Genomic DNA, 65,524 nt, shown 5'->3' on the forward strand with positions numbered 1-65,524 from the left:
CAGCCATCCAGATGTTCAATCAATTTATGCCCCACATGCCATTTGCTGCCTTGAGCAGATCCCCACCAATTTCAGCCCCAGAGGTTCTGTCCAGCTGCCCTAAAGGTGCCCCAAGGGGCCTCTCTAAGCTCTGGCTGCTGATCCAGGGAGCAAAGAGCTTCAGTGGCTCCTCTACCAAATGTGGCCAAAGATGGCTTGTGGCATCTGTATATGCCTTAGCCCTGAGTGCCTTCAGCCCTAAGAGATTTGTCCCAGTTCTAATACCTGCGCTAAACATCTCCACCTTCCCATCCCCATCAGACCAAAATGGAAGAGGAGCAGCTTCCAAGAATTTCTGTTCCATTTTCCAAGAGAAAGGTGTATTTGCCATAGTATATTCACTTCCTACCATGTCACCAGCTCTTGGAACTAAGAAAAACATGTAGAGCATATATATTTTTTTGAAAGGAACAGCAGTGAATGTACAAGGGAAAAATAAGTGGAAAATTATTTTTTTACATTATATATATTTTTTACATGTATCTTAAGTATGGCAAAATTTTATGACATGTTTTAGGACACTGGGTGTTTGTAAGCAGCAAGTTCTCATGTCTGGCTTGAAGCAGTGCGCAAACAAATTCTGTGTGAATTTTTTCCTTTATTGTGGTGTGAGATGAATGAAAAGCTTCAGTCTGTTCCTAGTTCCTTTCCATAGGTTTCAGTCATTTGAAAACCAAAGAGAAGTAAAGGTAGATTTGGGGTCAAAGAACCAAAGTCTCTTTTTAAATTTTTTTTTTATTTTCACCCCTTATCACTGCTGATGATTCATTAGAACAAGGAGCAAATGGTCCTAGGCTTAGTACCAAATAATGACTCTAAATTAATACCTGGCACAGCTGCCAGCAGTTTAACTTTAAGCATCTTTTATGATAATTTTAGACTTAGCAGAATAGGTTATTGATGAGAAAGCATTGAGCAGACGTCTAATAACCTGACCTGTGTTTGCACATGTGAAAGAGATGTTGCAGATGACTAATACCTGTGCCCATGGCTCACTGTGGCTATTCTTCACAGATCCTTCTTTTTTCCTATGTTTCTCTCACAAGGATGGCAGAAAAATAAGTAAGGTGTGATGTTCAGTTTGGCTGTCTGCTCCTGACCAGCTGTTCACTGTTGGCATGGCTGCAATCTGCCCTGCCAAAGAAAACTCTGAAAATAAGTTTTCATTATTTTCTTCAGTCCATGTCACTTTTCTTAGGATTGAAAGGTAGTCAAATTTTTCCATAAGGATGGGTGGACTAGAAATAAACAAGAATCAATATTAGCTTTTGAAATTTAACACCTGTGAAATCAAAGGAAAGAAAAGGAGTTTCACTTGTGATTAACACTGAGAAAGATTCTCAAAATGAAATTACTAGGCAACTTAACTCAATAGACTTCCAGTCATTTTAACTGGTTCTGAACATTACTCATAAACCTAACATCTCTAATTTTAAGGTTCTTAAGTATAGTGAGTTTGGCAAAACAATATATATAATTGTCCTACCTAAAAAGTAAACAAAATATAAAGATAAGGTAATCTGATTTTCCACTCTCAGTGTTTGTGTTTTATGTACATATGTAAATAGAAAAATTTTAAAGAGTGCATAGGAAAAAAGGAAGTTTGAAAATATTTGTTGCTATTTTCCAGTCACTGTCAGGTTTTTAAATAGTAGTTTCCACTCATATATGACAATAAAATGTCAGGTTTTGGGATCTAAGTTTTTGGGCCGCAGAAAAAAACCTTGAAAGTGTTAGTTCTCAAAACTGACACACCAGCAAGAAAATACGGAACATTTCACCATTTTTTTTCATCTTCTGGTTTTTTCTTCTTCATTTTTTTCATCTACTTATAGGTTGTGTTTTGCATTCACAACAATTTGATGGTTTCCCCTACATATATCACCTGTCCTCTTTCTTTGACTACCTCTCTCGTAAATATGAATTTTATCCTTCTCACACTAAACATGATCACTATAAGCCTCTCCAACCTTAAACTCTGACCTACTTTCCCGAATCTCATATAGCTTCCCTTTGCTGCTCTGAACACATCTGAACTCTTGTCATTTAAGCCAGTGTACCTCCTTGGCACACACACAGCACTAAATCAGCCCGCCTAGAACTCCCGCCGGGACATTTGTTCTTTTCCATCCACTGCAGCTTCTTCTCTCTGGCTGCAATAGACACATGCCTGCTCCATTCACTGGGGTTTTGAGCCCTGCCCCACGGGGAGTTGCCTTCCCCAGCCCCTGGTTCTGCATCCTTTGCCAGTGTCCTCCCCTGGTGTGACTCAGAAACTCTTTTGGGTCTTTCACAGCATCCTTCCCTATCCTGCTTGCTGGCATTATCCTGTGAGTAGCAGTTTTCCCCATGGGTGCTGTACAGATGGCAGCAGCCCTGACTGCTCAGGTGTGGGTACCACTGTCCCTTGAAGAGAGACCACAGCAATGCCTTCTTCCAGTGCACCCTAACTTGGATGTAACATCCATCACAACTGGATGCCCCCTGCACAAGCTGCTGTCTTGTCCTGATTGCTGGCACTCCGCTTGCGGCTGCATCCTTCTTGCTAAGTTCTCTAAGGGAGAGATTCTTCTTTTACTACACATTCTTACTCACCAGGGATAGTAATTGAAAAGCAATACCTGCAGGAAGAGCAGCAAGGTCTAACACTTAATCACTGTGCAATAAATATGAAAGTACTGCCAGCTCCTCACAACATATCACTGACCTCAAAAAATCTCTCCCTTTTTCTGCAATATTCTGTTTGAACATTGTTGCTTTTACTCCTAAAATATGTTCTCATTATGATTGTCTTTCTTGTCTTATTTTTCTCATTTATTAACAAGTTCTGTTCAGGAGTGAGGTAGGTAGGCTGGGATACAGTTAATTTTCTTCATAGTAGCTCATATGGGCCTGTATTTTGCTTTTGTGCAGGAAACAGTGTTGATAACAGGAGGTTTTTGTTATTGCTGAGCTGTGCTTGCACAGAGTTCTGTGTACACAGAACACAGACCTGTTCTGCCCCTCACCCCACCCACCAATAAACAGGCTGGGGGTGCCAAGAAGCTCACCAGGTGACCAAAGGGATATCCCACACCATGTGGTGTCATGCTCAGCAATAAAGTTGGGGAAATAGGAAGGAAGGGGAGGACATTTTTGCCTTCACAAGTCACTGTTATGCTTATGGGAGCCTGGTTTTCCTGGAGATGTCTCTGTCCATTGCAAGTGGTGAATGAATTTCTTGTTTTGTTTTGCTTGTGTGTGTGACTTTTGCTTTACTTACTAAACTGCCTTTATCTCAACCCACAAGGTTTCCTCCACTTCTCTCGCCCATCCCACCAAAGGGGAGGGAATGAGTGACTGCATGGGGTTGAGTTGCAAGCTGGGCTTAAGCCACCACATGGTATATCTCCTGTTTTCTCTACTGTGAAAGGTAAAGGCTATTAATTATTATTCCTTCCTGAAACTCACCTGTCCTGCCAATGAAACAGTCTTCATTTTCTGAGCCCTTATTTCCTCTCTGGATTTTGAATAATATTCTTCACCTTCTGGGCATGCATTTCCTGTGCCAGTTTACCTTAAATCAGTGTGAAATTTCAATTCCTGACTAAATAGCACTCTACCAGCCTAAAAAAAAAAAAAAATAAAGAGGTCTTGAATTAACTTACCTTTGTAAATTATCAGCACAAGGTTCCTGGATGTGACCCAGGTTCAAGAGCTTAAGAATGCCCACACACTGAATTTAAATTCATGCCCTAAACCATTTCAGCTTTCTTTATGGTGAGGCCTGAAAGCCTATAGACATGGATTAAGTTACTTGTAATAAGATATTGCTGTAGTTATTGCTATTTAAAATATAAGTAATGTGCTTCTTTCAGGAGAACTGTTTTGTCCACAAAAAATAACTATGAAAAAAAATAAAAATGTGTAACATTATATTTTAGAACATATTTTATATAGGCATCTGCAGCATTGCTTCTTGGCTGATGGCCAGCAAAGCCATTACCAGCAACTAATGGCACAGAAGGAAATTTTCTTCCAGTACTATATACTAATTGCTAGGAATGAAAACTAAAAATAGACTTTACAAGTTTAGGAACTAGTCTGCAAAATCTGAAAGCACTCTATTAACTTCTAACTTCTCTACAGCTTTACACTCTCTGAAGTTCTGGGTCACTGATTTCATCAACAAGAAGATTAGGAATGAAGCAAAGGAGAGAGATTTGACTCTGTCTGTGCACTAATTCTCTTAGTATTTTATTATTTTTCTCTAGTCCCAATATAAACCCATAATTAGAAACTGAATGTTTTGCTCCCTACTTCTAATGGGTAATTATACAATGCTCTACAACTTCTACAATATTTAAGGAATTTAGGAGTCAATTTTGAGCATATCTGTCAAACATACCCTGGCCAAAATGCACACACTCCTCTTTTTCATGATGTATGTCTGGTCCCTTCCCACGCCATTCCTGACATCCCATTAATCCTTGTCTCACAGAGTCTGTCTCTGTCCAGTTCCCCCAGACAATTAGTTGATTAAATCTTCTTAAAGATGAAATGCTGAATTTGCAGCTCACAGTAATTCCTCCATAAAAGCTGCTTCTCATGAGCCTCCCTTGGAAAATGAGACACTATCCCTTCTTCATCTTTCTTTCAGATTTCCACATTCTCTCTGTCCCCAGGGATTGCCAGCAGTTCCTATCACCCACCAGCCAGTTCTGGAGATCTTAATCCCCCACAACTCTGTGATGCAGAAGCCTCTGTTCACACCTCTGTTACCTCACTCCATGCACCTCTGCAGCCTAAGACCACATCATATGGGTACTAATTTTGCCCTCCATTAGATATCATGTGGCAACCATGTGGCTCACAGTGCAATTTAAGACCTGAGTTTGTATAATAACTCTTTCCCTTAATATCATGTTTTAATTTAGATTTATGATATGTCAATATAACTTGCTGTAGGACTGAGATCTGGTGCAAGGCTTTTGTTTAAAAACTCTGTGGAGCACTTCCTCCTTTGGTGGAGCTGGGTTTATTTGTTGATTTTCAGGTACAGAACTGTATTTCATTGCTAATTTGGTATCGGTACAGAAGAAAAATCCTACCCTGTTTTAATAATGTACCACTGTTTTCATAAAAGGAAGTCATATAATTTCTCTGGCACAATAAGGAAATACAAACAGAACTCAAGTTTCATAAAGCTTTGTACAGTTTCAGTACAGATGATTCATTATAACCTGCTAAGCATAAAAGCTGCAAACATGAGAAAATGGGGGAAAGGGCTTGTAGGGCTTTCTTCCTCTGGCGGTGCTTTTCATGTTTGTTGGTTTAGATTCTGTCCTGAATCAGAAAGCCTTTGTAAGAAATGTGAAATCATAACGTACAGAAATAAGTTCTTTTATGGACCAGGACATACAAGCAATACCAGCAATATAAAAAAGAGAAACATGCAAGGAGCACTGCTATCTCTCACTCTTAGAGTAGCATTTACAGACCCTGAGCAAGGTCTGAATGGAAGAAACAGGAGGAAACTTGACAAAAATGTGACTCAACTTGGTACATTTCTTAACCATAGATTTGACTTCACTGCAGCTGTAAGACTGGGTTTATGGACTTTTGGATTCATCCCTTTGGATAAAATCAGCTCAATTACAGTGCCAATACACAGAAGACAGTGGCAATGCTGCTTCCACTCTACAGAAAGGAACTTCTTCAGAGAAATTAGGTGTCTGGGACTTAGCTAAACTTACTAAAGACCATACTTCTTGCTTCTCCTGCTGCTAGGGAGACCCACCATTGAGATGGGAGCATGGGCACACAGGGTCACTTGGAAGGGAGCTCCATAGAAAGGTTGGGAGTTCAAGCGATGTAGTGTGCATCCCTCTGGTTATTTCTGCTTTCTTTTAGAGAAAATCTTCTCTGTATAACACATAAGAAGACACTACAAAAAGCTGGGAGGCAAACACAGGGCCTCTCTTTCCTACTAGACAGCAGGTTACAGGATTACACTCCCTCTACCTTTAATCCCAGTTTCTTGCTTTCTATCTGCATTGCTGGTCCAGTTGTAGTGTGAAGAACGGTGTATGCATTTGGGCACACAAGGTGGGAGTGGGGAATGGAGAAATTAGATACTTTACAAGGAAGCCTCCCACTTGCTGAATCACAAAAATATTGTGTATGTTCTTACTTATGCTTACAAACAAAATCCTGATGGCACTCCTGCCTGACAACTCCTCTGGATTTGTACATACAAGGATACCTCCTTTATTCATCCAAAACAACTGTAGGTGAGCAATAGGAGTCTACATACGGAAATTTACTTTAGTAGCTGGAGTCATGGATCATCACAGTAGATGACTTTACACATTTTTGCAGAGCTAAAACCTGAGTTACTGAGAGGTTCCCAAGTGCTTAAAATGTTCACTGTTCCTTTTGACTTAAGGTCTTGCTTAGGCATCTTCAGTGACATTTATATGCCCTAAAAAGCCTTTCTGTTTTTAACTCTTCCCTGGAATGCAGCTGATTCTGATCTGAAATCAAAAGCTCTGTGCTAGCTGAGGTAATCAATCTGTGCATTCACATGTCAGGGACACCTTTATATATCTCTGGGTGCAGACCATAGTATAAAACAAAGGCATTTTCAACTTTCATCCGTAGCACTTCATGCACCCAACTACTGCTGTTTAAATCCACGTCCAAACTCCTACAAATATCATGTTCTCCTCTTTCCTGCAGTGTTTTGTTGGAAAGAAAGCTTGATATTAGCAAATAAGAATTTGAGTCTTCTCTGAGCCACTAAGTACCTTAATACAACTCTTGAAAGTGATACGAGAGCAAGTACACTGGTCCCCAGAGGAAAATCATAGTTTGGTTCATATAAAAGCTTTGTTAGTTTTGAAGCAGTGCAGCAGGGGCCCTAGAGATGCAAACACTGATGATGTCTGCTCCTCATATAACTAATGGCCTGGCTGGTGCCATTGTTTCTGTCTCTTCTTCTGACTCATACTCCTCCACTTCTCTGACAGTGAACCGAGCCTTTGGCATTGGAGCTGGATTGTCTGCTCTGGTGAAACGATGACGCCTGATTGAATTTCCTCTTCGACCTGACAGATTGCATGGACCAGCTCGTCTGTCCAAGTGTGCCATTGGAATCAGCTCCTCGTGCTGCTTTGCTTCCAGTGGCCGTAGGCGGGGCTGGGACCTCGAGGTTAACGGCAACACAGCATCAGAGCCACTTCTATGCTGATCTAAATAGACAAATAATTCATTTTTTAAAGAAGAGAAGAGAGAAATGCCATGGTATTAGAAAGGAGAGATAAAGGGTATTCAATACAATACCCTGGAACTGAAGCATTTTAAATAATTACTATAGAATAAGAAGGCAGTCAAGAACTAAAAAGAGCCCTGATTTTTAATTTTCATCTCTAAGCTGCTGTTTAAAAGATTTTATTTGCCTTATCTCAGCTCTGAAACCCCAGCATATTCACCTACCTTTTGGTGTCTCACAGACCTGCCCAATGCCTTCACTGCAAAAGTGAAATGCAAGAGCATTCCTTTATGCAATTTAAATTCTCCTAAAATTTCACAAGTGTACCTAGTAACATGGTTAAAAAGCATTTTTAAACCCACAACACAAAACAAAAATGAGATAAAGGAGAAAATTCTGGTCAATCAAAAATCAAGTTTGCCAGTGACCTGTGACTAATAAGTGGGAAGAGAACAGTTTCATCTAAAACCAAGGGTGCTTTGATTACTTTGGGTGTGTCAGCTCTGCTCCTACCAGCTTGCTTTGCACAGGTAGATTGTAAAAATGTGCCTGCAAGAGGCCAGTAACTGGCATCCTCATCCTGATGAGTTTACAGAATATACTTTTTCACTTTCCTAAAGCTGCTTGTAGTCTAACTACACAGTAGGAAAGTAGCTGCTTGTAGTCTAACTACACAGTAGGAAAGTAGCTAATGTAAGAAACAACTCCTAAGAATCTAAGCTAGGAGGATCTGGGATATAAATACAAAGGTCTATGAACAGTAAAATTATTCCAAATCCTGCTACAATTAAAGTACACATGTGTTGACTATGGTCACAGTTTCAAAATTGAAGAAATTATTACAGATCCATAACAATTAAATTATTTTAAGCTAACGTTTATTTCACAGTTGGCACAGTAAAGCACTGCTGTTCATAGACCACATGGACATACTACACCCCAAGCACGATAGGATTTCTCAGATTTCCAGGGCTTCTACTTAGCTCTTTGGGAACATCACTGCTACAAAGTATGAATTATATATACTGCCAAAGAAATAATTAATAAAATCATAGACTGGTTAGTGTTGGAATGGACCTTTAAGATCCCTTACTTCTGCCCCACTTCCATGAACAGGGAACCTTCCACTAAATCAGGTTTCTCAGCCACATCTACTTGCTCATGAACACCTTCAGGAATGGGGAATCCATCATTTGTCTGGGCAACAACAACCTCTCTGGACAATTCATTTATATGTGTGGCAGAAAGAGCTGATAGGTGACTTAAGGATCTATTTGTGGTCATTTCAGACCCTTTACTAAAATTTCCGCACGTGCTATATATAAAACCTAAAACAAGCTTGCTGGAAGATTTTTTCCAGAAGTTCTTCCAGGCATAGACAAAAGAGATGACATTTATCTCTGAAAATGCAGGTGTGCATGAATGAGGTTGTCACTAATTCCCTACACACTGAGTACTTCTCTTCTTAGTTTCCAAGTGCAATTTATCTCATCCCAACAGTTTATAAGAAGACTTTAGGGTGGCTTTTTCCTGCTGAAGACACTTAAAGTGGTGCTAATGCTACACAATGGCCCTAAGGGGGGGGCCAGAGCCTGGACCAAAAAGTTACTTATTTGGATAGATTACAAGACAGAGCTTAAATTCAGGCCTATCTAATAGAAAAAAAAAGTACTTGCATTCACTGCTTCAGGATTTAGCTCTTTTATCACTAAAATGATATGCCTACCTCCTATAGCAGCATTTGGTTCCTTGAAAGTGTCTGCAGTGCTTTTAGGTCTGAGACTGCTGTGTGGAATACTTTAACTCTTTTAAAAAGACACATCAGGACATCTCCTGTGAAGATGTCCTGATAAACAAGACCAAAAAAATCCGCTTGAGTAGCATTTATCTCTGAGTAGATCCTATGGGTTTCCGTTTTGCTGTCATTATATGTGGGTGCCCATACAAGACTTTGAATAGAGCATTTAAGGCAGGAACCAAAGACAGTGAAAGGAAGAGACCTGGGAAATCCAGGGAGAAAAAAGTGCAGGAAATACAGGAAAAAAAGAGGATAAAAAGGGCCAGTCAGTACATATGTCCAGTAAAGCCCTGCACTTGATCAACGCAATCTGTCTTTTCATTTGACTACACCTCTGACTGTGTTCCTCTGTCAGCAGCTCCCCATACTGTGTGCTTGTGTGTGTGGAGGCCTGAGTGCCAGCAGCTGGAGGGACTGGGATGCATCTGTCAGTGCAAAATTGCTGGAAATCATCAAGCATAAGCAGCCATTAAGTAGGATAAGAGGCTTGGGAACTGCCTATTGGAGCAACCACGAGTCTGGAACAAAGACTGAGGAGAACAGAAGGCCTGTAAGTTGACTACTGGAGGGAGCAGGAGGTCCAGAGCAGTGACTGAAGAGACCATGGGATCTGTGGCTGGCTACTAGTAAGGCCATAATGGATGGAAATGCACACATGCAAACCAGTCTGGATACCAAAGAGACAGGTTTGCACGTGTGTGTCCCTGTGTGTAAGGCAAGAGGAGACCAGCGGATCCAGGAAGTTGCTCCAGGGAAGACTGGCTGCCCAAGGCCAGCTACTGGAGGGTCCTGCAATACATGAGGTAGAGTGTAAGACCACGTCTCTGTGTGCATGTGTGTAGGTCTGTGTACCAGCAGCTGCTAGGGGGCTGTGTCCCCAGGGACTTGCTTGCCCAAGTGCCACCAAATGTGCAGATGGAAGGTACAGGGTCTCCAGCTACTGAGCAGAGCATGTATCTCAGGCCAGCTACCGAAGATTCAGATAGCATGTATGTATTTATAATTTTTCACTAACAGTCTATCAGTCTCATCAGCCAGAGAGGGGAAAAGGATGAGGTCATCAGTGCTGTTTGCATTTGTGTGAGCTCTGTGCCATATTTGTGCTGCTCTCTGTGTCTGGCTGTGTGTACTCATGCACTGAATTTTGGTGTGTATTCCTGTTGGGAATATGAAGTCTTGGTACCTGCAGGACCTGGGGGCATGGAGCTCCATCAGTGTCATCTGGACTGGGCTACATAATAATTTTGCATACAGCTCTGTCTGTGGGGCTGTGGGGAATGGCTAATTTGTGTTCTTGAGCTCGGCCAGACAGAACTGCAGGGATCCCAGGAATATTTGTTCAAGAGGAAAAAAGAGAAAAGGAGGAGGTGCTGGAGCAAAACAGAAATTGCTGCAGTAATGATCATATAAACAACATAGATTAACAAAAAATGAGAGAAGGGTGTAGCTCATTTAAAGAGGCCGTTTTCCACTTCCATAGGAATGTGCATGTGGTACTGTTAAATCCACCAAACAACTGGCCAAGTTTCTTTGCTGCTGGAGTAGACACAGAGTAAAGCACTTCCATTACCTGTAAAAGTAACGTGCCTGGCTTTTCTTCTAGTGGGCTGGCGTGGACCCTGAGGCAAGGAGAAGTAGCGTAGTTCTGTGGTGTTAATCTGTGTGGGAGACAGAAGTGTGTCCAGTGCCTGTGATTGCCTCCACTTGGCACTTAACTTGGTGCAACAGTAAAGACTCATGGCAATATTCTGCACCTTTACAGCCAAATTTTGATAGGTATGAATAAGACCAATGCTTGGTTTGGATGGTAGAACTCAATGTCAGCTCCAGTGAGAATGTCTGTCTGATATAACAGCCAAAGGGTTTTTCACCGTCACCAGAGAAAAACATGTTCTTCTAAGATTCATCATTCGTATTTCAGGAGAAAAATTTGAATACAACTAACCTATCCAAAAAGAACTTATTTCTCTTCCTTAACCATGATTATCTCAGCTATAAATGTCTGTGCTGTTCAATGCCCACCTCTGGTCAGACAAATTTCTTACTGATTGAGAACCCAAATCATCAATGTGCCAGAGGATTTGCATCAGGCCTTTTTTGATTACACTATACTTTGCACATACAAAATCAATGCAAGTTACATCATTTTACTACATACAGCCAGAGTAGCCGATTTCTGACCAATGCATAGAGATGGGACATGAAAATTTTGCTAAGTGAAGCTCTTTCTTCATAAGTGCTGCATGAGCACACCGGGAAAATATCCATTTTAATTACAGCGAAGAGCAAATTAAAACTAGTGTCTTTCCATATTTACAGAGAAGCAAAGACAATTTTACATAAACAGTAGATGGATAACAGGTACCGGTCTACCCCAAGGCAAGCTGTTTCCCTTCCTGCAACTCTGCCTCAGGCTGTGTTCCCGACGGATGAGGATTTCTTGCGCTTGTTTCTCACTTGTGTCAGCAGGAAGATTGTGCCGGTTGTATGCTGGTGCCTGAAACAGAAAATGCAGCCAGGTCATTTTCTGTGCATTTGCAATGTTAATCAGTCTGATCAATCACAGGGCCAAGGGAACATCTGCCTCAGCTCGGTCACCAACCCAACACAGATCTCTTTGGTATCACATTGCAAAATGCAGCCATGCACAAATCTCACTGCTGCAAAGCAAGACGGGAGGAAGCATGAACACAGCTGTAAGTCTCAGACCTCAAGGGCTGCATTTTGATGCCATTTTTAATAGACTCTTACCTGCTCAAAGTGCAGGTATATAAAATATACCTACCTATGAAGGCTGTTATCATCTCGGCGCTTGTCCTGTCTTTGTCATCTCTTACCTCATCAAGTGTAGTTGGGAGCTGCAGATATAAGGCAGGTCCCAAGAAAGAGAGAACTGGTCAACTCAGCTCTGAGCTTTGGTACTAATATTATTGAGCCTGGAGCAAGCTTCAGATGCACTCAGGAACAAACAATGAATCTCCAGAATAAGATGCACACTGAGTTTCCTTTTCATGCTTGGACAAACTACAAATTATTATTACCCTTAAACTGAGCATCATTTAAGACAAGCTTTTTAGTTTATCGTATACATCTAGTGAAATGACAGAAATAATTATCTGCCTTAAAGAGAAAAATTCACTGAAGTTTATAATCCCCCTTAAAAAGTAGAATCTGATCTCAGTTTCATTTGCTACGGTCCTTGTAAAGCTGGTCTGGGGAGCAAGAGCTTTTCAGAGCTGAAAAGGAGTATTAGAAGTGGCATTACTTTCCATCCAATCTTTCATTTCCAAAAGCACGCTATTCTCAATACTACATAGGAAATTACTAGCACAAATAGTCATTACTGTAATTGATTTTGAAGAGAGAGAGTTCATTTCAGTAAGCTAAGAGATAACTATATATGCAAATTGTTGCTGGTAAGACAAGAAATTCATATCATAAGGATAATTAGCCACGGCAAATCAAACGACGTTAGGAATGAATAACATATTAATAATGCCACATTTAAATGAGCAGGCCCTAGCATTTTCTAGTACACGTGTGTTACATGAGTTAGCCTTGTTTATCGGCGTAATTTCAAGGTTACTGTAATGTATTCTCTCCCACTCACTGCTGTGGGCGTGCTCTCAATTTTCTATTCAGTGCCCGAGACTGGATTAAGCAGATACCATACCCTGGGCTGCATCAGGGTCACTACAAATTTCTGCAAAACAAATCCCCGCTGAGGTATTATCACACCACTTTAAGGGGGGGCGGGGGGGGGGAAAAAACACCTAAACGTGTAAAATGAAGCTCGGAGGACGTGGAAAAATTTTTCCCTTCGTTTTTTTTCCTCCTGCGCTGCGGGTAAATGCCGCTCCCACGCAGGGCTGCGCGCTGCTTGCCCCGCCCGCCCCCGCAGCGGAGTTTCGCTGCTGCTGTGGGAGCCCTGCCAGGGCCGGGCTGCGCTCCCGGAGCCCGGCCAGCCTCGGCCAGGCGGCCTGCCGGCCGGACAGCCGTGCGGCGAGGGAAGCCTGACCTCTACAGCTCAGACACGGATTCTTCCCTTCTTCCCTCCTTGCCCACCCCGGCCGGCCGCGGGCTCGCAGGTCCCAGCCGGTGCCCGGGGCCGCGGTACGGGGAGGGCAAACAAGGGCTGCGGCCTGCAAAGAGCGCGGCTCACGCACCCTGTGTCGCACTTGGTACAGGTTGTGTGCCAGGACATCCCTCATGGCCTCCACCTCTGCCGGGGACAGCCTGTGTGCACGCTGCTTCCTGCCGCTCCTGTAAATAAAAGGGGAAATTAAATAGGATATTAATGAGCTGATTAAATACTAATCCCATTAAATAATGCATGGACTATTTTTAATGCTAGAAAAGAAGGCTACATAGAGCCTTTCAGTGAGCAGCAACACCTGCGAATCATCCAAATATGAACAAAAAAAAAAGGTCAAATTTTGCTCTTTCCTTGGTTTTATCCATATAGTGTGTAGTCAAATTAAGCCCTCATAGAGCTGGCAACAGAAACTCTTCTTTCTTAAACCTCCAGAAGGAAGTTCCTATTTCAGGATTAGATTAGGCCAGCTCAGGAAAGCGCTGCAAGTTTCCTCCTCTGTCTGAACAAAAACCTCAGCACGGTCCAGTAGTCTGGGCCTTGCCGTCTTACTGGTTTTTACTCTTTTGAGAAAGTGAAGAAAATCCTTAAGAGCAAAAGAGTATATTAATTATGAAGTCTGAGAGATGTGCCCTGTGGTGAGAAGAACATAGAGCAAGAGTTTCCTTGCTACTGAACCTGTTTCTGCATTTGAAATTAAAGAACCACCTAAAAGATAGTCATCTTTGTGTCTCTAAAAAAACTTGAACAAGCCCACAGTCACTTGTAGCTGCCTGGCTTTTTCACTAGCAAAACAGAGGAGGAGGGCTGCTGTGAAATGTTATCGGGTTTCACTACATCAGTCAATCACTGTGAGAGTTAGTGTTCAGATGAATTCCCAGGAAAAGAAAGGGAAATAGACAGTGATCATGCAGGATGAATCAGTCTGTCTTGTTTCTGAATTTTTCCTTTCTTCATTTTGTTTCTTGCCTCTTAAAAAAAAATTAAAAAAAAAAAAAAATATTGCAGGTGGTGTTTTTCAGCTAAGTGATGTCCTTAAAGTGTTGTCTGTAAAATGTGCAATTAAAAATCAATGATCTATGAATGATCTATGAACAGTATTACCAGAGTTTTGTGTGCATCTACCTCACACTTCGTCTAAAATAAATTTAACAATTTTAATGGCAAAGGACAGTGGATTCAAGCTAAACTGTGATTGTGATGTAAACATAGGAAGAAGGTTGGAATTTGCAATTACATCTGGTTTAGCAGTATTACTAATGTTTTGTTCTATAATCTACCATGAACATCTTGAAAACTTGTAGGACCAACATGAACTACCTGGATTCTATATTTTACTGCCTAGCATAAAGTAGACAGTGATCCTTGGTGCCCTGGCCCCTGTCCAAAGCCCCTGGAATATAAGAATTAATTCCTGATATATTTCAAGGTTTTGAAATGTGTTTTCATTTTGCCATCAGACTAAAACAGAGACCTGACTTTTTTTTCTGTTAAATAAAAACGAAGAGGGAAATTAACAACAGGTTAAGGTGTAGTATTAGATCTGGGACTGGGATAAGCAATAGGTTAAGGACCTCTGAAGCATGAGTGACCCATGAGTCTGTCACTGAGATGCAGGCAAACCAGTGTGACAGAAAAGGACAGCCTTTCTGGATTTGACCAGCAATCTTATCTTGTCCCTGATAAATCCTTCCCATCAAATGTTTAATTGACATTCATCAATTCTCAACAACTGTAATAACAACAAAATTATTTATTTACCATTAGGGAAAAAAAGACCTTCACCATCACCCAATTCCAGGCTGAGTGGGTGGGTGCATTGGTTGGTTGGTTTCTTTTTCACTTGCTTTCAGCTCTCAGAGATGCACTGAGAGGATCTGGGGATGCTACCAATTTTTCAGGCTTGAGTGCACTGCGCCTTTACTCCCTACTGGGTGTGGTGTGTCTCAGACTGGGACACAGCCCGTGTAGGCTGCCCTCCACACAGGGAAACCAGACTCCTTGCTGTCAGCAGCTCCTCTCTGACGTCCCTTTGGACAACAGGGAGACCCTAGGTAAAGCTGGGAAAATATACACAAGCACAAGCCCTGGGGACTATCATCGAGTATTGGTCTCTAAAACACAGGCTTGGCTCATTTGTGTAATGCAAATGGAACTGGAATAGTTGCTGCAGGTGGCTTTGACATCCCAGGGAGCAACTGCTTCCCTGCTTTGTGCTTCACTGAATGTGTCCACAGGGTCTTTTTACCTTACAGCTGGGAATAAACAGAGGAAAGCATCTAAAGGGAAAAACTTGACTCCACTGGGGAGATTATCAGATTATCTCTACTTTTCCAGTTGCATACCTGACTTTCTCCACATGCCAGCACAGAAGTATCCAGTTCTAAGTAATTTCATATCTTATTATTTTGCTCTTAAAGTGAATTAAATAGGATAAATAAAATTGCTTGAGTCTCAGTTGAGCTGGGGTAGCGAGATAAAAAATAGCACAAAGACAATCTGTATTGTTCTGGAGCACAAATGAAAAAACGTCATTCTTTTCATGGGATTGGAAATTAACCTACCCAACTGATAACAATGCACGTATACGGTAGTAAGGAACAGATTATTTTTACATTTTGCAATACATTAAGAAAAGTCTTTCAGAAAACCCCAAACATGTTCAGTATGTTACCAAACCCATAAAATAATCCTTATTGAAAAAATGTCTTTGTTCTTATTGAATCTTCAAACATGTTACAACAAAGAACAGCACAGGATATATATTTGTGAAGAAAAAATTATGCCATGAAAACTGGCTCTCTGTAATGACTGCCATGAGATTATTTCTTTCTTCCTTCAATATGGAGATACTTGATATTTGATACGTTGATATTCAATACACTGATACTTGCTCAATCTGTGTAATATTATTTTTTCATATTATATCTAAAATTTTGAACTTTGTAAACTCTCCATTAATCTTCACTCGTCCTGTGAATTAATAACATTATTGGGGCACCACTTTCTCATAATTGTACCACCAAATGACAACACAACAGTTGGTTCTGATCTGTACTGTATTGATATATTCTAAGATTTACCAAAGTCAATATTGCAGCAATATGAAGCCAGCATTACGTAAACTCTGTACCAAACCATCCTTTTCTCTAATGGTCATATTTCCTACAAAAACCAGCCATAAGCCCTCAGTTTTGATAATATCTCTTAGACTCCATGTTTGCCATTTCCATCCTTATTTATAAGGCTTATATTCTCCAAAATATCGTAACCTAATGCTCTGATTTCATTCCAGTGTGGATTCTTTGTTGCACAATCCATGGGCAAATTTGCTCACTGCACACTGGAAATACTTACTGTAAATTGGACACCCACTCCACCTGCAGGAATCACACCAGCATGAATGCAATTCTCTAATTCACAGCATTGGAGATCTGCTTTGATTCTTATAAAGTAAATCTCCTTGTGTGCATAAAGGCTGCAAAAAACTGATCAGAAGTGTGAGTGAGAGCTTTCTCAGTACTCTGGCACTGCTAATAATGATTTACATGCCATACATTGGAATTTTATTTCAAATCCTCTGTTGTTTATGGCCAAAGTTTTGTATCTTCACTGAAGACAGGGACTTCAGGTACGCGCTGAATCAATGACAAGAATCAGACAATTTATAAATACATTTAGAGATCTTTTACACAGGTTCATTTAATTGCTGTGGGGAAATACAACAAGAACTGCTGTATTGGCTCAGACCAAAGATCCACCAACTAGCTCAATATCCTGTCTCCTGCAGTGCTCAACAGCAGACACTCATCAATGAACAGAGGTGGGGAAAGGTGTATTTTCCTAGAACACTCTCACAGCCTGCAAGATCATAATGGTTTTGAGCCACAGGCTGTTTTTCTGAAGTTGACACTTCATTTTTGAAAAGGCTTTCTCATCAGAGGCTGATGCACAGCAAAATTCAATTATAGCCAGGGTAGAGATGGCAAAAATCAGTCCATCATATCAGCTGTTTATTAAAGAATATTTTTCAATCTAAACTCTCAGCTCAGGAGAAAATTTCTGAACTATGCTGGAGTAATTTGCCTTATTTTCTCATTCCCTCAAGAAAAGAAGAGGGATGTGGTTTGATTGCCATAGATTGTCTATCAGTCTTGCACATTTTCTCTTGGCTCAGAATGGTTAAGGGATTACAGCAGACAGAAAGGAGCCTGACATACATGCAGTGTTTTTTTTAATATCATGCATTCAGCAAAGAATAATTTAGAGAGAAAAGGGTCTCTAAATTTAGAGAGAATGCAGGTCTTACACTGCCCGTTGACATCAGTACAAGCAGATTGATCATGACATGATTAAGCCAGAGTTTTAAGCAAGATTTTAGTGTAATATCCAGTTGATGTTTGGATTTTCTATTATTGGGAGAGATCATCATTCAAAAAAGGTAATATGCTAGACCCTACCAGAAGCTGCTGCAAAATGGAGAGTGGTTTCAGGGTGCAACAGAAAAGAGCAGGCAACTGCAGCAACAGTGGTCAGCAAGAACCCAGGAAAGAAATTATGGAAGCAAATGCCTGCAGCAATAGCTGTGCTCTGGACAGTGTGTTGCAAGGCATGTAAATACATGCACATCAGTAATAGTATGCAGGATGGAAGATTTGTGCAACTTTTCTCCTAGAGGGTTTTTCCCTCAGTTCCCTCTGGAGATCCCACCAGTTTTGTCCCCTGGTCTGTCTGATGCCGAGTGGCATTACTGTTTGGTAGAATCATAGAATGCCTTGCATCTGGTTCCAAACCCCCCACAATGAGCAAGGGACATCCTCAACTCTGTCGGGTTGCTCAGAGCCCCATCACAGCCAGCTTTGAATGTTTCCTGGGACGAGGCATCTGCCACCTCCCAGAGCAGCTTGTTCCAGAGTTTCACCACCCTCATAATAGAAAAGTTCTTGTACCTAGTCTGAACCTACCTTCTCCTAGTCCTACTGCTACAAGTCTACTAAAAGGTCTGTTCCTATCTTCCTTGTAAGCCCTCTTTAAGTACTGGAAAGCTGCAAACAAGTGTTCCCATAGCCTTCTCTGTCTCCTTGGAGAGCTGCTTCAGCCTTCTGATCATCTTTGTGGCACTCCTCTGGACCAGCTCTAACAGGTCCATGTCTTTCCTGTAATGAGGACCCCAGAGCTGGACACAGCACTGTAGGGTCTCACAAGGGCAGAGTAGCAGGGGAGAATCCCCTCCCACAAACTGCTGATGCTACTTTTGATGCAGGATATGGTTGTCTTTCTGGCCTGTGAGTGCACATTGACAGTTCATGTCCAGCATTTTCCACCACAAGTATCCTCAAGTCATTCTTGGCAGGCTGCTCTCAGTGTTTAACAGGAGGAGCAAAAGCTGCAAATGCTACAAAGAAATCTGCTCTCAGCAAAAAATTGTGACTGGGGCAATGGAGTCAGGACCTGTATGCTAAGCTATCCTGCAGGTCTCTCAGCACCTGGCAGGGATTAACAAAACCCACTGGTGAGGTAAGTTATCAAATACATCTGTCTTGAGCCACTATTGTGACTTAAAGCAACCAGAGTGGCTTCTGTTCCTGACTCAAGATTCCTCTTCAGGACTGCCCATCATGGAAAAGAAACAGGAAATGTCCATTATTTTAATTTTCACTCTCTGAGTGAAAATATGATGAACTAATATGATGAACACCAAATTGCACCTTCTCTTTTCATAACTGTCTTCTTTTTTCTTACATTTCAATTAAGTAATGGAATGCATTGGGTACTTCCTCATTTTTGTCCCTGTTCTCCTGTCCCTACTCTGCAAAGGGTCAGGAGGTTGGTACTCACTGTAAAGAAGTAGTGGATGGTTTTGAAATTTTCATGCCACTCTCAGCCATCTCAATGGCCAATTTTATCTCCATCTTTTTGTACAATGACACAAGGCTGGATTTGGGCTGGTGCTCCCGAATTAAAATTTTCTTCAAATACTTATTGTCAAACTTCTTAAATCTGCAAAAGAGATACCAAAATCAAAGCGATGAAAAGGAAATATGTTTTCATTTCTGCAGTACAAGCTGATCTTCATTCAAATGCATATATCTACAATTCAGTGGTGGAAACTGAATACAAATTAAAGGCACCTGTGGACTCCTGAAGGCCTGGTGAGCAGAGACCTTTAGGGGGATATTTGGCATAGTCTGCTGGTCCACAGAGATTGCAGAGCCCGCTAGACAAAAGAAAGAAACAAGCTGCAATCAGAGCAAAAAAGAGGGCTGCGTGTATGTTTGCATATTACACTGCCACATTTGTCAGAAAAGAATACGGCCAGTCTCCATGCTTTTGTACAAATGTTGTATTATAGAAGGACATAACAGCAGCAGCTGCTCTTACTGTAATCCTGGCCTATTCAGCCAGCCACCAATGAGGCTCTAAGTGGCCCAGCAGTTACAGTAGTTAGGGCCCATTACATTGCTGATAATTTTGAATCCTGACAATTAGAGCAGAGAAAATACATTTCTTTGTATGCTGAATAACAGAGAAATTGAAAGGACCCCAAAATACTATGTGCTTGCATGCTGCAGATTGTAAAATATTGCTAATGTGTGGCATAATTTGAATGTGAATGTGTGTGGGTGCCTTGGAACAGGTACATGCTTTCAGGCAGACATTTAGCAGAACAACAGCAGATCTTCAGCAGAGCAACAGTTCTGTTTCTTTCAAAGGAACAGTTTACCGCAGCAAGGTAAGGTGCTCCACGATGCTGGGAAAAGCACTACAGGGTTTGTATCTTTTTTTTCCTTAGCAAAGGCCATTTTTTTATTCATTAATAGCAGAGGAAAGTACACAAATATTTGCACGGGGATTGCAGCTCTTTATGTTTTTCTGTGTAACAAAAAGCCTCCTGGATTGTCATTGCTTAGGTAATTAATTCTGTACACAACTTTAAAGTTGCATACAAAAGTACAGGAAATACTTTTTAATACAATCTTCTTATATTAAATGTCCTCAGACACTGTTTTTTTAATCTGTCCATGAACCAAAACACTACATTTATGGCTAGTTCAGAGAAAATTCTCTTTTCAGAACTATCAGGTAGATATGGGACAAATGGATAGCATTTACTCACAGATATGTGTAAATGCAGCTATTTCAATGGATTTACTGCTCCAGCAGAGATTTGTTTGGTTTGCTGGCTGCAAAGTGGTGTGGTCCCAGCAGATGGATGTCCTAAAGCTATCTCTGTGCTCAGAGCCAGGAAGACATTTTAGATTCTGGGTATGCACTAGTACATTATATCATTACTCCCCACTGGAACAAGAATTGGATGTCTAGTCATCCTCTTCCCCCTCTGAGTTTCTGGTTTCCATAGGGAGAAACTTGGAAGGACTTGCCACATGTCCCAGCAGACACCCTTGGCTGGATTACTGGAATCTGATGCAGAAAGATCAGACAGTACAGAAGCGTAGGCAGAACTAGGGATAACTTTTAGCCCATGGCATCATAATACGATGTTTGGGGAAAAGAAAAATCAGCCTTTTCCCTACTTCCGTTCACATGCTGTGGTGGTGGCCAACATGTCCACAGGACTCCCTTAGGGAAAAGGTAAAAGGAACAGCAGGTCTGTCTCTTCTGGGCAGAGCTTGGAAGAGCTGCAAAGCTTCACAAAACCACTTCATTGTGCTTGTGGAAGGGACAATGCAGGCCCTGCATTCCTGAGTAGAGACTAGCTTGAGAGTATCTGCTTGTGTTAGTGGCTGTTTCAATTCAAACCCTCCCTTCAGCACTCTTATTTTAGATGTTAATGAATGCAAATACCTCTAAAGACAGGTGACTACTTATTAATGATTCTCTACTACCAGCAAGAGATCCTTTTTGCTGTGGAGGCTTGCAGCAAAAGTCAGTGAAGCACTGACACCATGTGTAGCTTATGTTCCAAATCCAGAGTTAAAGAAGCGTTTCCTGGGATCTCAGATTTATACAAAGGCTCTGCACAGTCTGATGTCTGCAACATGAGTTCCCATGCTATGTTTTTCTTTCTGAAGGCTATTTTCTGCTTATGCAGATCCAGTTTAGCAGGTAATGGATGAGCATTGCACTCTCAAGAGTTAATGGTTACTCAGGAGTCCAGTTTCTAAAAAGAGATACAGCACATGACCCCACATGATTTCCTCTTCTATTTACCTACTATATTTTACATGATAGATCAGTTATTTTATTATATTAGGCTGCAATAAGAGATACTTACTTATCTCTCAGCTGATAATGACTCCAATGTCCACAAATGTCTTCAATACCAGCCTTCAAGTGATCCATCAACTACAGAAAAAAACATGGAAACATTTTAAGTGGCCATTATGAAAAAAGAATGTTACCACAAATACACACTTATTGACATGATTTTGAGATTTTTTTTTTTTTTTTGGAACATATAAGTTAATTCTGAAAGCACCTACATTCCTCTAAAAATCAAGGCAAAGATGTCACTGTGGCAGCTTTTCTGCAGTAGCAGTGTTTTGATGGATGCAAAAAATTGTCGGGTCATTTTTGTCTACTGAACCCAAAATATAAATTCTTGGTTCTGTTTCCCCTCCAAGTTTCCCCCCCTCATGTGTGGCTTTCCTGAGAGAGGCACAGGGCCACATACCAACACCTTCACCTTGACAGGTAAGGTGAATCTGAGGATTTGCAGAATGACATGAGACTGGTCACTGCTACCTTCTGTTACTTTCAGTCCTTTTTTTGTGCTTGTCCAGCACTATAGAGACAGAAAAAGGCCAATTCTTACAGACATATTGTCATAAGGGGTGCTTTAAAATGCAAGTTCTCTTCAAGGTTCATTGTAAAGGTTCAGATAGTAAGAATTAAATTCACTTTAAATTCAAAATCAGTTCAGATGTTCTAATTTTGTGAATGTCTCTGCAGCTTATGTCTCTGCTGTGTTTCATTGTAAGACACAGTGTTTCTGCTAATTTCAAAACGTTTTCCCTGTTGTGAAATGAAAAAATGTACATAGCTTTTCTGTAGTGTTAAATCAGATTGAACAACTTCCTGTTATTTTATATAATAGTAATTTGGGAACTGAAGTAAATGTTTGAGAGGATAAAAGATCACTACTCAGAATAACTTGGAACTAAGTTTGCAGTTCAATGGTTTGATTCAGTTCAATAAATCTGGATTGAAGACTTTTAAGGCTTCAGTGTCTAGAATTGGTCAAAAGACGGCAACAAATGTTTCTGTCTAATCCAGCTAGGAAGGACAGTGAGTGCTTTGGTAAACATTACCTTTCTCTTTCTGTCCTCCCATGGTCAAAGTACCAATAAATAAGGGACCTACTACACCACGACACTTGTGGATGACAGTATAATATGATAGCAAATATGAATATAAATGAAATGCAAGATCTTAGAAAATTACGCCTAGGTAACCTCCACACATTCTTAAAAGCATTGAGCATCCAAATGCACTGAATACCAGGTTTCCAAGTCCCTCCCTCTTTCCAGCTCTTTTGGAATACCTGTTCTTTTCTTTTTGGGATACTGGTCACTGATATAAAAAAACTTACTCGCACATGAATTTCTTCATTGATCGATTCCTTTTTGTTCGTCTTTTTAACATCCAGGTATTTGACCAGTGGTCCAATTGTGATTCCCTGCATTTGGAATAATGAATTAAATTGTTAATTACCTTTTAGGCAAAAATAGAAAGAAAGCAAAAGGGGATAATTTTATCAGTTAAGAAAGCTGTGTCTTAGCACAGAAATGAACCATTATTTACATGGAGAGCTACAGAAGAGAATTAAAAATAAAAAAACTTTTTAAAGACAGTTTAAGTGAAATTCTATTTATTAGCATATTCTAATAATGTAAAGTAACTGACTCATTGGCAGTTGTCTTCAAAAGAGGACTTATTTGAAAGAAAAATTATCTTTGTGAGGTCTTGAAGTCTTAAAACCGTTTACTTCAATATTTTCAGAATTAAACATTCCAGGGGTTTTTCACTTAAAAACCGTTTTCAGTTTTTCCTATTTCTTTACTGCACTGCTACAGAAAAACATTTTAAAAGAGAAAATAGAAACAAATTGTTTTTTTCTGAAACGTTCTAGTGGAACTTAAGTGTCTTACTTATAAAGTGCATAGTGCCCCATGGGCACCCTAGAGGATCTGAGGCCTTGGTATTGGAAAATGCAAAATATGGGATGTGAGTTCTCTAGACATTTCAGGTCTTCCAGGTACAGCAGTAAGCCAGGTGGAATAACTCAGATATCTAAAGTAAACATTTATACTTACAAATGCAACTTATTCACTTTATTTTTTTAAATATTCTTTTACAAATGATTTCAAAATATTTGTATTTTGTCTGCAAGACAGACAAAGATAAAAGTATAAAATTCAAAATCTGTCACAGAACAGACGTACTGTTTTCTGGTCAGTTTGAGATACACCACAAATAAAGAATGAATCAGTACTGAAAGGTAAAGCTAAAATACTTCTTAAATTAGAAGCATCAGGAAATGCATGTAGAATGAACATAAATAATTTTGGACACCAAGTACCCTCTCCCCTGAATATTTTAAAAGATACATGTTTTCAATACAGAATTTTTGTATTACCTAAAAGCTCTTAAAAAGGCTAATTACACAGTACAGTGCTAAATCTGGCCCTGAAATGCAATAACTTGTCCTAGACTAAGAGTGAACTCAATGCAATTTTCACTATGAAGCTTTCAGTCACCTCTATTACAGGAAAGTTATCCATTAAGAAATATACATACTTGGATGAACACAGTGAAATATATAACCACAATGGTCGCAGTGATGAATAGGTTTTTTCTGGGGAAAAGATTCACTGGAAGCAAGAATGCAAGAGAAAAGCTGCTGGCTCCTCGGAGGCCGCTGTAAGAAATAATGAGTTGGTCTTTGAAGGTGAAGGGATATGTTCGGAACTTGTTACTGATGTAGAAGAGAGCAAACACACCTAGGAAGGGAAAAAAACCCACAGCTATTATTAATCAAGGAGAAAAAGAAAACATTAAATATGAAAAGCAAAACAATGTCTTGGCTTGGGAAACTGTTGACAGCCCACATTTTTTTCTGGTTGGGTTTCTTGTAGCTTCTCTTTGACCACCCGCTAAATTTGGCTTGTGTGAAATATCTCCTATAGAATACTACACTTCCTATCAGCTTCAGGATTTAAATTCATTAATGCAGTTTAGAAGAGATTAGGGAAAAATATTTACTTCCTATTCTTATGTTGCATAGTTTCTTCCAAAGTGTTCTGGAGAAAAGAAAAACAACTGGATGAGAGTTTTCCCTGTGCCTTGCCTTGCAATGTTTCCTGCTTTCTGCACAGTATCTGCCCAAAGTGTTTGAGCAATGCTTTACCAACAAGTCCTGTGGACAGGCTCACTGAAAGACAAAGAATAATAGCATTTTAAATTTTAATCCTCGGGCTTATTGTGTCTCTAATTCTTTGTTTATTTCTCAAACTTTATTTTATTAATTTTAAATTTTATTAAAAATAAAATGATCTGTGATCTGCGCAACTTTCCTTTGTAGCGTAATTTTAGCAATTTGTTTGATTCACTTCTTCATCCTCCACAATAAATATATATCCTATGTTTTATGTGGAAACCATTAAATTACTGACACAAAAGCTGACAAATGCTGATAACTGGTGTTATTTTACACAACTGTCACTGATACACTCAGATTATTAGAGGTAAAGCCAGTAACAGCATCCTCTTATATAGGTTGCTGGATATCATTTTATGCAAGACCTGTTTTGGCTACTTATAACTATGCTAGGCATCAGGTACTCAGAGTGAAACAGCCTCTGTAAGGTATCAACCTCAGGCCACTTCTCTTTACTTTATTCAAGCTTCAGAGAAAATGATGAAATCATTTTAACCCACAAATTTCACAGAAAATGTTTTGTCCTTCCTCTGGAAAGCTCTAGCACTCCCCTTGGTGTCTGAGAGAAGGATGGACATGTGGCTGGAAAACAGCTTTTATATCAGGAGAGCATTGTTTCTGTCTTAATTAGAAGGATATTTCAAAATGAAAAGCAAGCCTTTAAAAATTTAGAGGCCACATTTGGTCCAGATACAGCAAGAAAATACGTAATTACTTTCTTTTTGCTACCACCTCCAGAATACCAACCACCAGCCTTCTTATTCCTTCTCCCTTTTCAGCATTAGTTTCAACCCATCCTGGACATTAGGAGAAGATGAGAAACTGTGTCTCACAACTTGTCTGACATTATCTATAAACTGCCTGCCCATGCTAGATGAATCCGTCCCACAGGTAGGGAGTAGGACACCTTTGCAGGAATGGGATATACCATGTGCAAAAATGGAGTAATTTCAAATGGGCACTCGTTTTTAACAGTTTAAAACGTTAGACTTGACTTGTGAGGGGTAGTAGCATAGTGCTGTCGGCCCACATGTGGTATAAGTCCCTGTTCAGTTACCTATCAGTGCTAATTTTCACCTTCCCTCTTTTCCTGTGCCTCCAGCACTCCCAGCCAGGACCTGTAGTGTTATAGCACTGGAAGTGTGATGATACACATTATCTAATTAATAAATTAATGACAGTGTGTGGTAAAATCATTATGAGGCCCACTTACCCAAGGCATATAGTAAATTAAGATATAAACATCTCTATAAGCATGACAATATTTTAATTTTCCTTTAAAATAATCCATTTTCACCTAAATGTAAAGTCTGTGCTTGGAGACTGGCATTCAGATTTGTGTGGGGCTTTTTTCCCCTTTTCTTCTGTGCAAATTTGTGAAATTTGCTTGTTCTAATATATACTAGTAAATTTGTTGTTAAACCAGCTGTGCCAGTCCCCACAGACTTTTCTAACAAAATTTTGTGCCGAAGAGTTTTTCTCATAGGTGTAGAGAAGGTTGTCTGCAAAAGTTGACTTACTCAATGTCCGCCAAATGAGGCAGAAGAACAGAGTGAAGCAAATGAAGGCCCAATTCCATTCATGGTTTTTCCCCACTGTAGACACTCCCATGAACACAAAAATCAGAGTCTCGCTGATGCTGCTTAGCATCTTCATGAAATATTTTATTGTGGTATAAGAATTCTGGGAAACATTCTCCTCCACATATTTTTTCATTGTCACTGCACATGCTGTCATCCTGTATCAAGCAAAACATCAGAGATCAGCCACAACCTGTTCTTCTTTTCAGTTAAAGACAACATCAGCCATTATTATCTGTACTCTCCACCACCAGATTCTGACCGTCATCATAACAAGAAGCATTTTATTTCTTCAGTAATATTAGCTATTTTGTTAGATAGAAAAGCCTCTTCATTCAGGTTTACAGATCTGTTTTACATATAGGATAAAGGAAGCAAACTAGTCAGCCTTTCTGACAAGGAAGGGAGGGTATCACATTCCAGCTCAAAGTCCATTTTATCCTGAATGCCTAACATGGAGCCACCAAGCACCAAATATTTGTCTCAAACAACAGGCAGGTTGGTTTTGTACCAGCCTACAGGTGGATCAGTTAGAGAGACATGACCTGCCTCTTGGTGATATTCTCCCTTGAGGTGGCAGTGCATGGTAGCCCCGTGCCAGGGCCAAAGCTGCCATGGCTTCCTGGCAGATCAGCAGTGCCAGGGCAAGCTTCAGGACTCTCCAACCACAGCACCCCATTGTGGTACAGCAGGAGAAAATTCAGTTATCCTAAAGAGGTGTCTTTCTCACTGTAGTTGCCTAAGGTGTGTGGAATGTGGCTGAGGAAGCAAAGGGGTGTTTTCCACTTCCTCACTGTTAATGAAGACTAGAGCCTTCATTAGTCAGAGGCATCAGCAGCCACCCACCACAGACACTGGTGACAATCACATGGAGCAGCAATCTTTGATCAGCGCTACTGAAGGGGATTTCCTTTTCCCCTCTGCATTTTCCACAGGTAGCACATAGATTGAGTGCTATGCTAGTAACATATTCCATTGCCTATCTAGTTTCTACTGATATGATTGTAGTCTCAGGGGGCCTCTTGTAATGATAATTTTCCAAACTCGTGAATTCAGAGAATGATGACTGTTCATTAAATAACTTTCCTCCAGTTTCAGTTCATTTAATTTCCACTGAAGAAATCTCAAGGGTATCCTGGTGGAGCTGAGTCATTTAGCATGTGCAAGGACACTCCAAGACAAGGCCATTAGGCATTAATGATTAATACTGTTGGCTTTCAGCTATACATACATAATAGACTTTCATGATCCAAGTGAAAAATGAATGAACCTCAATAATTCAGAAAGGTGACAATAAGTTCCCATCTCTAAAACAAGCAATAATTTCCTTAATGAAGCAGTAAGAATAATAATTCCAAATTATATTACCATTCTCAATTTACTAATAATTTCAGAACTCTAGTGAAAATAAGAAGTGAAAGAAATAAAGAGCTATGTAGTCTTGTGCAAGGAATAGGTGGGGAAGCAATATTTCGGGCAGTGCAGGTTAGAAATGGTCCATATGGTTTTACTGTTCACTGTAAATTACATCTAATCCTGCTCAACTAAAGTTGCCAGTCACCTCAATCTGAGCACATGTGTTTGGTATAGAAATCATAATAACAAGACTCATCTGCTTTGTCTAATTACTCAAGATAATCTATATCCAGTCTAACTACTTGTTTAATATGTTTAAATATTCAAATACTGCTTCCCAGGACCATCCTGCAAAGGTTATTTTTATAAAGGCAATTCTGCTCTGAAGCTGACTAACCCAGGGTTCTTCAGCCTGCAGAAGAGAAGGCTTCAGGAACACCTTATTTCAGTATTTTGACATTATAAGAGGCCTATAAGAAAGACGGGGACAAACTTTTTAGTAGCACCTATTGCAATATGACAGGGGATCATAGCTTTAGACTAAAAGATTCAGGTAGATTTAGACTAGATATAAAGAAAAACTGTTTTACAATGAGAGTGGTGAAGCACTGGAAGAGGTTGCTCAGAGTGGTGGTAGACATGCCACATGTAAAAACATTCAAGGGCAGTTTGGATGGGGCTCTGAGCAATCTGATCTAGCTGAAGATGTCCCTGCTCATTGCCAGGGCATTGGACTAGATGGCCTTTAAATGTCCCTTCCAACCCAAACCATTCTGTGATTCTGTGAAATCAGAGATTCACAAGTTGAGGTGAGTAAATGCGCCTGTCTGGACATCAGCAGCCATATACTTGTATTTGTTAAGTTTAAACTGGTTCGTCCTCTATAAAGGGAATCACTTTCTGCAACACGAGGTTATCCAAGGCCCATCATGAAAGGTCAGAGCCAGTAGAGGCCATGCAAAGCTGCTGCTGCACACCAGCTGTGCACTGAGCCTGCGGCAGCCAGCAGCACCAGCTGGAGCCTTTAGCAATATCAGGTCTCCATCTCTTAATGCTGCACCCTGCAGGTGGGCTCTTTTGGGTGGTATCCTTGTAAGTCACTTGCCAGCAGCTTTCTCCTTAAGTGCCTCACTTCCATCCCTGTTCCTTCCTTTCTCTTCCAGCTCCTTTCCTGCTGCCATCCTCTTTCCTTCCCAGAATTCTCACCATTCCTGAATTTACTCCAGTCAAAAACCTAACAGCTTTCTCTCTGCAGCAGGCATGCACACCTTCATATACTTTGAGGACCATGTCTCCAGCATTATAGCAGTGTCAGCTATCCTGATCACAAAAAAAAGATTGTCAATATTCACATACATGGCTATAAGTATGCATGTGTAGGTGATGTTCTCTTTTGCCTGGTTTTTCCTCAGTTTCAATCCCAGTGATGCTGTTCAAATGTAATATAATTCCAGTGAATTGTGTTAGGGCTGATGTTCACAAAGAACTCAGATGTGCTTTCCCATATTTTCCATACCCATCGCTTTAGGTTTCTTTTAGAATCTGATGGTGAAGCTGCTTAGAAATAAATACAGATAAACTGTTGCAGTATGAAATCATTCTCTCCTGCTGCTGATCTTATCAGAGATAGCAGACAGAAGATAGCAGCACTGGCCACTTTACCCACAACCTGCAGTACTTTTGCCAACGCTCCACAGTAGCATATCTGTGCCTACAATGACTGTGGGTTTGCTTTTCCTAGCTACCACTGCATTTTACAGATCTCTAAGGAGCTGTGCACTGCCTCTCTAAGCCAGAGACTGAATGCCTGTGTTGTACCAATCTTGAGCAAACTACCACAAAACAATGCCAGTTCCTCAATGAGATCGTCCAAAAAGCCATAAGGAATACTCACGCCAAAATGCCAGAGATGTAAAGGGTTTCAGCAGACAAGTAGGAGAGGTAGCTGAACATGAAGACCAGCAGGGGTTCGATTGAAGAGACGTTGTGGGTGAAACGAGTCATGAATGCTGAGATAAATCCAAATATGATGCCAAACAAGACTCCACCCAGCCCCACTACGAAAAAGCGAGCAAAGCCAGCAAAGACATCAATGGATTCAATCTCTTCATACCTGTGCATCTGGGTGAAGGCAATGAAGATGTTGTATAAAACCTACATGTGAAAATAAGAAAACAGCAGTTAGGAATCTTTCTGAACCTGGCACCTAATTCATAGGTGAAATAAGTGTGTGTGTTTAGTGTCTGTGTGTGCCAGAAATTGCTTTAGGCAGATCAACAATTGAAATCTCAGCTGGTTCTTAACAAGTCTCAGGAATAAGAGTCCATTAAGTGTTCTGAAAAAGAGAAAAATAAAAAAGGGTAAATGGCTGTGAAATAGTAGTAAATTACTGGGGGACTACATGCCATTGAATAATAAAACATACTCTCTTTCTTTGGTTTGTTTGACAGTTAATTTAATTTTTGGTCTTTGTAGAAGAAGTTAAAAGCTCACCTGGGTACTTTAAAAACCCCAGGCTCTATCCTCCATGTTCTCTGTCTGACTCAGATTGGGGCAGGGCAGGGACTAAGAGTCACATATTTGATTTAAATCCCATTTAGTTCATCTGTAGGATCAGTCAGTAGACTTGACAAATTTCGTCAGATCGACATGGGAATGTTGCATGTTTTTCAATAGCCCTTGACACATAAAAATCATAAAACATCCCTAGGAATGGGACTGGGAAGGCAGATGGTAGCCTCAGTTTCATACTGTCTCTAGCTAGGTTAAAAAAGCCTCTCTATCATAATATATTTGGAGTCTGATGCCATTTAACCACCTCCCCAGATAACAACCTCAAAGTATGAGGCAAATGCTGTGACACTCTAAATGTTCTAAAGACCCTGCACATATACACATTTTTACTAGAAAGCTTGAAATTGCAAAAACTAAAAGAAAATATCAGATTAGAGGAAAGATTCAATTTAATGAAAATTATAATTTTATATCATATATTATATAATTTGGTCTGTAAAGGTAATATCTTAGAGCAGAAAACTTTACCAAACTTCTATTATCAATAATTTCTATTCTGCAGAAACTGTTAATGAAAAATTTTCAGCATATTTCCCTTGCATTCATCTTTTAGAAAGTAATAGAAAATTTCCAGAGTGCTGTAGTAATAAAAAGGCTTTCGAAGTTGCTGACAATCAGTTAATATTAAGTCCTGTCAGATGTGTTTACAGTGAGTGTGTAACACATGAAAGTCACCTTTCAGTTTCGAAGAGAGTTTGGGAAACAACAACCAATTCCCCAAAGCTGTTGCACTAAAGCATTAGTTCAAAAACAACAAATAGACCAAAGTAATTTGCATTTTATGGTTTCCTTTGGTCTTTCTTCTTCATCTAGTTAATTCCAGAAGGTTATTAAGAAGACTAAAGCAGGTATTTGCAGGTAGAAGAGTCAAGCTCATTAGGATAATAATTACTGCTCAACTATTATCCAGTCTTAAGTTGCTGCTGGGGACATATAACCTTGAGCTGTCACACAGTCTGTTCTCCAGTAGGCTCACTGCTAATAGCTCTGGGAGACAGACAAAGCCAAACAAAATATTTATTTTAAGAAAATACCCAGAACTTCTTTTTCCTAATGCCAGTGTATGAAATTTGTCTCTTCAGCGGCAGATAAGGAAAAGAGGGTTCATGTTTTCACAGTAAGCAAACCTCAACCTACCTACCCTATAGCTTTTAATTTCAGAGCCTTTTTCTCTCTGTTTCCCTTTCTTGTAGACTTTGACCTCTTCCTAAGACTTCTGATTCCTTATAAATGATACCACAACACGATTCTATGCTGACTTATGAAGAAAGAGTCTCAGCAAATGACTTAAGAATTGTTTTCACTTTTCTAGTTCCTAAAGTATCCATATGGTTTAACTGATTTGGCATTAAAAAATGAAAGTTATGTAAATATAAATGACATCATTTCTTTCTTTCTTTTTTTTTTTTTTCTGTAAAATGCTTTGTGGGAGTAAACTGCTCTGTATCACAACCTGCACTGTGTCATATAAGGAAGGCCCAGCTAAGTTACATTGCAGTGTTTGTGCCAGTAAATGGATTACTAGAATTCTTTATATATTAGGAAAGCCTGAAACAGATTAGGAGGCTTTTGTTCACACAAAAAGAAGAGATGGATTGATAGCAGTCTCACGTAGCAACTCTGAGAACATCATGATTTGGGTTGCTTGGAGAGGATTTTGTACCTCTGGGCAGCTCTCAGAACCACAGAGAAGAACAGAGAGTGTGACATTGTTGCCACAGGGGACTCCCCAGGGACTGCTCCATGCTCCAGGTGTCTGTGTACAACTACTGCACACACAATCCACAGCAGAAGCAGTGGAAGGACTGCTTTCATCACCAACACAGGCTGTCTTGATAATTCTTTCTTATCACCCTGCTATTTTTTTCTGACTACTGTAGTTGGTTTTCCTCTAAAGAGAGTGGAACAACTTTTACAGCAGGAGCAGAGAATATCTCTACCATCCTATCTAGCATCTAAACTAGTGGTCAGTCTTTGTCAGTGACATCAAAAAAGCAATTTCAAATCTCCTCAAATAAAAAAGTAATTTTACTTCAGTCCTCAACATGTATTAGATTTAACTGCTCTGCTGCTTGCAAAGAAGAGAGGGCTCCATTAGAGAATACAGCCAGTGCCACTCATTTTGAGTACAGCATGACATATAGGTGTTCTCAGTATTTCTAAAATCAAGCCTCAGAGATGAAGCAGTCAGGGAATATTCCATTTCCTGACTCATACTGGCGGCTCAGCTCCTGTTTAGAAACAAAATTGTCTGTGCATATGTGGGAGCAGAGCTTCAGATGGCTGAAACACTTCACAGCAAAATCAGGGTATTCCACCTGAGTTCAGTCTTGAATAAGATCTGCACTGGATTTACAATACTTTTTTTGAACAGGGCTTTGAAATTCCACTAATGTATGATGTGTCCTAGGTCCAGCCCTGATGCTGTCTGAACTATTTGGTTGGTAACAGTCCACTCAGAAATAACTGGGGAAAGAATTAACGGGACTTGAAACCTTCTTTTTTTCCATCTACAGACATGGCCCTACAGAGGAAAAAAAGAAAAGGTACCAATGGGTAAAAAGAGTAAATCATCCACCTTTCTCCCATCCCCTTAAGGCAAAGTCAGAACTTCTAGATTATAATTATAATTCAACTGTCTAAGTCTGTTATTTTGCAATATTTTTTTATATGTCAGCATATTGAACTCAATATAGGAGACAGAGCTATTGTTGCCCCAAATGTATTACACAAGTTCAACAAAACTCATACCAGTTTTTCCTGCTGGTGAAAAAAAGGTTCAAACTGATAAGCAGGCTGGAGAGAACCAGGGGATATTTGTATTTAAACAATAAAAAAAATATGTATGCTTAATATATCTGGGTGATATTATCTCTTTCACTTAGAGTTAACTCAAGTGAAACTGTTAAGAGAAAAAGAGAAGGAAAAGGTAAGAGAAGACACCTGAGATAAGTAGTTTTAAAGTCCTGGAAAAAAAAGTGAGTGGGATATCAGAGAGGACATAGTCACCTACTGGACTCCATTCAGGAGACAAATACTTCAGTCTTCTTGAGCATGAAGCCAGGCAGAGATTCTGAAAGCTCAAATACCCAGAAAGGGGGTTAATGGTGGTTGATGCAGAGGTGTAGTAGCAGGAGCTGATGAAGTGATGGCAACACAACTGCTCTGAGATGAGCCCCAAAGATGAGAGTGTGGGGCAATGGGAACTCTCAGTGGTGCACCCAACATATCCCATGTACAGCCCTTTCATCTCCTTTACTAACACACTCAGGGCTGAGGAGTGCCTAAATCCTCTGTTTTAAAAGGCTTTCTGTCAATGCACATTTGTATTTTATCAGGATCCTTACTGAAAGCTCAGGTAAATACCGTCAGGAGTTGGACCCACATGATAAACAGCTGGGGGAAAAGCAAAGGCAAGGTAGTGAACCCATTAAAAAAAAAAAAAAAAAAAAAAAAAAAAAAAAACAAAAAACCATGAAACAAGCTCTTCCAGTGTGTAAAAGAGGTATTACATTTTTGAGATCAGTATTTGAAGGAAGCAAAAAGACAAGTGTAAGAGATAGATGCATTGGGGATTTTTCTGTCATGACTGTAGAACTCAAGTAGTTTGAAAGTAAATTAAATAACTTGTCCCTTAATTCTACATCAGCCCTGTATCTCTGATCCCCAAGAGAAATGATTTATTATCCTTGGGTTGTGCCTGCAAGAAGTTACTTTGTTCCTTTTTCATTTCTCAGTACTCATAAACTGCACTTCTCCCATGAAGCCTTTCAGAAGCAGTGAACTCTGTACAGATTTTACAAGTCTGAGTTGGGCTGTACCTCATGTATAGCAGTATCTGAATAGTTTTTATGTGTTTTAGATTCCTGTGATTTAAATTCTGCAAAGATCTTATCTAGTGAAACTCCTTAACCTGCTGTTAACTTGTACCACATGAGCTGTCCTGTTGGTTTCTGAACAATAAACTTCCTGCTTGATATTTCTTCCTAGAAAAGCATGTGTTTTAAATGTTCTTGTCACTTCTGCTTACAGCTAGAATTTCAGGTTGCTCCAATTTTAGCAGAACTAATGAGATAAGGGGGAAAAATACTAGCAAAAGAAGAATTGTAAAAACACTCTTCTCTTATTAAAAACAAAAAGTCACCAACAGCAAACGCACAACCAACCAAATAAATCTCTCTTATTCAGGAAACATTGTTTCAGCATATTTATAACAAGACAGCGAAAAAAGGCAAACATTTGTCAGATGTCAATATTTTTACTGATCGAAACAGTTATGTTAAGTTCTTAGTGGCATTTGGAATTCCTGTGTAAGGTCTGTGGTGAAATTTCTGGAAGGGGCTGGAGGACAGAGTGTGGTCTCCAGAGACTATCCACACCTGGTTTGCTTCCCCACTCCACCCCCCCCCCCAGGACCCTCTTAGGTATATGACAAAGCAAGGTCTCCTGTATTTCTATCCTTGCTGCCTTCAGTCTTTAAGCAGTACAATTTTCTATTTATTTGCTTGCACAATATCAAGAACATTCCAAGGTCCTACACTGATCCAACCAGAAAAATCAGCTGTAGCTTATCCGTTCACTTCAGTGAATGCAAGAGCACATCTCACATGCATGTGGACATTTCCCTCTTCTAGCAGCTCTAAAATACATGCTTTGGAAAGAGGTAACAGAAGATGCAATTTTTGCATACATCAACATCCCTTGTGTGTAACTGAGTGGAGTATTCATAAAATAAATAATGTATTAGGATCTCCTTTGAGCTGTTCTTGTTCTGTGCCCAGTAACCCTACAAGCCACAAAAGTCCAAAGAGGGGAAGACAAGGAGCAGAAAGAAACTCACCACAGTTATGCCATCATTTAGCAGTGACTCTCCAAAGATCATCATGTAAAGCTGCTCATTAACGGAGGCTTCTTCAAAAACTACCAGAGCTGCCACGGGGTCCACTGCTGAAATCATGCTGCCGAAGAGCAAGTTCTGCAGCAGGTTCAGGTCACTCAGGCCAAAGGCTTCAATCTGGCAGACTCCATAGAGGGAGAGGCCAATCCCAAATGAGTTTAGCAGAGATCCCAGAACAGACCACCACAGAATGGATCCAAAGTTTTCAAAAAATGGTCGAGTTGGCATGAAATAACCCTCCTCCAGGATAATGGGTGGGAGGAGATACAAGAAGTAAATACTACTGTCCATCACCGGTGGAGATTTGTGATGGGAAGCAAAGATGATTGCTCCTACAAGTGCTCCAATGGCAATCAGGATGCAGCTTTCAGGCATGAGTCTTGGTAAACGGTGAAAGATATGGAAACCTTGAATAGAACATTAGGGGATTATTCAAGTTTAAATTAACCTGATGTCAGACAATTGTCTTGCCTGTGTTTGGACACTTTGTCTTCACACAGCCAACTTTTGCTCTAAGGATTATGAAGGTAAAAAGAGGCCATACTGTTCCCTTCAAAACTAAACACTCCCACACTCGTATCACTAAAGCAGGGCAAGAGTTTGACCATTAATTTCTTCTCTTCCTGCTGCCCAGCACCTGATTGCTGAGCAAGTATGCCTGAGTTTAAGCTCCAGTTCTGGGAAAGCAGAAACTTCTTTGAAATGATGCTCCACAATTTGGAAAGAAAATATTCTTCAAGAATCCTTACTGCCCACCTGCTACTGGCTTGTCTAGTCACTATACAAGGAGCTGTATGATCATAGTGTGAATGAGATGTGCCTGTACTAAAAAGTCAGGATTTTTTAAAATATTTACAAGAATGAGACTGAGGCACACTAAGAAACCTTTAAATCCAAGGTCTGTGACTCCATGCTTGAAGCTAGGTCAGCCTTCATCTCGCAGCTCTAGAAGGTTCTACCACGACAGCATTTCTGTGACCCTTGAATTATCAGTCTTCAAAAGCAAAGGGACATAATAATATTTTTATGAAACTTTCAATAATTTTTTAGGACACTACTTTTTTTTACCAAGAGGTATGCTTATATCATAACTCTAATCATCTGCTTTTTAATTTAAAAACTCACTTTATAGACTTCTTCCAGTCTTACAGGTAAGGAGATTGTTTTGCCTTTCAAGATCTAGGAACTGTTTCCCAGCCTTGCATCTTGAAATCCAGAAAGAACATAATACCTGAACAAAACACTGAAAGCTTTAACAGTTTGGAAATCTTCTTCCCTGGGAACCAAATTATTCAGACTAACTCTTTCTTCCAAATATATTTAAAATTAACAGCTCATCAAAAATAAATTTGAAATTTATTTGAAAACTCACAATAAAAGTAACAGGTCCACCTGAAAGGCTTCACACAGTTCTTCTAATTATCTATTTCATGTTCAAAACAAGAATATTGTGTAAATGTGCCATATGTCAAGTCCTCTGCTGTTATGGATGATAAAGAATTTGGTCAAGATGTTTAGTATTAACACACTCTTCTGATGCCATAATAAGTTTTATTTGTGAAAATTTTGATTGTTATGTTACCAGTGAAGACATTTATAGGAATCAGATTAAGGGCATCAGCTATAATGAAACTGACAAATCATGGATAGTGGTAATGACTTTTGCCAGCTGGGTAACTGTGACAGGAAGGATGTTTATCTTCGGGCCACCTCCAGAAAAACATCTCTCACCTACCAGCTTGTTCTAAGGAAAAGTTTGAAAATCCCACAAAAAAGGCCAAAAGAAAAGGGATATTTTATACGTGCAACTCTTCACATTATTACCATCTTCTTCATTTATTTGATATTGCTACATTAATTCTAAATGATCAAAATAATTTCAGTCTAGCCATGAAAATGCATATGATATGATGAGCCTTTTTTTGCAGTATCAACTACAGTTCCTACTGCACTTGCTGCTCCCTGAGTTGCCTTTCCCTTTTCAGATACCCACATGGAGCTCTAATAGAAGCCAGATACATTGCTGTGTATTCAAAAGATTCTTAGCCTATATCTCAGATGATCCACACCCTCAGAAACTCTCATTCTCTCTCCCCAGTATTACTTTTCACATCAACTTTAAGGGGCAAATACATAAAACAAAGACTCAGTGGGAAATGTTTCCTTTTACTCATACAAAGGAAGAATGCTTTAGACTTTCTCCCAAAATTCAATGCACTTGAAGTCTCAGTCTTGTGTGATTTCTACAGCTGTGTCAGGTTGCAAATTCCAGTATCTTGGGATCTGTAAGGACTAGAAAAATGAATGGACAGCACTGTGTCAGGGAGCTCTGTTGCTATTTGCTACTCACAGCCCAGGAGACCTGAAGATTAGAGATCATATGTCAGCTTAAGTAAGATGGAATCATTCTGAGGTGGAATTTTGGCACAGCCATGGTAATGAACACACCTGTTCTTTTGAGGACAGACACTGTAAAATCAATCCCAGCTACAAAATGAATGAAAGTTACTTGGTTATACTGTATTTTTTAAACTTCTTTCCAAGTTAGGAGTACCTAAGATCCCATTTTCTACTTACCTATTTTTGCAAAAGAGGCAAGGAGGATCCAAAGGGTAACTTCATAGGGAATTTGCACATAGTCATAGTCCAGTGTGAAAACATGTAGCCTCGTGTCTTGAGAGGAGTCAACAGCATCACTGGAATCGTGTTCATAGTGAAGCAAGGACCTCTTGCCCAGGCTGGGCTCACCCCCATAAGCAGCAGCAGAACAGGAAACCACGCTCAACAGCAGCAGCATGTTGGAAAGCTTTGCATGTGCAAGCTTGGCAGAGCCCATGTCTGGGGCTGTGACAATTTTATTACAGACTTAGCATATAGTGGGTGCATGAAGGTGCGCACAATCACTTCTGCTGATTCGCACTGCCCACAGCCACTTCTTCCTCAGGGCTCTTTCACTTGCCTGTTAGAGGTCATTTTATAGTCCTTGTGTGCCTGTCCTGTTCCTTGTGCTGCAGACAAACCTGGAGTTTGGATGAAGATACCGGTTGTGCAGGTTCCACTGACCCAGAAAAACCTCAGCCACAGCATTACCCTGTTGAGGAACAAAAGGGCTTTTCCATCTTCATAAGTTATGCAGCCTCTCTGATTTTTCCACTGTCACAAAAAAAAAAAAAAAAAAAAAAAAAAAAAAAAAAAAAAAAAAAAACAAACAACACCCACCAAACCAAACAAAAAAATGACCAATGCTCACCGTTCAGGCAGCAGGCACGGCACGAGGGAATTGCGTTGGTTAGAAGAGGTGGTGGCAGCCTGGGTAGGCAGGACAGCCAGCTTCGTGCCTTCCTCTCTCACCCTCGCTCCCCATCTGCCTCCCCAGCGCAAGTGGCACCCCGGACACCACACCTGGCACGACTCCCTGGTCCTGTCACACCTGGTAACAAAACTACCCAGTGTGTAAATAAAGGGGCTGTGCAGGGCTCCCGGGAAGGACATCTGGTGGGGGACAGCGCAAATTACAGCCTGGCTTGGAAAGGGGCTCCCTCCCTTAGACATGTGCATGTAATTAGCAGGTAATAGCAACATAAAGAGGAAGGGCTGAGTCACACCACCAGCCTGAAATTGGATCTTGGGTTGTCTTGTGTTTGGCATTTGTTTTACTGATACCAGTAAGGCACTTACTAGGCAAATACATTATCCTCCTCCAACGGCTCTTATGGATAATTTTTTTTAAATGCCAGCCTATTTTCTCTTCCACAAAACCAACCATGTTTACTGTAAGGATAAGAGGGTGTGCAGAAATAGTGCTGTTAGTTAGAAGCTTCTAAAACCTGTATTACTTATCTTAGAACTGAGTGCATTTAATTTACTAACAAATTATTCAAATTCATCAATGATTTGATTGTGTTAGAAGACAGTGCAGATAGGGTAGATGGTGAGAACAGATATGATACCCCAAAACAAAGCTAATTCTGAGGGCCCTGAAACCACACTGCATGTTCTTGAGAGGGGATTCCTTCAAAGCAACTGGCCTCACAGACTGAATGTCTCTTCACCGGTGGAGAATACCTTCCACTTGACTTTCCGTGGAAGGGATCCAGTGTGTGCAGCTGTGATGGTCTATAATGCAAAGCAAAAGGTGACATGTGGTGACAAGTGGGAAATTTGCATCAAAATGATAATTTTCTGAACCAAATCTCCAATACAGGTGCAACTGCAATGTCAAAATTCTCTGTGAATCCTAGTTACTGAGAATTTTAGACATTCTGTACTGACAGGCACTGACTCACAAAAGAACACTACATTTAACCTGAAGCTGTAGAGAAAGCTTTAATTCCAAAATTAAATGACAGAACTAAAATTATAAGTGTGTAATTTGAATAGAAGTGTGTAATTTGAATATTACCTACTAGAAAACTTGGAGTTTAAAGTTTTAGAATATAATAATATATATAAAACAAAAGTTTTAAAGCAGAAACTAATCCTTCTTCACCTTCTTCTTCATGAGTTTGAGTGGTATTGTGTAATTAAATTTAAAAGTCCACATTATGAGCCACAAGTAGTTAATTATTAAGTTAAAAGTAAAAATAATTTAAGTATAATTTCTTAATTAGACAGTTTATCCTTAAGAAACCTTGTCAAGTGAGAGATACGGCTCTCTTTTTTAGTTTGTTACAGCACTATAAAACTCATAGTTTATGAGACTGTAATATAAATAAAAGCTAATAAACATCTGAATCCAGACAAAAAGTACCATCTCAGACATTTAATCCCAGCCTTAACAAGAAAGAAGTTAAAACTCCACAGTACAGTCAGAGATGTCCTTTGATGTTCTACTTCTCCACGAAGTACTATCTTCTGTCAGCCTCACAGCACCATCATTCCTCCCACAAAAACTTTGAACCCAACAGTAGTATTTCTTGGAATCCCTTTCCAACAAGGAATCTGGCAGATGAGATGTTCAATTAGCATTATGAAACAAGGATTTGTTAACTTGAAGGCCAAATGAAGTGAGCAGAACAACAGAGAAGAGGCCATACCGCTCAGATTCTTTAATACTGACCATTGAATTTCACTCAGCTACAGACATACACACAGACTGCAAGATGATTTGAGAATAAGTGGTATGGGCTCTGGAGAGTTGGCAGCCAGAGGACTGCAAGGGAAAGATTTAGAGACCCTGGAAGTCTACTAGTAGTGACAATCAGGGCTTTGATTTGCTCCTGCAACTCACCCGTAGTGCCAACATGTTCAGTGGGTGTTGAGTGACCAGCATCAGACAGGATCAGCAATGATCAGGTACAGGTGTCCCTGAGTGTGAACTGTTTTACAGCTGGTTGAATTCTTCCCCTCATTGAAGGAAGGATGGAGATGCCTGGGGTAAGCCTACACAGTGGTCCTTCTTTTCTGAATCCCTTTGGCATACCCAGCTGTAACAGTCTCTCATGGTATTTTCTTGGTGTTCCCACTGAAGGAGGTAACTCACTTGAGGAATATGGGTATGTTCCACTGGACTGCATCAGGAAATTAAACTGCAAGCCCCCTCTGGAGTTCCCTTTTTAAAATCTTTTTCTACAAAATAAGCGTTAAAGTATTCCAGAAAGGAATGCAGTGCAAAGAACATTGTACGTCTCAAAATCAGAGCAAAATGGTATAATAAATAGTAAAAAATTGTATAATTAAAATGGTAATAAAATATTAATTTATGAAAGATGGCTTACATTTACAGTTGTGTGCAGGGGCACAGTTTTGCTGTGCACTGTCACACTTCAGTCCTTCTGACTGTTTCAGAGCGATCTGTTGCTGGCTGTAGTGACAGTTGACAGCTGTCAGACAACACCAAAGAGGTATTTGACAATCATGTTACCATTCCTGAGCCTGATGTCATCCCCCTGTGAAATTTCTCCTATCTATACCAGTCTGAATAACCTTTGGGACAAGTCCTTGAGGCTGAAACTTTGCAGCCTCTTAGTAGTTTTCATTGGCATGTGGTAACGCATGTATTTCCAGAACTTCTTGTGTGGAGCAGCAGAAATGGAAGACTTCCAGGTAACGATTGGTAAAATCCGAAGTGCTTTCTTCACTACTGGAGGCAAAGTCTCTGGCTCCTGGAAATCCTGGAACTTTATTAATACCAGTTTGATCCCTTTATCTTCCAATGCACAGTTCACCGCTGCCTGTAGTTCAAAGATGCTTGGTCCACTGACATAGGCTGGGCTCAAAATTATTATTACCCGTCTGCTGTGTTTAATAGCTGTTACAACTTCATCTGTGTATGCTGGAGAGGAAATGGTGAGAGTTACTGCATTCTGCAAAGGAGTTTCTATCTTATCAGTTCCTTTATCAACAGCTAAAATCCAGAAATAAGGAAAGTCAAGAATAGGAATGCAGAGTAATCATATAACACTTAGAAATGAGTTTGCTATCAGAGGGTACCATGGCTGTTCTTATACAGCTGAAGAACACAACTTTCTGCTCAGGACATGAAGGGCACAGCTGGGGTCTCAAGGGACACTTGGACCTGTCTTCATCTCTCCCACAGGGCTTTCTAGTTACTGAGGTAGCACTGGCTAAAGTCACTCAGAAAGTAACTACTCAAATATTTGAAGTCTTCTTTCCAGGGAAAGGAGTCTGCTTGCAAAGAAATTCTTGCACAAGAAGATTTGTCTCAGCCTAGTAGCTCACAGTGACCTCACTCCATAGCATGTGTGTGTCAGGAGCAGGGACCAAACACAAAGATCAAAACATTGTGAGATTTGAACAAAAATTCTACTACCTAATTATACAATTTGTTGCTCTGGTGCATAAAGGGTTTTTTTGGGGTTTTTTTTTAAGTGAATCAAAATTTTATAAAAACTGAAGATTTTCTACCATGCCCAGGGAACTTACCTCCTCCCGGAAGAATATCTCTTTCAAGAATACATAACTTGTATCCATATTTATTTTCTAGCATATCTGGAAGAAGCTCCAGGGCAAATTTTTCCTCACTAATTAAAGTAGAGTCACTTTCAGAAGGGTTTAGTTTTGCATAGGATATGAACGCATCAAATTCCTTGCCATCTAAAATATACGAATAAATAAATAATAAATTAATTACTATATACTTTAAGAAGTCTGGCTGAAACATGCAGCTTCTTTCTTAATGCCCTGTTTCCATTTATGTCTGTTTAAATAGGCACAACACAAACCTAAAATTATGATGTGTTCATGGATTACAGCTATCCAGTCACCAAACATGATCTTGCTGTCTCACTGTCTTGCAAATTTTGTAGGCATATGCTACCAAAGCAAAAAAGTGAACTAGAGATGTTTAGTGCAAGGTAGTTTAAAGATTTGGTCCTTTCCAGGCAAAAGTCATGTGGTAGGGAATGATTCCCAATCTTTTCTCTCATTTGCCCAAATGCTGATTAAAGAAAACTTGTCAATGGCCAATCTTATTTTAAATATAATAAAGCTTAAAGGAACAACGTTCTTGAATATTAGTTGCTTGCAAAAGATATGCTGTTTTCATACACTGTTATGTCTGTCAACATAGAGACTTATGTCTCTCTGTTAAAGAGCAAAGGTTAAGCCTGATCAAAATATCAGCTCAGACACAAAGTACTGACCAGTTATTGAACTTTAAGTTTTCTTAAAAGAACGTTTGTACAGTACAGATGAAACATAGGTAAAGAATTTTTCTTAGCTTTGATCACCCTGATACCAATCACCTGAGTTAGGTGCATTCTTAACTACGAGGCAAAAGCAAATTATTTCTGCTGAATAAACTTTGAACTACACTTGGGGGAGAAGGAACGTAAAATGAAATAATTTCTGGTGAAAGCAAAAGGCACAGCGGACCCAGTCCAGTTTCCCAGTTACTTGAGGTCATTTAAGTTATCCTAAGACTGCCAGATTTGACAGAAGTATTGGAGACTCAAGCATTTTGGAATGGCAGGACATGGTCAGGCAGCCCAAATACCATCAGACACCTATGTGCAATTAGCTGAATTGTATCATGTGACAATATAATTAATAGGAATCAAAAATAAATTCCTCTGTGTAGAGCAGGGTGCTGCTGCAGGGTGAGCTGAGAGGCTCTCTGGATTCCACCATAGTGACTGCACCTTCACCTTCACTGCTTGGGAACTGAGACACCCACATCCAGCACAGAGACCTAAGTGCTGAGTGTCATGACCCACACGCCGTGGTGTTAACCTCCTGATTTCTATCCCTAGATGTGAGACCACATATAGGATCACAGGACCACATATAGGACCACAGACACAGGCTAGAGACACCAAGTTCCTATAGGGTCTAGAAGAGTCTGTATGTAAAGCAAATTCAGCAAACTAACATGGATGATCTGGGGCTGAACACTTAAATTCAGAAGCAGCACATAGCAGAACGTGTGTTATCAAAAGAAAACAGAGGTGTGCAGATTAGATCTAGAGGCCAAGATCAGACAACAAATGTTGCACCTCTGCTCCTCCTCTCTGCTCCTGGACACACTTTCAATCACATCCTTCTCCTGGTGATAATTCTTGTGATAAGCTCTTGTGATAATAGGGGAAGATGATTCACTTTGCTGGCTACACACTGTCTTTTACTGAGTTATCTTTCTGCCAAGCTGAGCCAATTTGGGCCCACAAGAGTGAATCACCAGCAGTCGGCACACAAGACTAATGTGGGAATTAAAGGTGGGCCAGAGGTTCACTTGATTGGTTTAGCTGAACTTCAATTAATTTATACCCTAAATTGAAGCTCCCTTGGAAACAGATTTTAAACCCAATAAATTGTGCTACAAGCCAGGTATTCCTCATTTCACCCACAGAGGTCACTGCAATCTTATTAGACCACAACCACTAACACATGCCTTTATAATATTACTATTACAATAGCAAGTTAAAAATAAATACAAAATAAGCACCATTAGGCCATTTTTTTCCACATAATTGTACAGGAAAATTACAAGCTGAGGAACTTTTGGTACTGCATTTAGATGCTGAAAGTGTAAGAAATTAAGAATACCTGACTTAAGCAAAGTGATGACATACATGTTCTATAAATCTATAAATGTTAGTATCAAATCTCCTGCATTTCTACATGTGGAAGAAGGCAGGAGTTTTAAGAGATATATCTGAACTGGCTAAGGAGGCCAATTAACCCCAGAGGCATTGTGGTTTCTCTCTCCACAAGGTCCTGCACAACCTAGGTTGGCTCTGCTTTGAGCAGGTGCCCAGGGTACCTTCCAGTCTTGTAGGATTCTTCAATTGTCTGATTCTGTGCTGAGAAGGACACGAGAGAAGAAATTATAGAAAGGAGGAAACAGCAGAATCGAGTCATAACTGCTGCTTTGCTGCTTTATGAGCTAGTCCTTTCAGACCTCAGGTGACTTGGTATGCATCCATGAAGTGAGGACATAGTCCTGCAGGTGAGAACACGTTTCCCTTGGGCAGAAAACTCTCTGAGTATGCACGGTTGGTCTGCACACCCCCTGTACCCCCATGCTGCAAGTGGAGCTGTGTGCATGAGGTACCTGAGAAGCAGGGGACAGGCGGGGACAGGGGTGGAACCCCGACGGTGTCTTCAACTTCAGTGCACAGCCTTGGCAGGTCTGTGTGTGTCCTGCTGACTTGCAGGGTGTGCTCTAACGGGACTTTCCACAGCTCCTTAAATCACTTTGTTACCAGACAGAAGGGAAATTTTGAGTGATTTCCCAAACTGCTTTTGCCAAATGCTTTAGTGCTTGTAAAAAGTTTTCCAGAAGGGCAGTTAATTTTCCAATTGTGCATGTACTTAGAGGTATCTAGATACAGTTGTTTCACACTCACACATAAGATACATTTACAAACACAAAAACAACTCAGACACCCCTATCTCAAACTGCATCAAGACGCAAGAATTTTTAGAAAAATTTTCTCAGGCACAAACTATCAGAATTCTTTCAACGCATTTAAGACAATCATACCTTAAGTTCTTTGAAGTAGTTAGAGTGATTCCTGATACATTTTTACTCTGTCTACTAATTCAGGGGCCTGTTTTAGCTGAGGTGGTGGGGCAATGCTACTACAGAGACTTGAAAAATCAAAAGCTAATCACTCAGGTCCAAATGTCAAGTAGTTTCCAAAGATTTTAGAAAGGAAATATGAATATTTCCCAGACATTCATTTGCCAACTGGTGCCCTTGATCATCTTATTTCTCTCTTTTGTTTATTCTTCTGAGAAACCTTTTGTCTTCAAGTGAAAGATACAATAGACCCTGGAGGTCATTTCATTCTTGTCCAAAGGTTTTGTTGAACATTTTCAGAGAATGACTTTGAAATGTTGGAGATGCTAAGTTATTCCCTGCAAATGGACTGCCAAAATTCAGCTTCCTGCTCTAATCTTCTATGGGTAAATTAGGGTAAAAGTCTAACTGACATTTCTGTTGGTGTTAGATATTTCTTTCATGCTATATGACTTTTTTTCCATCTGCATTCACTGAGCATCTTGCAAGGTTTAGTAGAATTTTATTGGCTCAAAGAGAACAGGGTCATTAAAAGAACTTAATTAAATGAGTAATTCATATCAGATTATCCCACATGGCAAAAGGCAGAAGAAAAACTGGAGCAAGTTCATATAAGACAAGGTTTCTTACCTTCTGTGCTTTTGTTGTGGACCAGACAACTTCGATACGTCAGCACTATTTCAATCCAGTGCTGGTAAATAAAGGCAGTGCACAAAACAAATGCAAATATAGTAGAAATGGCACTGCATAGTACATATAAGAACAACACTGCAGAAAGAAAAGAGTCTATCATAACTTGAGTTTCCAAAATAATATTGACACTTAGATTAAAAATCAGTCCAGAAATGGGGACAAGCCATCTTACAAAATCTTTTTCCTTATCCCTCTGGCAAAATTTAGGGAAGCTAAGATTTCATGTAGCCACAAACCTTAACACAGAATTTCAGTCTACCATCAGTGACCTTTTTTGCATGGCACCTCTTTGATGATATGAAAAGCCAAACTATGACAGAGAAAATAGTCTCTGGTACACTCAGCAATGCTGAAAATAGCCATCACCTGAGATGGAAAAGCTACATCAGAACAGACACAGCTGCCTTCTGGCAGCTTCCTGTTGCACTCCAGTGATGAACCTCCACTGTGAACTATGGTTTAACACTTTAATTTCCACACTGATTCAGGTTTGGTACTTGAAAAGCTGCCACAATCATATCCGTTATGGTAACTTCTCAATAACATGCCTGCTAATGACTGGAAAATAAACAGAAATATCCTATGAAAATCTGGGAATTCTGTTGCTTTCAACAGCCTCTCTGCTTCAATTTAGTAGATTGCCTATTAATGCTCAGAGGTTACACTCTCCTCTTCTTCCTTCCAGTTACTCTCTAACTTCCACTTGGCTCACCTGCCTGCAGTAAATCCCCTGTTCTTCTGAGTAATCCTCAGAATACTTGGCTTTCAAGACATCTGACAAATCAGACTTTTCCCACTCAGGTTCAAGAAACTTCTGCTGCTGGCTGAAAGCCAGTGTCAACGGGGAGTTAATTAGTAGCAATGGAGTAAATCAAAATGTGTCTTCAGGGGTAAATAGTCACCAGTTGATAGCTTTACCTCTCTTCTTTCTTTTCAGCTGGATCACAGCAGTGGCATTCCCCACTGAATTCTCAGCAAAGCATGTGAAGCTGCTTCTGAGGTCCTTTTCAGTAACTTCCTTCAAAGTTGCAACATGAAGAAGTGTGTGCCCCTTCAAACCTTTTGGATAGACACTAGAGAGAAAAAAAAAAAGTGTATTTGCATGATACCTTTGCTGTTCATTCACACAATTTCCCAATGTCTTACACTCAAAAACAGAGGAGCTTGCAAATTCTTAACATTCATCTTGAACTTTTAATAGTAATGCAATATTCTGGTTTGGAACCTTCACTTGGTCTATACATGGTAAGAAAATACTAACACTGTAAGAAAATACTTTGATAAGCCTGAAGACTGAAAGGTCTTATTATCCTTAATTCATCTACTCAGCAAAATATTTACCACTTCCCTAGTTTTCAACATACAGTCCCCTTTACTTGTATAAGACTACTTGTGGTTTTTTAAGATGTACAATATTCACCTGTCAGAAATGCAGATAAATTCAAAAAGGTTCAAAAAGGAACCCCAAGAGAGAACTAGCTGGGCAAAAGATTGAGCAGCTCAGTCTCTTGCACAGGAGCAAAAAGCTCAAGGACATGATAGGCAAACAGAATAAGACAGAAATAAGGGACAGAAGTATAGGAAATGAAGAGGTAACTGAGGAATCCCTTCAGGGTTGAGTGAAGGATATGGGAAACAGATCTGTATCTGCAATCATTCCAGAATACCCAGGGTTTCTGAGTTTCAGCATTCCCCTTTGAAAGCCACAAGTATAAGCATCTCTGGGTCATCCCAAAAGTCATCTCACATCATACCACTGCAAAATGACAGTGTCCCCTGGCTCCACCCCTGCTACATCAAGATATGTAGGAGTGAGCATAGGCAAGGATTCAACCAAAGTCTGTTGGGGATGTTTGTATTTTAAAAAATAAGCAGAAACTTTACCCATGAAAACAGCTAAAAACTTGTTAACAAGAATATTCCAAATCTAAACATTCTAAAGTTAGGAAAATTTCCAGTCTATCTCATGAGTGTGTGTGTGATATCATAATTCTTTTTTTTGCCCATATGACTCCTATTATGAATTCAATTTTAGCAGTGACAGCAGGGATTTTGCTTCCCCCAGTGTACAGAAAGTTTACCCATAAAATTGTGTGGTGAAAGACAGGCTTGCCTGTGTTGCCTCTACTCTGTTGCTTGCCCAAGTTGAACACTGCGTAAGTGAATGAAAACAGGAAGGAAAGGGAAGCATAGTTACTACAGGGGCTGTCCCCAGGTCACAGGAAACCTTTCCCCCACATGAGTCTTCTCTGCAGGATCTGGTTAATTCTCACCAGGGAGGAGTCCCAAAATTCAGTGTCCTGAAATTCGGGGCTGCAAGCCCTCAGACCTAGTCTGTAACACCGCAATGTCTGAGACACACAAACTCCTTTCAATGTCCGCAGAACTGTTTTGCTGATCTGGTTCATTCCCCACTCAGACACCGCTTCCAAAGGCAGGTTGTGTGAATTGCTAGCAAGGCACAACAGAGACTGCTTTCAAGAACACTTGAAAACAAGAACACTTGAAAACAACGGATGCAGGGACAGGCAACCAGGAGCCCTTCATGTTGAAACTGTCTGTGAGCTAAAGTTTTTAGAAGAGCTAAGATAATGCAGAGCTTGAGTTCTTGATTTTATGGCCATCAATATGTGCTTCTGTGTGTGAAAGTCACATGCCTGTCACTTGCTTGTGGCATTACTAGGTGAAGGAAAGGAGCCTTCTAAAGTTTTGTTCAATAAAACGTGTTCAGTAAAGCTGTTATAGAAGGGCTTTTACAACTGCTTGTGGTGGTAGTAACCAGACTGCTGCGGGAGGGGGGGGGGGGGGGGAGGATGTTCTCACATTGTTTCCTGATTCAATTTCTCATTTACAATCTCTTCGTTGTTTCGTTTCCATGTTACCCTCATTGGAGAAACTGTTTCAAACCCAAACTGTACACGACATTCCAATTCAAGTGGCTTGCCTGGAACAAAAGAACACAGAAAAACCATGCCTGCAGAATATTATTCTCTTAAATAACCTAGAAAGCAAAGCTGGTTTGCTTTATCAAGATCTGTCATTATTTATCAATACCTCCTCTAAATATTTTCATTTGCTTCTAGGGGAGGAATTGAAACTTACCAACTTCTACTTCAAGGATCACAACACCATTAGGATACAAAAGGTTTGGTGGATGAATAGTGTTTTTTGCTGCAATTAACAAGAATATCATTAAGTATAATGTTATTGTCAGTGCAGAAGACAAAAGAAAATGGTTTAAAATTTAATTTTTCAAGTTTTAGGTGGAATTTGGACACCTAAGTCCAAGAGGAGGACAACAAAACTTTTGTAGCTACTCAAAGACCTGCTATCTCATTTACTCTGAGGCATTATTCTCTTACATGAGATAAGGAGCTCAGCAACTAGTCTGCCCTTTAAATTATTTAGGATTAAAAAAATTAGGAACCCACCTTGCAAAACCCTCTAAAGGTGCAATCCTCATACCAGTTCCCTGTCAAACCTTTTTTCATGCCCAGTAAGCACAAACAGCACATGCACACCCCATTCACAAGCATAGATACTTGTACCAAAATAGCCATGTTGTTTTCTAAACTCAGGCTGCCAAAGGGCACAGATAATGACACCCACGGGTTGTACAATAAAACCCACAGCCCTGATATTCTAGGAAAGCCCCATACTGCAGGAAATGGTGCCACATAGCACCTTTTTGTTCTGTTGTTTGCTGTTTTTTTTACCGGGTCACAGCAGAGAACTATATCACAGAATCACAGAACAAGCTGAGTCGGAAGGGACCCACAGGATCGAGTTCAGCATCCAGCCCTGCACAGAACCATCCCCAAGAGTGACACCCTGTGCCTGACAGTGTTGCCCAGACACTCCTTGAACTCTGTCAGGCTTGGTGCTGTGACCACTGCCCTGGGGACCCTGTTCCAGTGCCCAACCACCCTCTGGGTGAAAAACCTTTTTCTAATATCCAACCTAAACCTCCCCTGACAAAACGTCAGGCCATTCCCTCGGGTTCTGTCACTGGTCACCACAGAGAAGGGATCAGTGCTTGTCCCTTCTCTTCCCATCACATGTAAGACCTCCGCTGCCAGAGGGTCTCCCCTCAGAATGCAAGGTTCTAGGGTAGGATGCATATTGTGCCTTTTAAGTGTTTTTCTGACTGCTCTAGAAAAGTGAGGGAAAATAACTGAGAAGAACAATGTGTTAGCTCAAATACTGTCAGATCAGAATAAAAGCAGAGCTAGTCCAAGCCTGCCTGGAGAATGTTGTGGGAATAAAGCCAAAAAGAAGAGTGAAAGAGCAAGAGGTATTTTAAGCAACCACACAGAGCTCTCACAGGTCAGGGTTTCCTGTTCTGATGGGATGGATACATTTTTCCCTTGAACTCTTAGAACCAAATTCTTAAAATACCTGGAGAAAGAAGGATCACCTATTTCAGAAAATATCCTCATGAGACCATGAAGTTTCAAAGGAATGTTTCTTCACTATACCACAGAACCAGGTTACCTCACTTGACACATTTCTTTTGCTCTCTAAATCTTGTTCTCCCTTTCACAGAGTGGCCTACCTTCCACCAGGATGCTGAGGAATAGTCCTGTGCTGTTTTCGTACAGAAACAGCTGTACTGCATCCATACAGTTCAGTATATGGAATAGATTTATACTTTCCTACAGGACCTACTGCTATTATTATTGGATGTTGTAGCTGGTGACCCACGATGTCCTCAGAATACTTGGAAGAGGATTTGAATGATCCTGTAGCTAATTCAGTTTATTGGTTTTTCAGAACAAAAGCTTGAACAAAAAACAGAAACAAACATAATAAAGAAAACATACTTTTACTTCAGGTATTTTATTCTGGGTTATTAAATTACTCACCAATGACTTCTGCTGTTACTGCTGTTCTCACTGTCCACTTGGTAATGTTGTCAGATAGAGTATAATCACACACATAAATTCCAGCATCTTTGTCATAGGTTGGATTCAAGTAGATTTCATTCTGCTTAAGCTTTAGGCTTGGTCTGCTTTTCCTGTATTTTATCTGGTGGCCATCCTAATGAAAATAATATGTAAGAATTAAAGTTTGGTTTTTTTCTTGCTGTTGTTGCTGCTACTAAATTATATTTTTATATATTTGGACAGGATTTTCATGGCAGAAGGGCTAACCAAAGTGTTTCCACTGAAGCCCAAAAAGGGAGGTATTAGGAGTCTGAGGACATTTTTCAGTTATACTAAAAAATATGTGAATAACCTTGATTTTTAAAAAAATATTTAAAATTTATTGTTGATACAAAATATGAAATCATGAAGCTGATCTAAATTAAACACCTATTACTAAAGAGCAACAAAAATACTCACTTTTTTGATGGACTAGGTAATTTTTGTTTTGTAAAGAAATCATTTTGAAAGCATTTTCATGTTATTTTATGAGAAGTAAACCATGAGTTTGGATGGTCTGAGGTTGAGGACACTGTCACTACTTTCAGAAACATGAAAATGGTCTATTTTTGAAAAGCACTCCTGTTTTTCAGCTTAATATATTCATATTCTACCAAAACCAGCAAGAATTTTCCTTAAATCAAGTTCCTGAAAAAATCCAATAATACAATAACACAAAGTGTGAAGACACTGCTTAACTTCAGTGGGTTTCAGATCAAGATGTAGGTAAAGATAAACCTCATTTAAAATTTCAAAGCAAACACAGAATAACTAGATCATAATTCTACTTGATAGAATAGAATAATGTATATTTGTTATATGTAAATAATACCAGGCAGGAAAATGCACAATTGCAAATTTTAGCAATTTTCCTTTGCTCATTTATACAGGTTTGGATGCTATATCACCATCCTTACAAACACTAAGTCAGTAGTGGTTCAGTGGAATAGTATTTCATTTAAAACAGGACTCTTGGAAAAAGAATTTTAAACATTATTCTTAAAATAATTTTGTGTCTAACATAGCCAGTTTTCTTTCGTATATTGGATATTTTCAAAATTTGAAATGTCAAAACAAAACTTAAAATGTTGCATTTCAATCGTGTCAGTTTTATAAAAAAACTATTTTCATTCTCAATTTCTTCAATTTCATAGCTGAAGAGGAAGCATTTCTTGGCTTCTGTTTCATATCATAATGTTTTGGGTGTGACAAATTTATTCAAAATTCTTCCTTAAATACTTGATATATATCAGTCCAAGATTCTGCTTTTGTGTTGAATTTCTTTGGCATTGCCTGCCAAAGAAGAGTTCAAGAACTATGGCACATGGACATTAACTGGACCTGAAGCTCCACCTCCACTCAGCGAGACTGACTCTTACCTTGTACCATTTCACATCTGGCTTTTTTATGTGGCTGTAACATTTTGTCCCAGGACAGGTTATTGAATTCCCACGGCCAGCAAGCAGATATAGAATATTTGTGTCATAACCTGAACATTTTGCTGCCTTCTTTGTTTGAACATCCAAAACAATTTTGAGGCATGGGATTTTTCCCCTGAGTGATGTGAAAAAAAAAAAAAAAAAAAAAAAAAGAAGTTAAACATTTAATACATAAACCAAACTAAACCAATAATTCTCCTACAGAAATAGAAACCTTTTGCCCCTTTACTCCATTACTTTTTTGCTCCATTACTTACCATATCCTGCAGATGTACACTCCAGAAGCACTGTCCCTTATCGGTTTAAACCAAAGTGCATCCCCTTGGAAAGTCAGATTTGAGCTTTCCTCGATAGCCTTCAGTGTCTCTTTATCTTTCTGATGCCAGAACCATTTCACCCTATGTTGATTTAGAGGTGAGTTGTTATAAATGTTGGTGGCATCTCTATCTGGTAAAGCACATTGTAGAACAAACTCCTCACCATTAATTGCACGATACCATATGTGAGGTTCAACATGGGAACATCCTGAAAAGCAGGACAGTAAGATATCAGTACCATCTGAAAAAATGCAGAGTTGTGGTGAAAAAATTAAAAATAAAAATTAGGAACAAAAATAGAACCTTACCTTTCTTGTGTTGAATATTTCTTTATGTGATCAGAACATGGACTAATAAAAATAGGTTTTCTTAAATATGTAATTTGCCAATGTTCTTGAAAATTTATTCAAAGGTTTCCAAAGGTTCCTTAGGACTTTTTTCAGAAGCTTAATGTGAAGAGTTTTTGTGATGTGCAGACAGACTTTTGCATGCGTGCTAACCTGTTAAACCTCAAATGTGTAGAAAAGCAGATGCAGCTCTTCTCAATCTCACCGTAATAATGAATAAAGGGACTGACATAAGCCTGAGAAAGCAGAACCTGCCCACCACATGCCCTATTTAAGGTAAGATTGACAAACATTATTGTCTCACTGATATGTATAAATATGTATCCTCCTGTGTTTCAGTAACTATCTCTAAAATTACACAATTTTTTTAATTCTGAAAGCTGTGGTTAGCCATCCTAATGCCCATCCTGCCAGTCAGGCTGTTGTGACCTTTGAAAGTGTGGCAGGATTTCACCCCACAGAAGGGAGGTAATGAAATCTGTTCCTCACCTGCCCACCTGGGAAACTCTTTACAGTTCCATTTTCTCTCTGCGCACTAAACTGGATCAAGCTCCTCCAGATATATTGTGTGTGTAGAAGGCTTCTATAAATCAATCTCTTTCTGCATTTGCCTTCCTTCTCCCCAGTCCCTGCCTCACTAGACCAGATGCTGGAGACCTAAGTCACAGAAGCAATTCATTTGTTTCTTTTAGGCCTCAGAGATTCTCCTTTACATTTATCCTTTTATTTGGGGAACTGATTTTTGAGTCAAATTTAGAGTAGCTTCTATTACCAATACTTCAGAAGCTTGCAGAAAGACTATTTGTCTGACAAGCATGGACATATGCAGGAAAAACTCATAAAGGCAAGAAAAAATGAAGATCTCCTTTTCTAAGTTTTCAGAAAGTACCACAAACACCAAACATCACTGGAGCAGATTCTTACCTGGCAAGTTAATCTCTGTAACTTCTACCCCACTGACAAATAGTGTTAGTATCCAGCACAAAGTGAGCATTATTTTCTTTATCAATTTTGGCTGATATTCAGAGACATTTTCTTTAAGAATCATCTTGCTTTCTGTAAAAGAGGAAAACAGGGAGGTTTTTTGTAAATAAGAGTCAAATAAAATAGATAATAGCATATTTCATTGTGTACCTCTGTAAAACATTGCAAACACTATTTCCTGCATATTGTGTTTTTTAAAAATGGGGTTTGCAGCACTTTTCCTGCTCACGCTATTTCACAGAAATACAGGATGGATAATACTCAAGAATATGCACCAGCCTCTCTAAATACACCTTGCATAGAATTGCTTACAGATGGATTTCCAAGTCATACCTCCAAAAATGCAGAACTCCACCTCTGGAGTGGAAATACTTCCTCCTTTGATAGGAGATGTTCTCTAAGATGAGAGGTAGGATATCAAATATCATCAGCCTTCAGCTAATGATGCCTATCAGCGACAGAATGAGACAGGCATAAATGGCACCAAAAATCCATGGAGCACTGTTGTGGCTTGAAGGTCAACAGGCCCAGACTGGATTCCTTTGGGATTAAACCAAATCTGAAGATGTGCTGCAGCTGCAAACAGGATTGAGCCCATGTGACTGGAGAACCCTGCAGAAGTAAAGCCCTCAAAGCATGTCCCGTACGGGCACATGTCTTTGGTTCTCTCTTTCACATGCTCCTAGTGGGCTTTGGTATCAGCCAAAATTGGCATACTTAGGATGTATACTAGGCCTGCAGAGCAACCTAAAACCCCTTCTCCTCCACTGTGGTGTACCAGGGTGTGCAGCATCAGGCCTCACTTTTGCACTACAGTGCTGTGCTGCACTGCTTGAACAGCTGTGGCAGAGCCCTGCTAAGAGGTGTAGCACCCACACCAGCATAAAGGACCAGCTCTGTGGGCTGCCCTGTGTAAACTGAGACTAGGAACACCCAGGGGACTTGGAGAAAGTCCACAAAGCACTCAGATGCATCCAGACCCCCATAATGACAGTACAGAAACCGCAAACCATATTGTTATGTTTTCTACTAAGTCTGATCTTCATCCCATAGCCTTCTCAGCCACACTGAATACACCCAGTGTGCATATTCAACAGCCATGGCTCAAGCTGGGTATTTAGTAAGGATGTACCCAACACCTATGACTGACATGTCTGCAGCATCTGCTCCAGGAGTAAAGGGGCAGTGCCTGGTTCAGGAGCAAAGTACTTGCTGCTGTTCAATTTGCACAGCTGTGCATTGTGCAACAGAGTCCTCAAGGGGTTTTTTCCATTCCTTTGGCCACAGAGTGACTCTGCATTTGCAGTGCTGTCAGAGAGGCACTGAGTCAGCCCAAGGGCAAAGCAGAGAGGTTGGGCAAAGGCTAGTCCCTTGTCTGTTGGCACATCATGCAAATCAGACACTACTCATACTGGTTAGCATGAACAGAACCTCCAGTGCACACTGAGCTAGAGAGAGAGCTGATGAGAGCTCCCACGCTGCACTTTTCCAGGTAGCTGTTTTGTGTAGAGGGGAGAACTTTTAGTCACCATTCTCTTCAGAGTGTCTCTATTCCCTGCAAGTGAATGGAATGATCTAATTTTTATGCTCAGAGGCCCCAGGAAGTAAATTAACTCATTTGTTCTGACCCCATCCTGGTTCTTTGTTACAGGCTGGCTGCTAACTGTCATCACCCTAGATATTTTTTTTAATCATCCTGAAACTCCAAGTCTCTATGTGTTTCTCAATAAAGTGAGTTTGCTACCAGCACTGGGAAAAAGCCCTCCATAAGTTTATCCAACTTCTTTATCTGCTGTAAAAGGATCAGTGGATCCTGACTCTTGAATCTGGGTTTATGACGCTTGTGAAGACCTTGCTCAAGGCATTCTGAGGCTGCATCTCTAGCCATGTTAATTCTGCATAAAGCCAAGAATGGTGTTTTGAATTATGCCATCCAACAGCCCACATGGCAAAGGCATGCTGGCGCCAGTAGCAATCAAGACCCAAGGGCCTTTTATGTGGTTCAACTGGTTCAGTGTTGTTGTCCCTTGAGCAGGTGAGCAGGTGTTGCTGTTGTCAAAAGCAGAGGAACAAGCGCTGATCTCTCCATTCTCAGGACCAGTGACATGAGGAGACAACATGAAGCTGTGTCAGGGGAAGTTCAGGTTGGATATCAGAAAACTGTTCTTTACCCAGAGGATGGCTGAACACTGGAACAGAGTTCAAGAAGCGTTCAGACAAAACTCTCAGGCACATGGTATGATTCTTGGGTTGTCTTGCGTAGGGCCAGGAGTTGGACTCGATGATCCTGATGGGTCCCTTCCAGCTCAGCTTATTCTGTGATTTTATTATCTATTTCTCTGTCCTCTGCACTCTACTCTCCCTTGACCGCAGGCAAATGATCCAGTCTCTCTCCTGTGACAGTTCTGGTCTTTCCTGGTGACTCACTAAGCCACCTGTGACTCTGTTAAGCCACCAGAAGCTATTTGAAGAGTGCCTGACCTGGCACGGGATAAGCAGTGGAAGTGTTTACTTCCCAGCTTCCCATTTGTGTGTAACTGGGGACATACAGGCCACATGTAGTGAAACTACATGAAGTGACAAAGCATTTAATAATGCCAGTGGTGTGTAATCTCTTTGTTATGCAAGGTCACCACAAATGGGAAAGAAGTGCCAAAGGGCAGGTTGACTAAAAAATGTTACAACCTTGGTTAGCAATCTTTTCAAATTTTTTGTTGTCTTTAGCTAGGCATGGGAAAATACACCACTGCCGTTTTGAGGATTTTTCGGTTTTGGTTTTGGTTTGGAGTTTTTTGGGTTTTTTTGCTAACTGATAATATTTTTATTAGAGAATCTTGTAATCTTTGCATTATTATAGTGTTTTAGAAGTATGGTAGGATGTGAAATTAATAATTGTCATCTTGCAAGTGTGCTTGACAGGAAGAGGGAAATTCACAGCAGAGGCAGACAGCAAATACCATTCAGGTGCATTTGTACTTCAGGTAGACTCAGGTGATTCAGTGACTCAGTTTACTCAAGGACTCGTTTCTCTTTATCAGTATCTACCAGAGAAAGAAAGGACTCTGTTCCAGGCAACTTACTATCAAAAGTGTCTCCACCTTCTCCTGCCATGTACACATCCATATTATCATATCCTTTGTCTAGGGATTTAGAGTGCCACTTAATTGGAAAGTACTGTATGTACAAAGGAAATTAATGTGATCTTCGCATAATTTCTTGTGCTAAAAAAATTCAAGTGAGAAATAGGAATTGTATTATATTGCCTATGATTCAACTCCTAAAGGACTGTTAGAAAAAAAGAGTAAATTTCTATTTCATAGAGTCTTCACAGTATCACAGAATAAACTGTGTTGGAAGGAACCTATAAGGATCAAGTCCAACTCCCAGCATTTTTTGAGCTCTGTCAGGCTTGGTGCTGTGACTACTTCCCTGGGGAGCCCATCCCCCATTCCCTGGGGAGCCCAGCCACCCTCTGGGTGAAGAACCTTTTTTTAAGATCCAGCCCAAACTTCCCCTGATACAACTTCAGGCCATTCCCCTGGGTCCTGTCACTGGTCACCACAGTGAAGAGACCAGTTGTACACTGTGATGAAGTCTCCTTTCAGCCTCTTCTTCTTCAGCTTTTTACATAAAATATAAGCAAAAAATCAAAATCAGTTTCTTGAGAGCTGTGCCAAGTTTCACGATATCTCTGAAGTCTAGTAAAGAGTGGCATACCACAATCCTACCATCATACAATTCCGATTCTGATGAAAATCACTTCACCATCAAAGCTATCCATTTCTGTGTCTTGTATTCAACTTATATCAATGGAAGGGCAAGCATAATCTGATTCTAGGACTAAGATTAGTAATAGCTACACAGGAGATGAAGAACGCTTTACCTTGTCTACAAAATGGAAAAGGATATTTGTTGAAGCTACTTACTAAGACACTACTGTTTGCTTGACCAAGCAGTTAAAGCCAATTTACTTTAAAATGCACATTCAAAGACAATAAAATGAACTCACCTTCAAGCAGACAGGGTAAGGAGGGCTAAAATCTGAAGCTAAGACATATAATTTTTAAAAAATTATGTCAAGATCTTACTTGCACATCCTACTCAACATGATAAGAATTGTGGTTAGCTCTAGCTGTGCACTCTGTTAAGCCTGTTTCCTTTACAGGAATTTCCTCTACCTCACAGTCATCATCCCTTCCTTTCTTAGTTTAGTTGCATTATGTTGAAAATTTCTGGGTCATTTTCTTGTAAAAAATAACAGGGGAAACACCTCCTAGTAAGAGATCAAAACCTCTTAGGTTCTAAAATCTTGCATTGCATACAAAATTGTGTTGGATTTTTTTGTTCGCTTCATTCAAGAAGCGTAATATTTCCTTTTTTTTTCTTTTTCCATATGCTGCTTTTAGATAGCTCACAAAAATCTCTAATACCTGAGATCTACAGGATTATTCCAATATGCAATAATATTCACAGGAAGAATCAAGTTCTCCTTACCATTAAAGTCCTCAGCTACCTTCCACACCCACTGCAAGTGGGAGTTATAAGGGGACACTGTTACCTCCCATCTGTGTCCTCCTGGATCAGCCTCACCACTAGCCAAACACAGCCTTGGCAGAGAGGGAAGAGAAGCCCTGGTGAATCTGAGCTATCTGTGACTTGCCCCCAACTTCAGCACACACAGTCCCACACAGTCCAGCCCCTCTTTCAGGCTTCCTGCTTGGATGTAAAACCCAGAAAAGACCAACTGCATAGTGACCCAAACTACATAAAAGCATGTGAGAGCACTTTGCCATCAATTCATATCCCAATGACTCCTATTCCAATAGAAGATATGTAAATATTTGTCCATCAGTTTGCAACAGACTTATTTCAAGAACAGTAGGACTTGTTTTTCTTCTCTTGTGTGAAGTTCTCTATCTTTACTGCATATTGGGTCAATCACTCTATTGCCACAAGAAGGTTAGAAAGGCTGTTAGTCTCATAACAGGGGATTTCAATGTTGCCTCTGTTTATGCATACACTCTTTTATGCAATGACAAGCATTAATGCTTGATTCTGTCGGGTTCTGAGCATTTGGAGATACAGGATTTGTTTTCTCAGCTTCCACCACACATTTAGCTCTCTGCTTATTCCAGATCTGAGCCCACTGATGATCAACCTTGGTGATGGTCTTCTAAATTATAGTCAATGTTTTGCCCCATTGCAAAATATATGTTTGATTTATAAATTTAAAAAGGCTCCAATTTATCTCCGGAAATTTCAGTAGGAAGAATTAACCTTTTGAAGGTGTCCTGTCTGACTAGAAGAGAAGGACTTTTGTTCCATCTTCACTTAAAGGAATTACAGAGTGCAACACAGCTGAAGTCAAAGCCCTTCTTCAAACTGAGATTATCAGAAAAAAATGGTTCTTTCACAGAGATGACTCTTAAAGACATAAAATATACTTTGTTCATTTTAAGTATAAATTGTCATAGTGTCCAAGTAATAAGGCTTACCACAGTCAAAAAATTAAGCATAACAGTCCAACTATTATATCAGAAATGCATTTTAGAAATACAATAGAAGCACCAACAGTTTTGAAAGCCATGCTACCAGAAGTCTGAGTTGTATGTCATACTGGTTACCACACTGGATGAAAATCTTGTATATAGTACCAAATATTTGGCTAAGACGCTTCTCCAATTCACCCTTTTGTCTTCTGCAAAAATATTATAGACACTAAAAAAGCAGCCTCACAGACTCGCACTTCCAAGGTTCATATTTATCATCGACTGCAAGGCAAAGAGCATAAAGAAGAGGGTAAAGGACCACTCCAGAATACCCTCCCTGCTTCTCCCCTCTCCCCACCCTCTCCTCCCTTTTACTCACTTAGCCTCCCACTCTGCTAAAATAATATTTTATTTATTTAGCATAATATTTTATGCTATATCTCTGGAAAATTTTACATCCCACCCCTGTGGAAAGTCCAGTTTGGGGGCTTTATCTTCCCTTGAACATCTCACCTCTGCTCAAGTGGGGAAAACGTATCAACTCAGTGTGTATGCAGTGTAGTCTTGTAGTGCTGAGAGGATTAACGGTTTTTACTATTCTGGTACTATTCTGGCACTATTCTGGCTTGACACATTTACACATCACCTCCTCCTCTGCCCAGCTATGGTTAACACCTAGTGCGTAAGAAATTTTCCACTCTGATTATCTTCTGCAATTAGTCAGTGGTGCTGGTTCTGCTGTTGCAGGAGGTGTTTGAACAATGTCCAAACATGAACCTCTGTCCATTTTGTACTAGTTTGTGCACCTTGTGAAATAAAATACAGTCACAGGTGGTTTCTGGATCTTGTGGGTTATTATGAAATAAAGGAAGGTGGTGTTACTTACCTTCAATTTGCTGCACTACAGTGAATTCTGCCTTAGGCATCATGGACTAACATGTCTAGAACCACAGAGGTACAATGAATATACTAATAACTGAATAGCCACATGCCACCAGAGGAAGAGCAAAGCATATTCTCACATGCAAGCCTTTCAAAACTTTTAACTCACACAATTCTTAGCAGTTAATTAGAAACAATTGTCTAGCACCTCAAATTCCATGACAATTTCTTCTTGCCTTCCATGATAGTCCAACCTGCTTACTGCAAGCCAAGAAACATAAACTTGACAGAGATGACCACTGCCAAATGCTTGGGTTTCTTTCAGAAATTTACTGTACTCCAGCTTAAAAGTATGTCAGAGTAGTTTTTCCTTTACTTTCTCAGGAGACCTTACTCTTATAATGGTTTTAATGCCTATTTTATTTATTCAAGAACACATCTTTGTATGCATATTATTCCTTAGCTTGAACAGCTCTTCTTTCTAGTGCTTTTCTTTTCCTGTATGCATTTGGTAACAATGCTCCTATTCCTTTCCCTGGTCATTTTACCAACCTAGGCACTTAAGCTCTTCTAGGATGCCTTTTCACACTTCCCCTGCTGATCCTCAATGGCTCTGCCTCACAGATCTCAAGGTCTTGTTTCACAGGAAACAATTGATTAGTATTTGTCTAGCCTTCATCATGCTGGAAGCTGGAGACACTCCTGAGATTGTCACAAGTTTTCATTTCCAGTGTATGAGTTCCTTCCTTGTAGATGAATTTTTGTTGCTAGTCCATAAAGGCAGTATCTTCCTTATGTATTACATAAATAAATATGCTTAATGTACAACTTATCAACCCAATATGCACAAATAGAGATGTTGCTGTCACAGCTGAGAACTAAATATTTACTTTCAAGTCTCCTGAAAGAGGAGGTCTTGTAATGAGGTCTCCTGATGAAGTCCTCAAGAGATCTTTTTGCTATTGATATTCAGATAATTCCTAGTATGTACTGCCTGCTCTTCAAGACTAGACACAGTTACTTCTGAATTTGCTCTACTCTTTCTAAAAAGTCAGATTTATACAGCATTACATGTAGTTTTGGAACCTCTATGGAACAGCATTCCTTCACCATAGTCAAAACCCTTAAAACAGCTACAATTTTCCTGCAATAAATAGAAAACTGTTTTGTAACCTTATAGTAGAATGAGATCTCCAACATACCACTGAAATTGGCTTAGTTATGGTAGTGCTTGCAAGCAATACAGCAATAATCCATAAATCTATTTTATTGCCTTTAAGAAATGCCTTAAGGCATCAATGTACTGACCTCTATTATTTTTGTATTTGATAGGTTACAAGCAAAAAATATATTACACTGGATTGTCTTGCTGAATTACACATTATTTCTCACCCACAGAGGCCAGATGGGAGATCAAACAGTAAGAGACAAAACCCTGTGATGACTTTTTTATATATTTAGCTGACAAAACAAACAAACAAAAAATTACTATTGTGGCCTAATTGCAGTTTCTTTAGCTGAAATTCAGAAAATTTGGATTGCTGAACTACAGGAAGCTGTAAGTTGTGGATACTGCAGAAAGCTTGGTAACTGCTGCTTCACCCAGACACCCAATCTAATTTTAGTTCAGAAAATTATTTCCAAAAAAATGCAATCACATTTTCTTTTTCAAAATATTGAATGCTTTTTAAGTTCATCACAAGCATCTCATTATGAAAGGCAACATTTCAAACATTCTTAAAGTCTGCAATACATAGTTGTCTCTCAAAAGAAAGCAACATTCTTTTTACTTTCTCTGAAAAATCAAGATAGAAAAGGAAAACTTCAATATATAACCACAGTTCTAGAGTAACCTTCCAGGCCAGAAACACACATCTATCTTCATAACTGTTAATCTCTATTTTCTAACCATTTTTAATTACCTGAGGAATCAATCTACTGAATTCCAGATGTGAAGAAACCTAAAATTCTGGACCATTTTGCATAAATCAATTATGTACCCTTACATAGGACACTATGTACCCTTAAGGTCTGAGATGTCCAGTGAGCACTAGCCTTGCCCTGCACACATAGGAGTTGTGTTCCCAGAATCTGTTGGAGCATCCTTATTCGTGCTCTCTTTTTTTGTGACTGCTGACTGCAACCACTGTGTTTACCTTCAAGTTCAGCAAACACACTGGTAACAACTTGCTTCTGCAGGCATCATCAGTTGCTCTGCAAGAGAACCAGCAAATCTTAAGGTTCCTTCTGTCCAGCCCTTCTGCAAATGTCCTGCTTTCGTTACAATCTGGAGAGTGGTGGAATTGATAGGATTTGTCCGTATGCTTGGATTCACAGTGACACAGCTGCTTGAGGGGGGAATTTATTCCTGCTTCACAAGTTCTACCTGTCCAATATCTCTAAAGAATGCAGATGGTCATGAAGGAACAGAAGCACTTGTAGTAGGAAAAGAAAACTTGAACTGACAAACCTTTTGCAGTAATCGCCCTTATACAGTACTACCCTACAGCAATGACACAAAATAGTCCTAATTCTTCCTACATTTGTGTTACAATTATCAATAGACAAGAAGGGTTCTTTGATAACGTTTTGTTTCCAGCCTGTATTGTGTCTGGTAGAAAGTGGTCAACCAACAACACTAAAAAAATGCAGACACAGGCTATGTTCTCATAGCCAGTTACTATGTTATAGTGCATAGAAAGAGAGACCAGAAATTTCAAGACTGGTGGTGGCTTGCAACAGCTGTCTCCTTACTGATCCCATCTGTGTCCTCCTCAGGGAAATTACATATTTCAATGACTTTTTTGGACTTGGCTTTGTTTTAAACTTCCTAAATTACAAATGATACATTTGTTGCTTGTGGTCTAACCACATTTCCTTTTCTTGCATTTTTTTCTTCATACCCTAAATTTGATTTTTGACACGTGCTTGTGATGATGCATCTCTCCCTCCAGCCCCTCAGGTCACACTGTGAGCTGAGAAATGTTCAGTAGGCCTCAGCCTTGAACAGCACCTGGATTGAGCTTCCTTGAGGAAAGTTTCCAACCTAAATTGTGGCTAGAATGGACAACTACGATGACTAAAGCTCACTCTCTTGCAGCCCTATAAACAGCAGTCCTAAGCAGGACCCTTTGAGCTCTCCAGGACCACAGTGGGCTGCAGCCAGCAGCCTCCCTCTCAGAGCCAGTGAGCTCTCAGCTTTGTTCTGCTTGGAGAATCACCTGGGCTGACAACCCCACTGCTCGAGGCTCAGCCCTTTGTCCATTGACAAGACCCAAAATTGTCTGATAGGAGCACTTTACTGAATTCAAGGGATACTGATATATACTTCTCCAGGTCTGCGTGCATGAGAGCGTGAATATTTTATAGCAAATGTACTATGAATGTTGCTCTCCTAAAAGACTCACATTTGTAAGCTAGGCTTGTAAGCGAGATACTGTTGTGCTGTAGTAAATTCCATATTAATCTTTTGTTAAATTGTTTAACTTAAGCTATCAATTTAGTGCTGTTAAGTGCTGTTAAACCTTTAGGCCTAAACTGTTGGTCAACAGTGGCTCAGTTTAGCTGTGGGTCTGAACCTTGTACCTAAATGGGAGTGTCTTCCTAATTCCTTTTTACCCTTACCTTTTCCTACCCTAGCTCTTTTCTTCCCCCCACTCCCCCTCCAGCCTCCTCATAGATAATTTTTGGGTTGATTTTGGGGTTTGATTGATTGATATTATGTTTCAGTGTGGTTTTTTTCTGTTCACTTTAGCCATCCAGTGAACCTTACCAATGAATATTTTTCTCTCTTTCACTTTTATATTAAATCTGCTTTTGCCAATACATATGTCAGTGATTCTATAAGCAACCTTGAAACACTCATTCATGATATTACATGTCTAGCTGCAGCAAAAATGGAAGTCACAGATGTGGAGAAGGAGAAATATAGCTTTATTAAGTGCAAAAGGGAACAAAACCCACAGCATAAATCACTGAAATGACCCATTACCTCCAACCAAATGACCCATTACCTCAAACCAACTATCATGTGAATTCACTTATACATGATGAGGCAAATCATTACAACTACAGTCTACAAAAGTAATATTAGCAGTTCCTTTTCTCTATGGACTGGCAAACAAAAATCAGGCATTTCCAAGGTCTGATTAATGTCAGTAATTCAGGATATAAGAGCAATAAGAACAACATCTGGCATTAGTATGAGTATGTATATCCTTAATTTCCCTTGTCCCCCTTTGCCAATGATCCTTAATTTCCCTTGTCCTCCTTTACCAATGATCCTTAATTTCCCTTGTCCTCCTTTACCACTGCATCATGGGCAGTGAGGATCCTCTGTAAAGGGACTGTGTCATGATACACCTCCGTGCAAAAACACTTCCTCTTTTACAGATGTTGAGTCATTCAACGTGCGTCTGCTTTGCTGGCATTCAAACAGCTTGGGAGTTAATGCCATTTAGCTTTCAACCTTCCTTATGTGTAATCCTCTGTTATTCTGTAAAATCTCAGGGCGGTCAAATTCTGTATGGTGTTTCAGGGTGACCTGTTGTCTCTCCAAGCCGAGGTGAGGGGGCAGCCACAGCAAATTCAGTTTCAATTTATAGTAGCTGATTCTCATAGAAGGTAGGCTTGATCCAGAGCTATTAACAAACCATGGGCACCATCCATAGTCACATGTGTAGTAAAATATGTTTGACCATTAATTTGTTAGGCAAGACATTGACAACAGTATATTAAAAAAAGAGAAAGTTTAATACTTCAGTTAAGTATTAGGGAAGTTACTAACATTTCTGTAAGATGTTTGGCCAGAATATTGATGTGCCTAGTATGTCTGATGGCATTTCTTTGCTGACAGAGAATGTCCAAATTTATCTGTGCTAGAAAACATGGGAAATACTGGTAGAGAAGAACTGAACATTGTGAAATATTCAAGATTTAGAAATGTCAAGGCACACATCTCCAGAGGAGAAATCCTCTTCAGTAAAAGCTTACACCAGAGAATGGCTTTTGCCTATGAACCACATTTACATAGCTCTTTAGTTGTCTGACAGAAAGGAGACCTCCTAGAGCTGATCTGAAGGTCACTACAGATGTTTGCTTAATTTCTTTGTTCCTTTTCCATCTACCTGTTAACCTGGCAACAGTGTTGTCTCCATTTTGGAAATCTTTACTTTGCCTTTTCTTTTACCTAAACATCTTCCAGAAACTATGCATGATTAAAGGATATTTGACAATCAATGTTTCATTCCCATGAAACTTGAGACATTGTCATGACACCCAACACTCCAATTGTGTTTTCAAGTGCACTGAGAAGGTAATGGAACTCCTCCACCTCTGTGAATCGAGTATCACTATAAAAGAGATGCCTACTCAAACCCAGCAGTAATGGCATGCAAGGCAATGAGAAGAGTGGGCAGAGCCTTGATGGTATACTAAAAACCTGACAAAAGATTTTCGAAAGTTATTCTCCCTT

At 39.9% G+C, this 65,524-nt stretch overlaps 2 protein-coding genes across 2 annotated transcripts; both read right to left on the reverse strand.

Moving 5' to 3' along the window:
- Positions 1-6,817: 6,817 nt before the first annotated feature.
- Positions 6,818-37,850, reverse strand: SLC9A4 (solute carrier family 9 member A4). The gene is made up of 12 exons (XM_041418151.1): positions 37,568-37,850; positions 34,934-35,397; positions 29,414-29,673; positions 26,104-26,321; positions 23,944-24,146; positions 22,736-22,822; positions 21,419-21,489; positions 19,021-19,182; positions 13,256-13,352; positions 11,455-11,586; positions 10,660-10,747; positions 6,818-7,271 (listed from the first exon to the last, which is right to left on the reverse strand). Exons 1-12 carry the CDS (start codon positions 37,824-37,826, stop codon positions 6,973-6,975), a joined length of 2,340 nt encoding a protein of 779 aa, XP_041274085.1. The 5' UTR covers positions 37,827-37,850; the 3' UTR covers positions 6,818-6,972.
- A 3,046-nt stretch (positions 37,851-40,896) lies between these two features.
- On the reverse strand, positions 40,897-53,756 carry LOC121343129 (interleukin 18 receptor accessory protein). The gene is made up of 10 exons (XM_041418030.1): positions 53,621-53,756; positions 52,290-52,557; positions 51,973-52,147; positions 50,534-50,708; positions 48,771-48,839; positions 48,492-48,612; positions 46,587-46,741; positions 45,606-45,743; positions 41,876-42,046; positions 40,897-41,264 (listed from the first exon to the last, which is right to left on the reverse strand). Exons 1-10 carry the CDS (start codon positions 53,742-53,744, stop codon positions 40,897-40,899), a joined length of 1,764 nt encoding a protein of 587 aa, XP_041273964.1. The 5' UTR covers positions 53,745-53,756.
- Positions 53,757-65,524: the final 11,768 nt, after the last annotated feature.

This window comes from Onychostruthus taczanowskii, unplaced genomic scaffold, assembly GCF_017590055.1.
Source record: "Onychostruthus taczanowskii isolate IOZ18803 unplaced genomic scaffold, ASM1759005v1 scaffold58, whole genome shotgun sequence".
In the NCBI taxonomy this organism is placed as follows: domain Eukaryota; kingdom Metazoa; phylum Chordata; class Aves; order Passeriformes; family Passeridae; genus Onychostruthus; species Onychostruthus taczanowskii.

What these genes read in the sequence shown, in the direction of transcription:
- SLC9A4 (XM_041418151.1), bottom strand. Translation starts at nt 37,826, where the DNA reads ATGGGCTCTGCCAAGCTTGCACATGCAAAGCTTTCCAACATGCTGCTG. An exon ending in ATTTCACTGTGTTCATCCAA is followed by an intron (nt 22,823 to 23,943) that starts GTATGTATATTT and finishes TTCCAAATGCAG; the next exon opens with GGAATCACAATTGGACCACT. An exon ending in GCTTGCCTTGGGGTAGACCG is followed by an intron (nt 10,748 to 11,454) that starts GTACCTGTTATC and finishes TCTCCCACACAG; the next exon opens with ATTAACACCACAGAACTACG.
- LOC121343129 (XM_041418030.1), bottom strand. Translation starts at nt 53,744, where the DNA reads ATGATTCTTAAAGAAAATGTCTCTGAATATCAGCCAAAATTGATAAAG. An exon ending in GATCCTTGAAGTAGAAGTTG is followed by an intron (nt 48,613 to 48,770) that starts GTAAGTTTCAAT and finishes CTTTTGTTCCAG; the next exon opens with GCAAGCCACTTGAATTGGAA. An exon ending in CCACAACAAAAGCACAGAAG is followed by an intron (nt 42,047 to 45,605) that starts GTAAGAAACCTT and finishes CGTATATTTTAG; the next exon opens with ATGGCAAGGAATTTGATGCG.